The 72,089-nt window shown below is 35.3% G+C and overlaps 1 protein-coding gene across 4 annotated transcripts; it reads right to left on the bottom strand.

Annotated features, from left to right (window-relative positions):
- Positions 1-49,019: 49,019 nt before the first annotated feature.
- LOC131061009 (protein MEI2-like 4) lies at positions 49,020-66,706 on the bottom strand. Of its 4 annotated transcripts, none has more exons than XM_057994513.2 (15): positions 66,241-66,705; positions 62,404-62,826; positions 61,945-61,990; positions 58,318-58,680; positions 57,496-57,944; positions 57,039-57,197; positions 55,717-55,833; positions 55,368-55,516; positions 52,287-52,378; positions 51,726-52,166; positions 50,899-51,601; positions 50,696-50,780; positions 50,467-50,535; positions 50,042-50,221; positions 49,020-49,900 (listed from the first exon to the last, which is right to left on the bottom strand). In XM_057994513.2, the coding sequence occupies exons 2-15, from the start codon at positions 62,545-62,547 to the stop codon at positions 49,739-49,741; spliced, it is 3,159 nt and encodes a 1,052-aa protein (XP_057850496.1). In that variant the 5' UTR covers positions 62,548-62,826; positions 66,241-66,705; the 3' UTR covers positions 49,020-49,738. The 4 variants fall into 4 exon arrangements, with proteins under 4 accessions (XP_057850496.1, XP_057850495.1, XP_057850497.1 ...); XM_057994512.2 differs by having other exon boundaries at positions 66,448-66,705; XM_057994514.2 differs by lacking the exon at positions 66,241-66,705 and adding an exon at positions 65,245-65,353.
- Between the last annotated feature and the right edge of the window lie 5,383 nt (positions 66,707-72,089).

Below are 72,089 nucleotides of genomic sequence, written 5' to 3'. Positions count from 1 at the left end.
GCATTCCTCATCATAGCAGCCTTGTTATAGTTGCATTTTGCATCCCGCATCATAAATGGGTTAGCATGTAATCCATGCATTGCATATCATACTCGCATCACATAGTATAGTCCTTCATGTAGACATACCATCCTGCATCATTCATCAGTTAGCTCCATAGTGCATCATCATCCATCACATAAACATCTCATATACATGGTATACATTTTATACTGCATAGCAATAGCATAGTTTCAATCATGTAGTATGCACCCATACATCCATAATAATCATTAAGCATACATCCATATCATAACAATGAGCATAAATCACATCACAATCATCATGCAATCATCGCATCCTACATCACAAATGGGTTAACACATAATCCATGCATCACATACCATAGGTACCCATACATTCATCATATCATATGGCTCACAAATGTATATCTGAATCATTACATCACAATACCATCCCATCCTGCATCATAAATACGTCAGTGCATATCATGCAACATAATACCATCTCACATCATGTAGAGAAATCATCCATGCATACATCACAAATATGTTAGTATCCTATCTCATGTGCATCCATACATACATGCATCAAGAACATAAAATAGTGCCATATATATGGATCAAATAAATCTCCATCATATATATATATATATATATATATATATATATATATATATATATATATATATATATATATATATATATATATATATATATATTTCTACACATGTATCAATATATACATCATATGGTACATCAAATCTAAAAGAATAAAGTACATACAATTAATCAAAGAATGGTGGTCACCTCGCATGCTCAAAAAACTACATGGGGTGTAAAGAATCAATGAATACATCCTATATATGGAACATAAAAAATAATCATCTGCACCTGCATCAAGATACACCAAAATTCTATGGGGTGACTAGGTCGGTCCCTATCCTGCGAGTCCCTATCTGTGAGCTTTCCCCTGGGATCCTTATGCGGACCCTGATGCTGAGCCTATGTTATGCCCACTACTCTATGTCTGGATCCTCATGTCCGATTTGTCAGTGTTCTCTAGCCTTGGGTGGTTGTGCATATGTCTCTCGTCGATCTGGCGAGACAACTCTCTTGTACTTTTCTCTATACCAGCCTGCCTAGTGGGATAAAACTTGTATCTTGGCTAGTTATCACTATATCATCCCAACCAATATAGCCTATCCTCCACCTCCTTTCCCTGCCTAGTGTTGTGCCTTGTCCCTCTCCCTTTGGTACCTAACCCTTGTCCTCTATCAAGCATGCTCAACGACATCCCTCGTAGATATGCTTACATCTCTCTTCTCTACTAATTTGTCTCTCTCTATCGAGACTTGGACCCTAGCCTGCTCTACAATATCCCTCTCCTGATGAAGGCAATCCCTATCAACAATCACTATCTACAGTCTTTTCTTCGCCTTGGCCATGACCTCTTGCAACAACTAAATTTGTGTTGTCTAATCCGACGGTGTTGCCAACCCCTCTCCCCTCTTCTCCCTCCTTTGCCTATAAGGATAGACCTGTCTCAGTAAGGTCCTACCCTATCCCTATGTAGGTTCCAGTGTGGGTGATAGCATATCAACATCCATGGCCTCTACCTCATCTCCTCCTATCCCCCCATCTCCTCGTATCCATCCATCCCCTAATGTCCTTGAGGGTCCTCCTCCTGCTCCTTCTCCCCCTGTGTCTACCCTAGCCCTGGTGCTCATGACGGTCTCTACCACCCTATATATCGTCCTCTAGGTTGGTTGATACTTCCCAACCCTACCTCCTCTCGCCTTTATCTACACCCTTCTGATTCTCAGTGGTGCTAATCCTACCCTACCCATAGCTCTTGGCCTATGTTGAGCCCACCATGCTTGATATGTTGTCGTAACACCTACATCTATTGGTCTTGCCTACGGGTTCCATGGTGTTGGGGCTAACCAGGTCCACTATTGTATTAGTTCAATTCTATTCTGCAATGATGATCCAAACTCAGGTACCCTCTCTGGCAACCCATCGAAATATGTGTGGTGCATTGGGTATATTTTATACTCGACCAAATTGTCTCTCCACATACTTCAACATGTATCTCTCTATGACATATTCCCACCTCCCAATGATGTATCCTGGAGTGATCATGTAGGGGATGTGCCTTGGATCCTCAAGCCATGTTGTTATATCCATGTAGGGCCTCCATATAATGTCACTAGCATCTAACTTGTCCATGGCCACTCTCCAGGTGTCAACATCGTCCATAGCCTCATAATCTAGCAGCGCGCCCCAACTGTATACCACTGGTTGTGTTGGATCTCGATCTTATTGACCCACTAGACGTGTGACAATGATGTGCTCCCACGCCCACACCTGTACCAATGTAACATATATGAAGCTCTGCCCTAGATGGTGCACTATGTCATGGAGCTCCCTATATAGCTCAGCCAATACTAGTGCCCCCCATTCCATCGGCTGACCACCATCAATTATATCAATAACCACCCGGATCATGCCTAATACTATGGACCTATCACCTCGATCTGGTAGAATGTAACCACTAACAAAGGTACAAACATAGAAATAGATCCTCCTCTCCATCACAACTTGTACTAATGCCTGCTTGAGAAACAACTGTCCATGATGTAAAGGCATATCTATGCCGACCAAAAGTCTAACTACGTCCACTTGCTCTATCGTCTAAGTTATGCCTTTGAGAACAAGTGTGGAATCTCCTTCCTCTTGGCACCTTGAAGATTGCCACTTTTCTACTTTGAGGACAAGTGTCTCATTTCCCAAGCCCTCTCATCTCCCATCATTGCTTATTTGTCCCTCCATTTTCTATGCATTTCATCCAGTTTTTCATACTCATATTGTCGTAATGTTGAACTAATCACTCACCTTGCACAATCATATCACCATCCATATATTGCATCAAACATCATGGAGAAAAATTGAGCATCCGTAATGCTATGAGCACACATCAAACCGAAGGATAATCAAATCAAAGGAACAAAATGGAGTTTGCATTTTTATTGTTTTTCTCAATTATACTTTATTAATTCATTTTTAGCATCCTTATCTTGAGCGTTTTTTTTTAATTTATGTATGCTTAGGTTGATAATGGTTATTTCAATCTTTCTTATTTGCACTCACATTTTACTCACACGTCAAGGTCTTTTCAACTAGTTGACTTAAAACTTTGTGTTTTAGTACTAACAATGTTTGCCTTTGTGTATACTTGAAGGTTACTAGCATGGATTGATAGAATCCTATGCTTGGGGGCCTAAATATCCCTCGACACTATCCTATCCCTAGCTTGTCTTCCTCTTAGATGTTCTATCTCTTCATTTTTTACTTTACTGAGAGTATGACCATAAGATCATACTCTGCTAAAGTGGGGGCTAAATGTAGTGTTGTAAATTGCACAGTTTTATTAGTGTCTCTGATTTCACACTCTCCTAAAACTATTTTAGTATTTTCCATCCCTCTATGCATTATGGGACCTTTATTGAAAATTAATATTTAATTAAATATTATGATTCTTATTCCACTTTATTACATCATCACATTGTTATTTGGGCTCTTAAATCTAAGTGTGCCCTTTTTCTTTTTATCCCAATTTATCCTTAATCCTACCCCAATTTCAACTTCCAAAACATATTTTGCATATCTATACATCATGTTTTGAGCCACCAAGTTGGAATTGGCATTAGAACCTTGTTATATTTCATTCCTAAAAGGTTAAGAAAAAATTGTTGGGACCAAATCAACCCACACCTCCTGGTCTTGCGCTTTTTGTCCTAAATTTCAAGAGGATAATAAGGTGGTCCTTCCCTATTCAAATCTAGCTACGTGCGAAAATATACCAAATCTAAGTTGTCCTAAAGGTGAATTTAATTATGAAATCCCTATATAAGGCATCCTTCTCAATTCATTTTCAACATCTCATCTCATGCTAGTATTATCATCCAATTCAAGAGAAATTATTCTTCCTCAAGAGAAGATCTGATTCAAGAAGTAGAAAACTACATCAAGGCATCTTCATGTTATGATTTCATGATGGAATTATGCGAGTTATCATGTTATTGCATCAACACATGGAGGAATTATCAAAAGAGAATTCCATCACTTATGGAAGGCATAATCATCTACATTCAAGCATTTCAATTTCAAATCTAGTGTTACCCTAAAAAGGCTAGAACTATTCTCATCTCTCGTGAACTAAAAACTATAAAAATAAATATTTGACAAACAATCCATCTATAAAGTGTTATTATTAATAAGTTAAAATTTCTTTGAAATAAAACCCAAAATAAAATATAAATTATCATTAGATAAATCTCAATATATACTGTAAATTTGTTTGTTTTGTGAAATTTTAAGGTTATCAAATACTCAAAAGATTCAATAACATCTCTAATAACGAAAATCAATAAATAAATCCAAAAATAAATCATAGAAAAAATAATAATCGCTTTCTTGTCACTGATTCTCTTATGTATATTGCTTGTTGTTTGTGGAAATTATAGGTTTACAACATTGGTCAAACTATCAAGATCCAAAATAATTACATGTTTTATGCACATACTTATAACCACCAAATAATTATGATGACCAACATAATTTATAAACACTTTATGTCATAGTTGTTGATCAACTCCACAATAGACCAAGGAACACTTGCAACCAACACAATAGTCCACACAAGAGAGAAACAATATAAATATTATGAAGACGGAAAATTCGATATATGCAAAATAAAATTGGTATAATAAATATTGAAGGAAACCTTGTATATAGACAAGGATGAAACCCTACATGAAATACTAGGATAGAACTAAATATCATGACAATTATCTTAATCCTTTGTTATGAAACACAAAAATTAAATAATCTAATCTTAAGTAACTAGTTGTCATTAAGTTTTAAAGCCGAAATAGTTAGGTAATATATTATGTTCACATCAACAATTTATATTTCATAATGACTAAAATCATATCTCCAAGTAGGCATTAGACATAATGAAACTAAGCAAAGAATAAAATGAATCAAGACTTGAACTAAGTATGTAAAATAATTAAATGAGAACCTAATGAATTCAAATGTAACAAATCTTGCTAAAATTATAATTGTGGATGTCAATACTGAGCAATTACGACTAGGATCCAAAGCACGAGTGGTGATTTTGTGGTGAATATGGCTCCAATGATAGGTTGGATTTTAATGGTAATGGTTTTTAATTGAAACATGTATTATAAATTCCAAGCAATTGGTTGCCAATCATGTATAAATTATAATAAAAATACTTTGATGCAAATATTAATAAAATTATGTGGGGGTGATTTACAACTACTAGATCAATTTTTGGTAAACTCATTGCCAATTGGCACTCCTTACATTCAAAAATACTAGCACAAAATTGGACTATCAATTTGAATATTTGTAAATTGGAAAGCATTCGCCACTATAAAAATTGATGCACATGAAAGGGGACAAGCAAAACCAAAGATCAAACGTCAATGAGCTAGTCTAAACCAAAACTAAAACCAAATGAACTTTGAACTATCCAAATGCATACCAAGAGAGATTAAAAGCATATAATAGAAGCAATAACAAGAAAAATAAGAGAGAAAAGACTCCCTAAGAAGCTTGAATGATGCTTTCAATGTCTCTCCCTTGTTCTTCTCCTCTCCAAGATCCAAAATCTTTCTTGAGTGTAGCTCTCAGTTTTAGCATGTAGCCATGGATGCCAAATAAAGGATTGAATGGTTGAAAATGAACTACTGCTATGCAAATGCATAAATGGAATTACTATGAGAAATCTAAATGTGAGTATCTATGCAAACATAATAACAATGGTTAAAAATGTTTCTTTTTTTCTTGAGAAGAGGGTTCCTTTTATAGGCAAAATGGTTGATTGAAGGATCAAGATTGATTTGGCTTATCAAGGGCTAGGATTGCATGAGAAGGGCATGATCCTCAAACCATGTTTGCAAATTCCATCAATGCAATGGTGACAAGTGGCATCATGAGAGGGCTTTGAAAGGAGAGGGAAGAAACATTAAATGCTTGAGGAGACATGAAGGTAACCTCATGTGTTTGGGTTATAGGGTAAAGCTACTATCCAATGGGTAAACTCTTGTGCAAGGTTTGGCCATGGTTAGGCTTTGGCCAAAGGGGACCAAACCCATGTGGGTTAGTGTGTTGAAGAAGGGAAGCATTTAAGACTCTATGGGTTAGTCTTAAATGAGTGAGATAATGGGTTGGTTAATCTGGGGTTAGGATTGTGTAAGTGGTTAGAAGTGGGTTTAGGCTAAAATGGAAGGGATTAGAAGAACCTAGAAGAAGGGTTATTGAGAAAGTGGGTTTTGTAGGAGAATGCAAGTGGGTGAGGGTAAATAGGATTTAAATAAATATTTATTTATTTAGATGTGCATGTGAATTTGGATTTATTTAAATAAATCTTAAACTATTTAAATGAGAAAATGGGGGGAATTAAATAAATTTAATCAATTTATTTAATAGTTGGACTATAGTTAGTAATTTTAATTTAAATAAATTTATGAAATTTATTTAACTAAAATAGTACAATGGGGTCGAAATGAATTAATTAAATATACATTTATTTAATAGAAGAATATTACTGCATTAAACAAATATTAATGTAGTGTCATTAAAATTGCGACCCTTGCAATTTTCGACCACATTAGGGTCCTCACACACACGGTTCGAATCCCTAGACCTGATCGGAGACCAGAGACTTGCTCAACTCTCAAAAATTGTATCTTTCTTGCCCTCTGCATTGCCTAAATTGCATCATGTCCTAGAAAAAAAGGTATGACAAGGGCGTGGCGCCCCTGTCCTCCTAGGGTAGGGGCATGGCACCCTTGTACCCTGCTCTATTTTGGGGCAAGGCCCTTCAAATTATGCTTTGGTGGTTGTGCATTAAGCAAGAAAACTCCCCCAATGTGGGCCTGTGACAGAAAATTGGTCAGTTAGCCCTAATTGACAAGTATATAAGTTGCATTGTCCCTCTCATTTGGATAAAAAGTTCAACGATTGGAAAAGTTGGATAAGTGATAAGGGGGGGATAAGTTCAAGCATTCAACCATTCCTTTCTAGCATTGAGCATTCTCAAGTCTCCCTTCAAGGCTAGGTGTTGCATTCAAGTCAAGGATTCAACCATTGAAGAGGAGATTCATTCCAACATTCAGCTTCATACAAGCAATTCTATCAACATTTCTATCACAACCTCCCTTGAGGTGATTTACAGTTCAATCTTTCATTTACATTTACTTGCAAGTACTTTCTTTCATCATTTGGTTAATTCCAAAATTGGGGTTTGACCTGAAGGCAAACCCCCAATCCCAACACTTTTTTCTCTTTTTTTTGTGTGTAGGTTGCAGGTACGTAGCTGTACTTTCAGATTTGGACTCCATTTATAGAGGCAAAAAAACCTTTTTCATTTTGTGGATTTTTTGGAGGACCGTGTACACTCCCGCCACGGTTTGGGTAACTTTTTCTCAAATTCGCAAGGCGGCTTCATCTCAACATATTATTGCCAGATTCAGGTGTACAGCTTCATCCTATGCTTCTATCTCGAGTTATAATCAGATCTTTGTCACTTTTCCACTTGGTCATAAGTACACAATTCAATCAATTCAAATCTCATTCTAGAAGAGGGGATTAACTTACCATCACTTAGAATTCAATCTCTTTCTCTAGAGGTTGAATCTAGTGTATTTTCCTCCCCTCTTCTAATGTAGTGCATGAAAAGTGTTTGAAGGGAAATCCAAAGTGAAACTTTCATCTCTCCTCGGAGGGAAGAAAAACTTTCCTTTAGATCTCCATCATTCACCTTTTTCAACATTACATTTTGGTGAACCCGACGTCTTACATGCTTTATTCTGAAAATCATTACATATTTTTCATTTGCAAGTTTAATTTTTATGCAAACTTAGTGGTTAATTCATTCAGAACCCTAGTTTTTAAAATTGAAATTGAACTAGTGTTTTGTAAAAATTGTTTGTTATTGTCTTAGGTCTGAAAATTGCTTTGTTTGTCAAAATCAATTTCTTCATTGCCTTGTTCAATTTGCAAATCAAAATCACAAAATTAAGAGGTTAATTGTCAAAAACTTAATTTTTAAAAATCATCTTGAAATTGTGCAAAAATTGAATTTCCATTTAATTTTCAGATTTGTGACTATTTTCAGACTTATCTTTTGTCCTACAATTCAAATTTTCAATTTACCTCCTTTTTCAAAATTCAAAATTTCAAAAATTAAGTGGTTAGGTCCTCAAACCCTAATTTTAAAATTTAATTGGATTTTGTGCAAATTTCAATCAATTTCATTCAAATTCAGATTTCTAAAACATTCTCCAAGGTGTCCCTCTCCTTTAGGTGTGACCCTTTTCAAATTTACAATTCAATTCCTCTTTTTCTTTAAAACCCTAATAGGGTCCTATTTCCATATTTGAACCTTAATTTTGCCTTAACTCGAAATCATAAAATTAGCCAATTTTGGGGGGTTAGCTTTAAAATCATCGTAATATTCATCCCTAAAATTTTCAAAAAAAGTTGGTCGGACCATGTGTATTCCTGCCACGGTCGACTTTTTTCCCGAAATTTTGGGAGACTGTTATGACTATATTTAATAACCTAAATCCAGAAGATTGGTCGATTTTGTCGATTTTTTATCCCTCTAACATCAAAAATACCTCCAAAATTCAACATTTTAAATTTCAAGAAAGAATTTCAAATTAAGAGGTTAATTTTAATCTGCCCTGATTTTAAAAAAATTTGTTTTTCTTAATTTTACAATTAAGTGGTATCCCCTTGGCCTTAATTTTAAAATTCCAATTTCCTTTGATCTATTATTTTGGAAATTGTGTCATTTTCTTCTTCCAACAAAGTTCAAATTATTTAATCATTATTTTCTTAAATTTTGCATTACTCAATTTTGTAAGCTTTGTTCAAAATTCAAAATTTTAATTTTCCCTCTAGTGCATGAGTTTCACCACTATTAGTCTTGCATACACTATCCTCGTGAGACGAAGCATTAGAATTAAGGACTCCCAAGGTTTAATTACCAAGGACATGGAACCTAATTTGGGTGACTTCTTTAATGAGGATAATGCTAATGCTTCCCATCCATGAGCCCATTTATCCCATTGATGAATCCCATGATGAAGAAGAAGCTTTAACTAGGGTCTCCATAGATCAATTTTCAAAATTGGACAATAAATTTGATAACATTCAACAATGGATGTCCCAAGAGCACCCTAATAGTGAAGCTCTTCCATTAATTCAAGGCCTTAAATGCATGATTCAAAGTGATAAAAATGGAATTGATATATTACGTGGCATTGCTCATATTGTTGATTCTAATGTCATGTCTATCACAAGTTTTGTTGAGAACTTTCACAACCTTCAAATCAAATCAATTCTTCTATTCCTTTGACCACTTCAATGGCTAGTATTCCTACTTTCACTTCAAACATCATGGCTACATCAACTCAAAATGTCATTCCTACAACCATTGGTCATGGGGGAAATCCCTCTTCTTCATTTAATCTTCCATTTTTACCTATGTCTTCCATAAGTATTCTTATTATCCCTCAACCAATCAATGTGACACAAGGGGACAATTCATTCAACAATTTTGTTCCTCCTTTAAGTGTCACGTTTCCTACGCAATCATCACCTATGCCTACTTATCATAATGTACCACAACCTTATTCTCAATCCATGCCTTCCTTCAATAACATCACACCACCTTCTCAATCAACCATGTCTAACATCAATTCTTATACTGAAGCAACCATTAACAATCTTGCTCAAACTGTGTCTTCCTTACAACAACAAATTGCTTCTATGAATCAATCCAAGTTTAGTGTGCCTACATTTGATGTTGCGAGCCCACTTTCTCTTGATATTGTTAAAGTTGTGCCACCTAAGCATGTGGAGGTCCCTCAATTGGAACTCTATAATGGAAAAGGTGATCCTCTTACACATGTTAAAACATTTAAAACCTTGTGTACTGATTTTTCTTATGATCAAAGATTGCTTGCAAAACTGTTTACAAGAACATTAAGAGATAAGGCTTTACAATGGTATTGCTCTTTGCCTTCTTATTCCATCAATTCTTTTCAACAACTAGAAAATGATTTAATCCAATAATTTCAAAATAACGTTGGTCCTAAAATCACTTTGACTGATTTAATGCATTTTAAACAAGTTGTTAAGGAAAAACTAAATGTTTTCATTGGTAGATATAAGCATTTGTGTGCTCAAATTTATTTTCATGTACCTGATAATGATATTCAATCAATTTTTATTTCTAATTTGGAAAAAGATATCAGGGGAAAGCTTCTTTTGTCTGAGTTTACTTCCTTTTCGTAGATGTGCGCAACACTCCACAATTATCAACTGGTTGCGAGTCAAATGGAGCAATCCACTCCTATGGCTCCGAGTGATAAAGGGGAGAATGTTCAACAACCATTTGTGAAGTTGAAACCAACAAAAATCTTCATCAAGTTCAATGATACAATCAACAACAACAATGTGAATGCTACAATAGTTGTGCCTTCTATTTCTAATTTTTTCAAAAGAGAAAGACAGTTTACCCCTTTGAATGAATATTTACATAGTATTATGTCTCAGTTGTTGCAAAGAAATTTTATCAAACTTCCTCCTACAAAACAAGTTGACCCTTCTAAAGTTGCATCCCCTTATTTTGATAACAATTTCTTTTGCCAATTTCATCGTCAGCCCGGTCATGATACTGAGAAATATTTCACATTGAAAAGCAAGATTCAAGATTTGATTGATAACAATACTATATTTGTGGAAGGTGTGAATGATAAGGGAAATAAATCAGTAGCTCCTCCTAATCAAAATCTTAAAAATTTTACTGATCCTTTGCCTTCTCATACCTTTTAACATGATTGAGACTGAGTGTACTTCTTTCTCCTCGGAGGAATTCACTTTATGGCTTCGAACTCGGTAAATATGGTAGAAAAACAAGATACACCTAAGGATTCTTGTATTACATTTGACCCTAGTGAGGCCATTAGAGCACACAAAGGCCCTTTATGCATAGTTGCAAAGGTTAAGGATATACCTTGTCGTGGTGCTCTTGTTGATCCCTCTTGTGTGGTTAACATCATCACGGAGGAGTATCTTTTCACTTTACGATTGCATAAACCAATATATGATGCCTCTAATGTAATTGTGAAGTTATTTGATGGATTCTCTTGTCCTACCATTGGCTCTATCACCCTTCTTGTTGAAGTTCATACTAAATCTATGAATGTTGACTTTGTTATCATACCCTCTTCAGAGCAATTCCGTGTGAAGTTGGGCTATCCTTGGCTATCTTCCATGAAGGCTATTTCTTCTCCAATCCATAAGTGTTTGAAATTTCCTTACAATGGAGAAATCATAACCCTGAACCATAGCTTATTTCTTCCATCCGAAAGAAGCGCTAGTGTTCCTATTGATTTATTTTAGCCTAAGCAATTTCAATCTCTTCCATCACGAAGCGATGCTCTTTTTCAATCTTATCAAAAATGGAAGAACGATGTGATCCTATCTTTAAGTCAACCTAGATCCCCAATAATTGACATTCCTATCATACTCAAACATGAATTTATTCCCAGATCGGATAGAACTAATCTCCCTCCTAAGGAAGATCTTCAACCTATTCCTACAGATGTAACTATACCTTCTCCTAAAAAGAACAACAATATTCCTCCTAAGGTTAGACCTGTACCTCCTCCTCATAATGGACATGGTCTTCCTCCTACACCTAACATTCCTCCGTTATATGGTGCAGTTCCACCTCCTTCCTCTTATAGAGAGAAGAGGCATGCTTCTCCTCTTGTCCAACCTAACAGACCTCAACCCAAACCTTCACCTCTGAAAGAGGAAAACATTCCTACTTTTTCAAATGTTCCTCCTCCTTCTCAATCTTCCACTAAGACTCGACGGAATCGTTGTGCGATAGAACACTGACGAGCTCATGAAGTTGTCCCTCAAAATGTTCCATCTCCTAAAACCCCAATAGTTGACATGATTCCCTTTTCTCCTAAGAAATATGTTCAACCTACATCTCCAAATAATAAGTTGCACAAAACATCTGATGGTTTTACTCCTATTCGTTACCATGCTCCCCTTTCTATAAATCTTCATGAAGAAATGAGTGAAAATGTTATTCATGATAGCAATACAACTCCTAATGCTTCTGATAGTGATTATGAATATGTTGATGTGGACAAGCATTTATCAACTGAACTTTCATAAACCCTAATCTTAGCTCCTAGAATCAAACAAAGTGACTTACCACATGAGCATAGTTCTTGTTTGGATCTTGTGATAGCTCCATCTGTTGTGCTCGATATCGCTCCTCTGGCATGTTGCTCACCTTCCCGAAATAGTGATCAGCAAGATTGGGAAGCAGATGTCATGCTAGATTAGAAATATTAGCACTGTAGATCTTCTCTCTATCTCCTTTCTTACTCTTTTGTGACCATTCTTCTATGTGTATCCTTGTTCTTCTATTGTTCCCTTGATGTCTATTTGGGGATGATGCAAAGCATTGAGATCTTTTCTTGGTCTCTTTCATGTTGACTTGAAAGACAACCTCTCTTCCCTTTCTTTAGTGTCCTTTCTTTGGGGAATGACGATTATTATATGCACATATACATATATGATATACATGAGTTATCATACAACATACTGACCCCGAGGAAAGATAAACTACCTCGTGCTTTGTGTTTTGTGTTCATTATCCTTGGCTTTATTCCTGAATTGGGGGATAAATCCTTGCAATAACGTGCTCCATCTCTTCTCTCTCTCTTGGGTGTATCCTACCTTAAAGAAATCGCTTCCGATAAGGCATGTGCGATCACTTTAACGTGGGGGCATACACTCCGCTCATATTTTCCTTTTCGATACTTACAATTATTTAGTGAACATGGCTTTGCTTCATAATTTTGGTATCTTTTTTGTGACTCATAGTGAGATGAACTGTGATACTTGCAGTCACGGTTTTCCCTTCTTGATCTTCCTTTTTACTTTGTAAATCGATGTCGTAAGATCCTTACTCCACTCGGGTCTTGGTGCATCTTGCCTCCTTGATGTGGTAGAAGTCTTTCAATCTTGTTTCCTTGTACTTTACCAGTAGTATTGGTGTACGCTTATACTCTCACTAAAGTGGGGGCTAAATGTAGTGTCATTAAATTATGACCCTAGCAATCATCAACCACATTAGGGTCCTCACGCATGTGGTTCTAATCCTAAGCCTAATCGGAGACCGGAGACTTGCTCAACTCCCAGAAACTGCATCTTTCTTGCCCTATGAATTGCCTAAACTGCATCATGTCCTGGAAAAAAGGGCAGGACAAGGGCGTGGAGCCCCTATCCCCCTAGGACAGGGGCATGGTGCCCCCTTCAAATTATGCTTTGGTGGTTGTTCATTGAGTGGGACAACTCCCCCAGTGTCGGGATGTGACAAAAAATCAGTCAATTAGCCCTAATTGACAAGTATTTAAGTTGCATTTACCCTCTTATTTGGATAAGAATTTCAACGATCGAAAAAGTTGGATAAGCGATATGGCGGACATAAGTTCAAGCATTCATGCATTCCTTTCCAGCATTGAGCATTCTCAAGTCTCCCTTCAAGGGTAGGTGTTGCATTAAAGTAAAAGATTCAACCATTGAAGAGGAGATTCATTCCAACATTTAGCTTTATACAAGAAATTCTATCAACATTTATATCACAACCTCCCTTGAGGTGATTTACAGTTCAGTCTTTCATTTAAATTTACTTGCAAGTACTTTCTTTCATCATTTGGTTAATTCCAAAACTGGGGTTTGACCTGAAGGCAAAACCCCAATACCAACACTTTTCCCTCTCTTTTCTATGTGTAGGTTGCAGGTGCACAGCTATACTTTCAGATTTGGACTCCATTTATAGAGGCAGAAAAACCCTTTTCGTTTCCTGAATTTTTCGAAGGATCGTGTACACTCCCGCCACGGTCCAGGCAACTTTTTTCTCAAATTTGCAAGGCGGCTTCGTATCAACATATTATTGCCAGATCTAGGTGCACAGCTTCATCCTATGCTTCTATCTCGATTTATTATCAAATCTTTGTCACTTTTCCACTTGGTCATAAGTACGCAATTCAATCAATTTGAATCTCATTCCAAAAGAGGGGATTAACTTACCATCACTCAAAATTCAATCTCTTTCTCTAGAGGTTGAATCTAGTGTATTTCTCCCCCCCTCTTCTAATGTAATGTGTGAAAAGTGTTTGAAGGGAAATCGAAAGTGAAACTTTCATCTATCCTCGAAGGGAAGAAAAACTTTCCTCTAGATCTTTATCATTTACCCTTTTTTAACATTATAATTAAATTATTTAATTTAGTGGACAAATTTATGTGTCTACATTTGCCCGTCTTTGAAATGGTGCAGTTTATCGTTCTGTTTCAAAGAAAAATAAATAGGAATGAGAAAGATGCCCCAGGGATGTTAGTTTAGTAAGTGGTATGCCCGCTCAATAGATGGGCCAAAAATATCAAAAATCGGGCGATATCTCAAAAAATAGAAAGAATTGGAGGATGATAATTAAAAGAATTTGATTTAAATGGTGAAAGAACAGAGGAAAATAGGGTTAAAATGGAGAAATGGAGAGCCTCGGAAGTTTTGGGGGCCCACGGCGGTGAGCAGGGCGGGGTAGGGCTAGGTAGGGTATAGTTAGGTGATAAGGGTTAATTTGGCCTCATTTTTACACTCCATAGTGAATTTGAGCTTTGCCAGAGACCTTTCATGAGCAGTATGCAGCAGAAATTATGGTGGTTCTGATAGCAGATTATCGATTTGAGTGGATCCGAAGGTACCAGCGGGCAACCAACTATGGTCCCCTGGTAAGTCCAGTTGTGATTTTTGTGATTTGAGCATCTTTTATGCATATTTTAGGTAATTGAAGGTTAATCAAGACAAAGGCGCTAAAACTATGTTTTAGCGCTTTTGTCACTATTTCTAGCGCCTTTGTGCCACAATGGTGCTATTGTGCAATAGGTTTAGCGCATGTGTACGTTTAGCGCTATTGTGGAGTTGTTGTAGTGCTTTTGTTTTTCTTTGAGTTGTATCACTTTTGAGAATTGGTTTTGTTTTAGCGCAATTGATATATTGTTTTAGTGCTTTTGTGTGTTTTAGCACTTGTGATAGGGAAAATAGAACTTTTGACACTATTTTTAGCGCTTTGATTTTTTATTGCCTGAGTTGGATTTGGATGATGATAGTTGATGTCATTTTGTTGTTTAGACTTGTTGGTTGTGATTTTTGAGACTCATTGTACCTGTTTAGACTAGGCAATTAATGTAAATGCCTATTATAGTCTAGGTTTGTGTGAGTCGATTTACCCGTTGAGACTTGAGATACTTGATCAAAAAGTATCTGATGAAGTCTAGGTATTAGCTAATTATAGAAAAAAGGGTAACATTGTCACCTGATTGTGTTTGGAGGAGGACCTAGGTGTGTTGGAGTAGACAGAGGCATCTCGCAACTCAGCGTCTGCGAGACCAGTTGTCTGAGCTATAGATTGATTACATTTGATCTACCAGATTATATGGCATGGTGCACTTACCTGCAATTCAGATGAATCGAGGACTTCTAACTGCATTGGCTGAGAGATGGCACAGCGAGACCTACTCCTATCTGTTGATGGGAGAGATGTCGGTCACATTGGAGGATGTATGGAGGATTTTGCACATCTATCATAGGTGAGCTAGTGACCTATGACATACCAATGGGTGGCGTTGCATTGTTGTGGATCTTCGCAGCTCCCGAACTAGATGTGCATGATGGTTCAATGCGATGGGATGATATCATCGATTTATACGAGCCACTTCCTGTTGTTCTGTCTAGTATTGCTGGTGGTTTATTATGTCTAGACCGGCGATCGCATGGATTAGCTGTCGGCTAGGTATAGGTGATAGAGCGCATGACTAGCGAGGGGACCCGATATGCCTGAGGTCCATGTGTCCTAGCCAACCTATACAGTGATCTTCATGGGGTGGTATATCATGAGAGTACATCTTTGGGAGTTGGGATCACAATGCTGCTTATCTGGGCATGGGAGCACTTGTCAGTTTGTAGACCGGTCTATATGAGATTTAGGGCGATGGATCAACCTTATGTATACATGTATGCAGGTTTGATGACCCCACCCCAATTGGGTAAGGTTGAGTATTGGCGGCGAGCATTGGATGACTTGGACACAGTGATCTGGTGATTGTACCTAGACTGTGAGCCCTGGGAGGAGGACGTCGAGGCCATTCCTTATGTATATTCTACTAGTTTTTTTATTGGGAGGACATCGTACATAATTGAGATGCACCTACCTCATCGGGTGATGAGATAGTCCGGGCAAGTATAGGGTATGTTGAGGGGATCAAGGGAGTACGCTCGTGTGGTCTGGGAGAGATATCAGTGGGGAACAGTGCTACCTTATGATCAGGCCCTAGAAGAGATCCATAGCCTCCAGTCGAGGTCATGGGCATATAGGGCAGATATTGCGGGTGTCAGGGTTATAGATGAGTACACTCAATTCTTGGTCGCACGCCCCCATCCATGTATTTCAGATCCGGTCGAGTCGGTGCCACCTTTTGAGGATGAGCAGGTGCCACAATAGGGGAGGAGGAGGGGGAGGAGGAGGAGATTGGAAGGGGGAGGTGATGGGGGTGGAGGAGATGGGGGAGATGGGGGAGATGGTGCAGAAGGTAGGAGAGTTAGGGTTGCCCGCCCAGTGCGATTACTATAGGCCCCACCAGTACAGGTAGCAGCACCAGGAGAGACAAAGGCAATGGGCAGGGCAGAGGGAGAGGCATCCAGGGAAGCAGTGGCTATAGGATAGGGAAACCTCAGAGAGGTCATGTTGATTCAGTTACAAGGTCATCTTACCATTATTGAGGCTCAGATATGTGCCCTAGAAGTAGATCTGGATAACAGGGATACAAAGATAGTTTCTCAAGATGTACATTTATTTTCTCAAGGAGTCGAGGTGACATTCATTTTGAGAGAGTGGGATGATACCATGGACTAGTTGGCATAGGCAAAGGACAGGATTTGTGTCCTAGAGTAGGTATATGGTCATGGTCCAATTGTCAAGGCCATGAGGGAGATGCGGCGGGCTGGTGCGGAGATCAACTATTGGCATGGATTATATGAGCAGGGATTATATGAGCAAGTAATGCCCAACAGTCAGTGGGTGATGAGCTATTCCCAAATGCAGTGAGCTAGATCTGAGCGCTCGTAGAGAGCACAGAGCGTTGTGGGTTTCATGGGTCCTCCCCTTTGTCTAGCACCTTTAGTCGGTGGTGCCCCATCCACATTTGGCAAGAGCGTTGCCTCATACTTGTATTTGTTATTGTGTTATATTGTTACATATTGACACTTGGATGGCTTTTGGTAGCCAATATTTTTGACATCATTGTACTTTGATACACATGTATTCTTTTGATGAGAGATATATGATGACATCTCCTTTTTGGCAGTGATGATATGAGATGTTCAGGATTATGATCTATTGGTTATGCAAGATGTATGATAATATGTGATGGATCCTATATGTGATATGATGATGCATTTTATTTATGATGATGTATGGATGCATATGTTTTTTATTTATGACATGGATGGATATAGATGGTTTATGTTTTATGCTATGATGCTTATGTTTTGGATGCAGATGATTTATGTTTTATGCTATGATGTTGATATTGATGTGAGAATGTAGATGTATTTAATTTGTGATGATGTACGACTTGATTTAATATGAGAAATGATGTGATTAATGTTATATTTTGATATGATGATGTTGATATAATAAATGTGATGAATGGTATGTGATAGATGTAATGTTTGATTTTAATAAAGTGATAAAATGTAATGTGTTGGTGTATAATTTTTAAAGATAAATGACATGAATGAATATGGATTAATGATGATATATAGGTAATGGCACTAACCGATAATATTTAGTGCAATGAATGATATATTTGAAACAAAGAATATAGATGACATCAATTGATGATAATTAATGAAAGGAATGATATAAATGAATGACACTAATTGATTATGTTTAATGAATGAATGCAATGATGATATATAATGAGTATCTTAGAGGTAAGTTAGGGGTTGTACCCCTACATGAGTTCAATTAAACAGATGTGGAAGACATCAATCCCGGAGCTTATTGAAAATCTTAAAGCAGGATTGGTGTAGAGTGGAGCTACTCCACAAGGGGAACAACTAGTTGTAGATCGGTGAAGCATGGAATGGTTAACCTTCACTTTGGCATTGTTGTCAAAGGGGGAGAATAACTATCTATGATTGAATAGCTAGTTACTAGATGAAGACATGGAGATACAGTTAAGGAGAGTATATGGAAAAATGTAAACCAAGATTCCTATACCTATGTATGAGTTTACTATCAATCATCACAATCAAAGATATTGATATTTGTATTGCCATCAATGCCAAAGGGGGAGATTGTTGATATTGCATGAAGATTGCATTGATGAAGTATAGTGTTGTCATTGATGTCAATAGTAACCGGTAATGGAGTTGTATTCCAACCGGTAGTGATGCAGTAATGCAATCGGTAGTCAAGCAGTGAAGGAAATCGGTATTGTTATTCAAGCACATTGATTTATCGGTAACCCTAACCAGTTGATAAGATGAACCCTAACCGATGGAGCTTGGTGAATCGGTTGTGATGATCTATGATCGAATGATGATCGAAGATGAAGATGCCACGTAAGCATGATGCACGTGATGAGTTTCAAAGTGGTTTTGGCGCGTGAAGATAACCGTTTATCTTGGGAATGAGCATATACATAGCATGAAGTGAAAAATGCGTGATGAGCTATAGGACCCAATGTGCGGTGATCCAGGAGCGGTTGAAGTTGTCTAGAACAATGTGTAGTTGATTTCTATGTAATCCAATAGTTATGATTGAACTGATATGTTTGTAATCTCTATGAGATTTGTAGGTTTTGTGTTGTGTTACCGACCTATTGTATTTGTATTTAAGTTTGATGAGTTGTTTGTAATTGTGTTGGTAATTTGGTTAAGTGTGGTAGTGTGATTGTTGTCAAACCAGAAGAAGTGTCTGCAGAATGTTGTGAAGCTAGATAGGAGCAGAAAAGGATCTGACTAAGCAAGATAGTGTTATTTCCAGATCAGCAAAGACCATGATGTTCTCTAACCATTACAATAGTTAAATCCCTTAACCGGGTAAGCTTTAATAGGCTTGGTGTTTTTTAAATCCTCTAACTAGGTGATCCATTAGCTTGGATTTGAAATCCTTTAATCGAGGTTACCTCTAATAGGGTATTGCCGTTAACAGGGTATTGTAGTCAATCCCTTGACCGAGTGGTCCCTAACTGAATCCGTTCTTAACATGACATTATTGTATAAGCTTCTAACAAGGCTTGGCTCCTAATAGGGAAAACTTCAGAAGAGTTCAAAATACTTGTGGGTATTCATCCCCATCGTGGTTTTTGCCATTTGGGTTTCCACGTGAAAAATCATTGTGTCAAATGGTGAATGATTTTATGGATGTGTTTTGATATGGTTGATATGATTAACTGGTAAAGCCACTTAGATATGTTTATATGACCAGAAGTGATATGAAATGGGCTATTACTAATGTTAGTAAAGTGGTTTAATCTTTTGGTTAAATGGTATGTGAGTTTCAAATCTGTTGCATTGTATCATTGATGTTTTGGTCAACCGGTAAAGTTTGACAGTGCAGTTGCAATTTTAAATACAGTGTCTAAACCAGTTAGTTTAGCAAGTTGTTTCTGAGTTGGGATTAAGTTTGATGAAAGTTTATTTTATTTTTCTATCTACTGATTCACCCCCCCCCCCCTCTCAGTATTTGACCAGATCCTTATAGTTTCATCATATTATCAAACCAATCCTAAAATATTAATGATGATGCATTTTATGAATGAATTTTAATCCATGCACCTAGTGAAATTGTTAATGTTCCTAAAAATGCAGATGCTACATGTAGATGCAAGGTGATGTGTATCAGTAATATTCCGTCGTGATTTTTACACTTATCTTTCTCATAGTAACTCTATTTCTTGCATGTGCATTCGTACAAAATATTTAAAATGTATGAATGAACAAATGTATGGGCGATATGAAACAGAATGCAATATATACAGATGAGATGAAATGGGCGATCCATGGCTTATTCATAATGCTTCATTTCCTCATTGAGCATGGTAGTATTGATCTTGAACGAGGTATCAGAAACCAAGGTTGAGTGTTCCACTTGTAAACAAACATCGCAGACAAAGAAATTTCCCCTCCATTTTGGTTCATATACGCATGGTTGAGGTATACGTTATAGTCAACAAGCCATAGTGATCCATGACTGCACATTTTTGCATAGGATCTCATAGCTTAGTGAACTTCCCACATAGACACCATTATTATTTGCCCTAGAACTTCATTGGAACAATCCACAGACACAAAACAACAACAAAAAAGATATCATGAACCATCTCGGCCACTCTAATCACTTGTAGATATCCTAGAGTAGCATAGAAACTTAATAAAAAGAGCAATAATCTAGCCAAGTGCCTATTAGCCAGACAGAATCTTCTTGTCAAATAAAAATGTCATCATGTCTTGCTTTGTAAGGAAAGATTGTATCCATGTTAAGATGATTGTGTGTATGTTTTGCTCAAATGTTTGATTGTTTGTTGACTTGATAATTGGTCCTCTTTTAGGTAACTCAAATGTTTTTTTGCATCTGACTCAACTTTTTATGTACAAGGAACAATTTTATTGCAATGTTTTTTATTGATTTTGATGTTTTCCATTTGTTTTTGGATTTTTAAATGTTTTGAATGTTTTTGGTATTCTTTTGGAGATTTTACGAGTGTTTTTGGATTATTTCGATATATTTTCTAAATGAGTATCTTAGCGAATCACTAGTATTGAGAATCCACTCCCATCATTCGATTAAAAAGGTTTCCCCAGTTGGGTGTCAATGTGAAAGCATGATGTGGGACACATGAGGAAATAACCCTGATTGTAGATCAATAACAAGCCATGGTAGATATGGTGTATGAGCGGATGCATGGATGTGATCGCAACAAGTTTGAAAGAAAATGGAGCCACAACTTTAACAAATGGCACCTGTTTGCCAGGTTTTCACCACTATACTTATCCAAGGTGACACCAGAGTGGCTTTCACCGTTTGGATGAATGATTTTTCTTTACTATTTTCTTGCTTTTTTAGGACCTTTTCTGAAATTTTTGGTCTTTTTGAGATTTTATGAGCCTGATGCTTTGTACAGCTTATGTATAGAACTTTTTGAGATACATGTTGTTTATTGTATCTACCAGTGCTTACCCTTCTGAAGTCGCTAACTGATATGCCCCAAACCCGAAGATGATGGTGATGACATGTGGACCTAGCCAATTGGATTCAAATTTTCCCCGTTGTTCTCTTTTTGGTTCATTATGAGAATTTTCTATGAGAACAATATCTCCTACCTCAAAAGTGTGAGGTTTGACCCTATGATTGTATCTTCTTCTCATGCATTGTTGATATGCCTTAAGGTGATTGTAGGCAACTTTTCGCTTCTCATCAAGCAGTTCCAAGTCCTAAAGATGAGTGACTCAGTAATCTTCATCATTAATCAAATTGTGCAAGGAGACCCATAGGTATGGTAATTCAACCTCAATAGGAAAAATAGATTCTACTCTATAGACAAGTGAGTATGGGGTTACCTATGTAGGGGTTTGAATGCTAGTTCAATATGTTCTTGCTTGAGGATTTTGCTTGACCATTTCCTTGTGGGTAATATGGGGTGGAGAAACGGTGTTGGATATGAAACTTCTCACAAAGTTCTCAGATATCCTAATTTTTTAAGGGAAGCCCATTATCTGTAATGATGGACATGGGTACACCATACCAACAGATGATGTAATTTAGAATGAATGAGGCGATCTTGTTGGTGACTTGGGTGAGTGGAATAGCTTTGATCCACTTTGTGAAGTACTTAGTGGTAGTAATGATGAATTTATGACCAGCGGATGAAGATGGTTGGATTTTACCCACAACGTCAAGTCCCCACTGACAAATGGGCCATGGTGTTGCAATGGGTTGCAATTATTGTGCAGGTGCATGTATTAAATCTTTGTATACTTGGCACTTCTTACATTTTTTGACAAAGTAGTAGGAGTCTTTTTTCCATGGAGGGCCAATAGTATCCTATTCTCATGAGTCTTTTAGCCAATTAAGGACTGCTTGAGTGGGCCCCATAGATACCTTCATGTACTTATTCTAAAGCTATGGTCACCTCACCTTGCTCTAAACATTAGAGGAGAGTACCATCAAGACCTCATCAGTATAGAGTTTTGGTAATGATTATGTATCGGGCGGATTGGCGTATGAAGGTTTTTTCGTTGATTGTTCGATTGGTTTGGTGGAAGGCTTTGATCGTGTAAGTAAGCGTAAAACTCACAATACCATGGGGAATCACAACTGATGAGTTGACATACCATCTCGGATTCTGGGATATCATAAGAGAGGATCCAAAGTTGTTCAACTAAGAACTTGTAGCGTGTTGAGTTTTGTGGAAGATCGAGAAGAGGGGCTATTGTAGCTATTGCATCGCTTTGTTTTGCTCTTGAGGAATCTGATCGAAGGTGATAGTTGTGAATAGTTCTTTGAAACTATCAACCATTTTCTTGTAAGGCAAGAGCTTATTTTCATTGGTTTAATAATTATCATTAACCTTTCAGATGACCAGTTGTGGATCGCCATATACTTGTAGCTCCTTCAAGTTTCATTGTATGACCATTCTTAATCATGTGATCAAGGCCTCATATTTTGCTATATTTTTTGTGCATGGGAATGTGAGCCTGTATAATTTTGGAATGCTATCACCTTGAGGTGTGATAAAAAGAATGTCAGCTCTTGAACCATGCCTAGTGTATGACCCATCAAAATATAGCTTCCATTGTTGTGTTGGCATGACTATGAAGAGTTCCTCATCTATAAAATTTGAGATGAGAGGATGGTCTCCTATGAGTGATGCTTCAGCCAACTAATCTGCAATGACTTTCCCTTTGATTTCTTTACGATCAACACTCTATGTCGAACTCATTGAGGATCATAATCCACTTTTCCAGATGGCTTGTTAGTGTTACTTTACTAAGTAAATACTTGAGTGGTTCTATCTTGGCAATGAGTTGTATCTTATGCGTCAACATGTAGTGTCACAGTTTGTTTGTTGCCAAAATTATTGCGAGACAAGCTTGTTCAATACGTGTATAATTGAGGTTATACCCTACTAGTGTCCTAGAGATGTAGTATACTACACATTATTTTCCTTTTGCATTATGTTGTGCTAGTAATACCCCTAAGGCCATAGTCATAGCTGATATGTATAATAACGAGGGCCTGTCTGGAGATGGCGGTATTAGCAATGGTGGTGTCATTGGTTAGTTCTTAAGTTGTTGGAATGCTTGTTGGGAGTTCTCTTCCCATTTGAAGTGAACATTCTTATATAGAAGATGTGTAAATGGATGACATTTATCGACCAATTGTGCAATGAATTGACGGATTGACTGTAGCCTTTCTTGTAATGTTCTCAACTGGCTGATGTTCTTAGGAGGTGGCATCTCCACAATTTCTTTTAGTTTTGCAGGATCAACCCAATTCCTTTGTTTGAGACATGTATCCTAGGAGCTTTCTGGAAGTCACTCCAAAGACACACTTCTTTGGATTGAGGCGAACATTATATTGTTCTAGTTTGGTGAAGATTTTGTCCAACACTGTAAGGTGATCTACTCTTTTTAATGATTTAGCTAGTAAATCATCCACTTAATCTTCCATTAGTGTATGCATCGTGTCATGGAAGATGGTACTCATTTCTCTTTGATATGTGGCTCCTGCATTTTTTAGATCGAATGGCATCACATTCCAATAGTATGTTCCCCATGGGCATGTGAAAGCAGTTTTATGTTGATCTTTTGGGGTGATCTTAATCTGGTTGTATCTTGAGAGCCCATCCATGAGAGATAGAATCGCATGTCCTATTGTTAGGTCCACGATCATACCAATATTGGGTAGGGGGAAGTCATCCTTAGGACATGCTTTGTTTAGATCTCTAAAATCTATACAAATACAAATGCCCCCAGTTGGTTTTGCTACCAGTAGATGTTGGATATCCATTCTACATAATCAATTGGTCTGATGAAACCAACATCTATCAACTTTTTGAGTTCTGCCTTTACTAATAGTACGGACTGAGGATGCATTTTCTTGAGCTTTTGTTTTATAAGTTTTGGTCCTTCTGCTACTATCAAGTGATGCATCACTAGATCTGAATCTAGTCCTAGCATGTTTGCATAGGTCCATGCAAAATTGATCTGTCTCTTTTGAAAAAACTCTACAAAATTAGGATCTTCTTCTGGAGTCAATGATTCTGATAGGTGTATCATGTGGGGATGTTTTGTTGTTCCCAGATTTATTTCTTTTGTTTTCTCCACAAGGATAGCTAATCGTTCATGATTTGTGCTAAGGGGAGAATGTCAAACCTTTCATCTTCAGGTGCCTCAGAGATTTTCACCTTTGAATGCATCCTTTGTTTTTACTTTTTTAGGATCTAAAAATGTCACCGTGCAGTTTTCACTTGAAGATCTCATTTTTTACTGTGATATATTTGCAACTGAAAGGTTTGGCATTCTCTCCAAAATAAGTTGCATTGTTGAGTTCACTAGCGAACCCTACTTTGTGATACCCGCTTGGTATGTTATCCCGTAATTCAAGAAAGTCTTTTATCGCCTCATCGTTTTAGAAAGTGTCAAGGCACAAGAGATTTTGTTGGTTCTAGTTAATGAGTTCAGGGTGGATGATTGGAATTGTTTCATCAATTAGGTTGAGTTCATAGGATGTATCAGTTATGGTTACGATGGAGGTATTGAGGTCATCATTAGTACTCTCCTCTTTGTAATCAGGCTCAGGAGGTGACCTATCTCTACTAGAAGTATCCTTAGTATTCAAATCCCAAAAGGCTTTGATCCATGCATCTCTTTTAGCTCTTTTATCTTCAAAATTATCAAAATTATCCTCTTCAAATTCATGTGACACTAAAGAACCTCATTCATATTCATGTGAATCTATCTCAGAATCACTTTGTAGAACTCTCACTGTATATTATAGGGATGTCTGCAAATGTGATTGGTTTGTCAACAATTGCGACAGGTGTTGTATCTGACAAGATTGCTGATGTTGCTTGGGTGTCTGAAATGGACAAGAGTTGTAACCTTGGAGTGATTGACTTTTGTGCAACATTATCCTTTTGCGTGTTTGTTGCATGTGCAGACTTTGATTGAGAATTTCTAGCATGACTTGGATTTTCTGATGTTGTTGGTTTGTCTGTAATGGACATTAGCTTGACTCTAGGAGTGATGGACTTATAAGTTAGCTACTTTTGTTTTCTTGTAAGCTTGAGCTTAGAAGAGCCCTTTGAACTAGAATTGAATCTGAGTCCTATTTTATCCAAAGTGGTTTTAACAAGGGTTGTAATGGCTCTTGTACACATTGCGTGTGGGATCCTAATGCACTATGGCCATCGTAGCCCATCTTTTGCATCATGGTAAAACCTTTGTCATACTTCTCTATAGAGATCTTGATCTGCTATTTACCTTTGTTTGAAGGATCCTTGTAAATCCATCCTGCCAAGTCTTCATCAATAGTTTCTTGTTCTTGTGATCTTCCTAGGGTGAATCTATCAAGTGTATAGGTATTTGCTACAACAAGTGGCTTAAGTGAAAACTTTAAGAAACCCCCTCTCAAAAACTTGTATAAAATCTTGGCAAATATTTAATTTTTTTTCAAAATAATAATAATTTTTATTGGCGAATTTTTCCTTTTTAAACAAAAAATATTAATTTTATTAGCGAATTTTTTTATATTAATTTTTTTTGTTAGAAAATATTGGTGAATCTTGGAAAATAATAATAGTATGCATTAATTACTATTGCAAATCCTTTCATATAAAAAAATATTTTTTTAATAGAAAAGTAGATGCCTTAAGGTGGAAATCATTAATGAGTTTAAGGGGTAGACTCTGCTTTATTTAGTTTTTCCCATTAATTTAAAATAATCTAATACCCCTCTTTATATTTTGTGAGAGAAAAATGTACCAACAATTTGTAATACTCATGGGGTCAAAAATTGCTTTTAGACCATTGATTTTCATTGAGATCAACAATTAAAAAGAAATTTCAACCCCCATGAGCATTACAACATGTAGGTACAATTTACCTCATGGAATACAATGAAGGTCATTAGGTTATATTTTAAATCAATGGTGGCAACTAAATATTGTTGATATAACTCTAAAGTAACTAATAATTATGATAATTAGCGAATTAATTTAGATTTCTACAATAAATTATTAAATTTTAGTGAATCTGATTCAATCATGTATCCAATATTGTGGTGAATCTTTGAGTTAAAAAAATAAATAAAATAAGTTCTATGGCGATTTAAATAACATTAAAATAAAAATTTGTAAAAATGTGGTGATTTGGGTCACCTTAAAGTAGAACTTATTTGCCAAATTTTGATTCCCAAATTTCAAAAAATAGCCAATTGGCGAATATCAGCCACTAAATAAATCACTACTGGTGAGTCCTAAGTGAGAGAGGTAGTTGACCGACACATAAAAGTTGGCTAATGTTATACTCTCCTGGGTCTTCATCCTTTACCTTCATCTTCAACTTGTCCTATTTGGGTGTAGGGATCGGTGTACTAGTGAGAGAAGCTGGGTGGACATACAATGATGAGGTGGTGGCTTCTCTGTTGTTGGGTACTGTGATATCCGGATGGTGACTAATGTTATTTTAGAAGGAAAATGGATTGGCATCACCAAGGATAGTAATCTCCACTTAGTTATGTGGAAATTTGATGCACTGATGATAGGTGAACGGTACTGCTTTCTTGGCATGAATCCATGGTCTACTCAGTAGGCTATTGTATGGAAGAGGGAGGTTTAGAACTTGAAAACCCACATCCTTCACCACAAGTCCAACCCTTACTGGTAGAGTAACGCACAATTTAGAGGAGCAATATGCATCGTTATAGGCCTTGATGGTGATCTTCTTTCTAGCATCAACTGCTTCTTCTACATATCCCAATGTTATTAATTATAAGGTGCAAATATTAAGGTCATCTCCATTGTCAATCAAGACTTGATTGATTGTGTGTTTATGTATGAATCCCTCAATGTGGAGAGGGGCATTATGCGGTTGTTGAATGGATGAATCGTCACTCTCAGCGAAAGTGAGACATGGTGATGATTTGAGACTTCCAACCATGGCTTGAAATTGATCTATGTTTAGGTTGGATGGAATTAATGGTTCTTGGAGGGCTTGGTCTAAGATGGTTTTATGTGAGGGAGATAGGCGTAAAAGCTCTAGTACGGAAATAAGTGTTGGTGTCTTATCCAATTGGTCCACAAGGTTATATTGTTTGGGCATGTATGTCGCCCTAGATGGTGCTCCTAGTAAGATAATCTTACTACGACAAGTAACAACATTGCATGCGGGATCTTTGCCTTTGATTGTAATGGTTGCAATCTATTCATTAGCATCATAAAGGTTATTGACGGTATAGGTATATAGTTCGCATGTATAGTTTGTCATGTTATCTTGGTTCTTACCTTGATGGGAAGGACCCCTTTTCTCATATGATGGGAGTGGATTCTTGAACATGGTGTCATCTGTATTGGAAGTTTTTGCAGTGTGGCCATCCACTTCTATGTCACCCCAATCAACGAGGTCTTGAATGATGTCTTTTAACCGATGGAAATTGTTTGTTTTGTGTCCTTTTCCCTTGTGAAATTCACAATATCTGTTATCTCTCCACCACGAAGGTTTAGCTTGTGGTTCGTAATTTGATGTTTTAGGCAACATGATGAGATCAGAAGATATAAGTTGTCATAATATCTTGTCAAGAGGTTCTCCCGAGGGTGTATATGTTTGATTTGGTTTGTAGATAGAGTACATATTCTTAGGTGCCTCTTACTATGTAATGGGAGCTTTATTTCTTTCATTGTTTGGGGGATTACTTTGGTTGGTAGTGTTGTTGTTACGATTATCCACTTGCCCGGATATTTTGACTATTGGTTGGGCGATCTTGACAGTCCTTGCGTCTACAATACCATCATTAACAATGTTTTTTATCTTGGACCAAAACTTGGGTTTGTCACTAGTGTAGGTTGGCCATGGACTGTCCTTGTTGTCTTTGTAGATTTTGACAAGTCCCTTCTTGATAAGGGCTTTCTCAATTTTGATTCCTTGGGCTATTACGTCTTTAAAAGAATCTGAACATTTGACTTCCAATTGAAATTCCATCTCTTTATTTAATTTTGAAATAAATATTTCAACTAATTGTTCCTCAAGAATGGGGAAGGAACGTCTTCTACAAAGATGTCTCCATCTTTGCAAGAATGTTGAAAATAACTCTCCATTATTTTGTTTAGTGTTGCATAAATTTTCCATGGAGACATCATGTTCTATGTTGTGTGCATGATGAGTAACAAATTCTTGCACTGTCTCCAAATATCCTAATTCCATCGGGAAATCGAGAAAACCACTGCGTAGCTGATCCTCCTAAACTTTGAGGAAAAAGATGCATTAAGTACATTTCATCATACACAACCTCTAAGAATGTGAAGTAGAATTCTCACACATGGTCTCTTGGATCTCCCTGTCCTTTGTATTTGTCAAATTTTGGAGTCTCGAAATTGCGTGGGAAAGAAGGCATGATAATGCTCCTATCAAATGGATATGGATAGATATCTTCAAGAGCATATCTCTTTTGTGTCCTCCCTGAATTTAATTGTTGAATGAGGTCTTGTACTTGTTTTCTTAAAATATCCATATCTGTGAGAGGAGGTGGGATATTCCCTTGTTGATAGTTATTGTCATCATAATTGTGGGTATTCCTTGTCCTCCTTTCGGTTTGATTTCTTTCTTGTCGATGACTGTGTTGGGCCTATTTTGGTGCTTCCCTAAGTTGTGATATGTAAAAGTATAAAGGGAGTTTTGCACCCTCTTGAGCAAGTATTATAAAATGGTAGTTAGCATTCCCCTTGAGAAGCTCATCAAAGAGTTTGTTGAACCTAGGATTACTAGTTGTTTCTTCTATTTTTCGTTTGTGTAGGAGGTTCAAGGTCTTATCCCCCTGCAAATTCTCTATGATGAAAGGGGTTGAGGTTTTCTTCCTCTTCCCATTCTTGATGTATTTTATTTTGCTAGGGTCTCTAACTTTTAGACCTAGTCCTAGCCATGTTGGAAGTTCGTATTTATGAAAGTGAGACGAATGAAAAGTGGGTGGTTGATCCCCTCTTATGGTTCCAAGATTTTGACGATGGTGATGATGAGTTGAAATGTTTGTGGATGAGTGGTCTCTTTCACTAAAATTTTGGATGTTAACAAAGTCCCCTTTGGGATTTCTTTCTTGGTGTTTCAACAATTTTTAGATAAGGTGTAGCAAGGTTTGGGCTTACAAGCTACCTAACCATGAGAGGATGCACTCAAAAGATAGTTTTAACCTATCTGCGATGCTTAGTAATGCCCCTTAGGATGATGGATCCTAAAATATAGAGGCGCGCTTAGAGAGTACTTTTTGTTGGTATGATGAGCAATATCCAAAAGAACTAAGGACAAGACCTTTTGTGTTTGAGAGTTGAATGGAATTTGATGTTTTTATTTGAGCCAAAAAACATGGAAGATGTGCATTTAGAATGACTTAATAAAATGATGAAGGAGAGGGAAAGTGGAGCCTTGGAATCTCTAATAGGTGATATTGGGTTGTGGAATGTAAGATGGTGGATGAGTTTTTGAATGAAGATGAGTTGATGAAGGACTACCCTAGATGGGAAAATGATTCAATAGGTGATTTCTTATTGAGGTAGATATGAAAGTGATATTTGACCACTTCTAATGAGAGATTGGGACAAGGTGGATCTTTGTTGAAAGGCACGAGTTTTTAAAGATTCCTCATCAAACTCATTTCCATGACCATGTAGATAATTGTGAAAACGGTTAAGGAATATTTGATGTTTGAACAAGAGTTTGCGGTTTATGTAGAGAAAATATCTCTTCTTTAAGATCTCTTTTTGGCTACATTTCTTCTTTTGGAATCTATGGTGAATAGACTTCTTGATATGTTTGAGGGACTTGATGAGATGATGCATTTGCAACACTTGTTGTGATTTGTTTTGATTAGTTGAGAATATGCACTTATTTTGAATGTTTGATTTTGACAAGAAGACACATCAAGCACATAAACACTTCTTTTCTTGATAACTTTGAATTGAATCTGATGAAATGTGTATGTTCTAGGATCTTTTCAAAACCTCTTTGTTTTTCACAGGTTTTTGATCAATCGAAATACAAATTAGTCAGACTCTTCTATTGTCAAAAAGGTCATTCATAATATCATATCCCACATCCTGATACTCCTTCATCTTAAACATCCTTGTTACACCCGAAGGTACACCCGTTCTTTTGCCTTTTTCCAGAAGTTGAACCAAAGAGAATTGCTTCTCAATTGGATCATTTTCTTGGGAGATGTATGGTGAGTGTCTTGGGGGTGGATTCTTCCCCACCCTTGCACTATGATATTACAAATGTTTGGATAACTAACTCGGTTTGGCTTCTTGACTTAAATTTTGTAGTAAGGGTTTTGTTTGGTGCGTCAATGATAAACTCCCTCAAGAGGCTTCCCAACCTTTAGAACAAAGGCTTTACATATCACAAGGATACTAGGGGAAGGCTATTACTGCACACTATCGTTGGATGTGATTTTCATCACAATCCATATTTGATTATACTGGATTGGAATACTTGGCATTAGTTGGTCCCCACTTAGGTCGTTCCCCTCTCACCAGCCTTATGGGCTTCTTGGGAGGGCAAGCTTGCTAATGGATTTATTTTAAATGCAAAAATTGAAAGTGAGTTTGGCATCACAAGATAAAGAATATATGGTGTTCGTTTTATCCCATCATTTCAATGTGATCTAATTGGTACTTGGAGATGTTGCTCCAACAACCATGGTGTTCTTTTTAACCAAGATAGCAAAATGAAGTGTTCTTTCTATCCAAAAATTGCAATAATGAACTTTGACAATTTTGAAAAACCTTGCAAGAAAAACAAGAACTTGAAATTTGGAAAAGATGGCTTGTTCTTTTTTACTTTGCAAAATGAAATGTGGCTTGTCCTTTTTACCCTTTGTAATAAGAAAATGAAATCTAATTGTTCTTTTTAAGTTGCACCAAAAGACAAAGTGAGCTACTTGCACAAAGAAAGGTTCTTTTTGTTGTTCTTTTTAACTTTTTACAAGAAATGAAAGAAAATGAAGTTCTTTTTATAGCACCAAAGAAAAACGAAGTCATTTTTATCTTGCACCGAATGAAATGTGTGATTCTTTTTTTAACCTTGCAAGAAATAAAATGAAGTTCTTTTTATGTCACCAATTGAAATGTGAATTTATTTTTAATATAGCACCAAATGAATGGTAGAATTCTTTTTAACTTTTGCAAGAAAAGAAAGTGTGAATTTTTTTAAACCTTTTTAAAATGAAAACTTGAAAAAGTAAATTAAAAAACTAATCTAACTCCATTGTACCTGCAAGAAACGTTAGCACCTACAAAACCCTTTGAAAGATTAGTCAATATTGTGGGCTCACAAGCCTAAAATTTTCCTTTGTACATTACAAAAATTGGCTCTATGCCTATTACAAAAGCGCTACTTTGGTGAAAACAAAAGCGCTGAAACAGAGAGCAAAAGTGCTAAAATAAGTGACAGAAGTGCTATAATAAAGCAAAAGCACTAAAATAACTGATAGAAGCATTGAAACTTGCAAACTAGGGATTTACAAAAGCGTTAAAATGCAGAACAAAAGCACTAAACCATGTGACAATAGCGCTAAAACGCGACCTATGCATGGAAAATCTGCAAGTTTCAAAAATTTAAGTAAAATTTTGAACTTCTTGGTGTTGAATATGGGACTCAAGCCCCACGGTGGGTGCCAAAATGATGCACACGAAAGGGGACAAGCAAACACAAAGATCAAATGTCAATAAGTTAGTCTCAACCAAAATTAAAACCAAATGAACTTTAAACTTTCCAAATGCATACCAAGAGAGATTAAAACATATAATAGAAGCAGAAACAAGCAAAATAAGACATAAAAGACTCCCTAAGAAGCTCCCATGATGCTTTCGATGTCTCTCACTTGTTCTTCTCCTCTCCAAGATCCAAAATCTTGCTTGAGTGTAGCTATCAGTTTTAGCATGTAGCCATGGATGCCAAATGAAGGATTGAATGGATGAATATGAACTCGTATTTCTATGCAAATGCACAAATGGAATTAGTATGAAAAAACTAAATGTGAGTATCTATGCCAACATAATAACAATGGTTAAAAATGATTCTTTTTTTGCTTGAGGAGAGGGTTCCTTTTATAGGAAAAATGGTTGATTGAAGGGTCAAGATTGATCTAGCTTAGCAAGGGCTAGGATTGCATGAGAGAGGCATGATCCTCAATCCATTTTTGCAACTTCCACCAATGCAATGGTGACAAGTGGCATCATGAGAGGGCTTTGAGAGGAGAGGGAAGAAGCATTAAATGCTTGAGGAGACATGAGAGTAACCTCATGTGGTTGGGTTATAGGGTAAAGCTATTATCCAATGGGTAAACTCTTGTGCAAGGTTTACCCATGGTTAGGCTTTGGTCAAAGAGGACCAAACCCATGCGGGTTAGTGTGTTGAAGAAGGGAAGCATTTAAGACTTAAATGGGTGAGATGATGGGTTGAAAGTTAATTTGGGGTTAGGATTGTGAAAGTGATTAGAAGTGGGTTTAGGCTGAAATGGAAGGGATTAGAAGAATCTAGAAGAAGGGTTAGTGAGCAAGTGGGCTTTGTAAAGAGAATGCAAGTGGGTGAGGGTAAATAGGATTTAAATAAATATTTATTTATTTAAATGTGCATGTGAATTTGGATTTATTTAAATAAATCTTAATTCATTTGAATCAGAAGAAGGGGGCAATTAAATAAATTTAATCAATTTATTTAATAGTTGGACTATAGTTAGTTATTTTAATTTAAATAAATTTATGAAATTTATTTAATTGAAATAATAAAATGGGGTCGAAATGAATTAATTAAATGTACATTTAATTAATAGAAGAATATTAGTGCATTAAACAAATATTAAATATTTATTTAATTCAGTGGACAGATTTATGTGTCTCCAATAATCATTAGGTACAATTGGCTCATGGGTTTTATAAGGGTAGGGATGAACATTTGACGTATATATGCAAATTTTATAATAGGGTCTTTCAATCATCTACAACTTTATCTCCTTTTGAAATTCATTTCAACTACTTACCATCTAGCCCTTTTTTATGTGTTTAGGATAGAAAATGGGGATTCAACATTGAACAATAAAAATCATTGAACTTATCCGAATACACTTCCACATACAAGAGAATCACAAGTAAAGTTGGGCCAAGTATAAATGGTAATCATTTTGGTGACAAGGTATGCTTATAGTTTTGAATGGAGAGGCTTCAAAGATCTTCAAAAAAGTCTAAATGTTTCACATATGTTCCATTTGGGATCATCGAACAAGTAGTACATAACACTATCAAACTAGGTTTGCTCATGTGCGTGTTCTTTGTAATCACCAAGGTTAACAAGTTGTGTTTGTTTAATTCTTCTTTATTGGATAAAGAGGATGGGGAAATCTTACCATATATAGATTATTTTGGACCTAAAGAGAAAGATCAATTGGTCATTATTATTAACAAGAAATTGAAGAAGGCATATATAGAGAGAATGAGATCCATTTTATTGGTCTTAAACACCAACTCCCAATCAAGACCAATTGGGTTTCCAAAGAAGAAATGGAAGAGAGATACTTGAAGACATATAGAGAGAGAATTAGATGCATTCGATATGTCTTAAAGAGCAACTCCCAAGTAATACCAACTGGGTTTCCATGGAGGAGAGATACCTATATTTGATCAATTTCTCTAAACTATTAGGGAAAAAAGTCTCCTAGTAGAGGAAGCATCATCAAAATATCAAGTTACTCAAGTTAGAATAGTGGGGTCAAATCATTTAGGACTTATAACTAGGAGACACTTATTGATGTAAATTTAATGTTTTTTTTTACATATGAATGGCAATTTTTGAAGTAAATTGGAGGGTAACAAGGATGGTTTAGAACATCTTTTTGATCCCCCATTCAAGTTGTAGACAACAACATGAGGTAGAAAAGGCATAATGGATAAATCATCACTAAGTTAAAGTGACAAACTCATCATTCACTATGGTGAACTATTTTATAACATGGTGTATGCACAATATATTATGATGGACAAAAGGAGGCTACCATGACAAATCCTTAGGGGAAGCAACAATTGCATAAACACCACAGCAATTTCTTATTAATTGAACCAATTTTATCATTGATTTGAAGGGTTTTGGGCATTGAATTAATTCAATTCTCACATATTCCTCAGTTGTGTAACTATGAGAGAGGTGGAAATGTTGGAAATCTGAGTTTTGTTGTCATTGATGTTAAACTTGTTGTTACAGATAAAGTCTGGTCTAGATATCATCTTGTATTATTGTAGGTTTCTTTGGTTGGTGTTGTTGTTGAGTTTGATGCAAATTTCTTTGTCTGGTGTTGATGTTGAATTTATGTTGATGAAGTATTTGTGGAAAGTTACATTTGTGGCAAGTTCAATATGAAGGAAAGAGTACTTAGTGCCCCGGTGGTAGAATGATTTGCATTCCTCTGAATGGCGATGATTATGTTTTACATTTTTAGATATATTGTATGTGTTCTATAGATGTTCCATCATCTGGTTTTTCTAGTTTGCAGATTGTAGAAGTTTGTTGTTGATGTTAACTGACGGTGAGAGCGTCTGTCAGACTAGTCCAGAAAGTCCTTGGTGGCCTTTGAATATATCACATCTTGTGTTATGGTTTGGTGGACATGTTTAGTTTTTTCATGCAATATTTTAGTTTAATTCTTTGGTGGTGTTTCTATTCCTCAAGTGAGTTATGTTAGTATGTGCATGGTATGTTCAATTGTGTTATGTCTTTCAGTCTGCTAGATTGGATTATCTTGATTGGATCAAACTTTTTTGGTTTTGATATGCATTGGAGGATGAGTTATAATATTGTTATGGGTCTCATTGTGGTGTGTATAGATCCTTGTTAAGTAATTTGCATTGGAAGATATTTTTGACTAACCGGTTGTTGAGTTTTATTGCGTATTTATACGTTACATTTTCATGTCAAGTTTGGAGGTTGTGTTAGTGTGTGTGACATGTTGGATTTGACTTGGAAGGATGTATTGTGATGGATTTGGGTCCCCTCTTTCTCTCAGAGTGGATTACTTTGAGTAAATTTGGTTTGGGTGGCCTATTTTGTGCAATACTGATTACTTTGTTTGTGGTTGACCCTGAACTAGATTTTTTATGATCTAACTTGTATTTAAAAAGTGTGGATGCATGATTTTTATATGGGATGGAGTTTGAATTGATGTGAAATGAATGTGAATGATGTGCAACTAGATTTGATATTGCGAGTCTACGAAAGTTTGTTTGTAAAGAGCTTTGTAGGATATATATAGTGTGATAGTGTTCAAAGACAGTGGTAGATGTTGGATATGTCTAACATGATATTGGTTGCTTGACATAGAGATTCAGGGACAATTTCATGTTCAGGAGATTCTTCTCATATTAGTTCTGTTATTTTTTCTATTGCTGGAAGATAGTGGGTCTCTTGGCAGCTTTCTTTGTATCTTGCCCTAAAGTAGTGAGCCTCAATTGTGCAAGTCCATGTCTCTTGCCCTAAGATAGTGTGTCTTCATCCTGCAATTCCATTAGGTGTATAATGCTCCTTGGCAGTGAGCCTAAAATATTGTAATCAATTTTATTTGTATTGTGAATATGATTCTCATAGAGGTTTTTCCATGTTGGGTTTTCCATGTAAATTTGGTGTTCATGTGTCAATGGTTGATGTTTTTAGTATTGTTGTTAAATATTGATTAATATCTATTAGATCGGTTTAGAAGTGTTTCGGACTGATTCACTCCCCCTCTCAGTATCATTGTAGGTTCAATAATTGGTATTAGAGAAAGGTTCCTCTTAGAAGAGCTTAATTGCTTGAGGTAGATTCAAAATGTAGTATGAACTTAATTTCAAAGCACCAAGGTTTGATGACACATTTTTTTCCTATTGGAAGGAGGATGGAATTTTACTTGCAAACTTTGTCAAGTGGAATCTAGGAAATTGTCAAATCTAGTTATATGCCTTCACCGAATGGACCTCAAACTTTGGATGAACTTAAGAATCATAAGAATAATGCAAAGGATAGAACTATAATTACTAGTTCCTTAAGTGATGCATTATTTAGCAAGGTTGGCGGATTAAAAGAAGCCAAAAAAATCTGGAAAAAGTTAAGTCAATCATGTGAAGGAGATCCTAAGACAAAGCGGGCTAAGTTAATGAATCTAAAACAAAAGATGGTCAATGATGGAGTTGAAAATTAAATATATCGGATAAATGAGATTGTGAATGCTATCAGAAGTGTTGCTGGAAAGATAGAAGAAGGTGATGTTGTGAGAAAGATCTTGCTAACTCTACCTAAACCCTACAAGCCTTAGAAGTGTGCTATTGAAGATTGTCATGATTTAGATAAATATACAATTAATCAACTCCTTGGGTCATTATCTGCCTATGAAATATCAGAGATGGAAGATATCAAAAGGGAAAGAAAAGAGGTTGCATTCAATGTTTCAAAGATAGTTGAAGGTGAACTGGAAGCAAGTGAAAATATGGATGAGATTGAAGCAAACTGTAAACACCTAAAAGTAATTATTTTTAATTACTTTTAATTCCTCACATAATTAATTAATTAATTATGTTAACTCAAATTCTCCTCAATATTAATTAAATATAATTAATATTGTCCCTATAGTAGGTGACTGATTTATTTAATAAATCAATCCCTTTCTTTATTCTTCTAAAAAATTAAATCCTCACAAATCTTCCTCTTGGCTAATTAATTTCAATTAATTGGTTAACCTACATGCTTCCTACAAACCATCTTCTTAATTCATTATTAACCTAATAAAGTCTTCTAGAAACTCCTTAAACTCACTTAACCTTATTCTTCTAATTTTTAATTCCCTCCACTCATTCTCTCTCCTAGTCAAATCCTCCTACAAATCCTAATCCCACCTAGCATTTCCTCTAATCCCCCTCCTAATGAGTTTCTAATGGCTAATCATCATGATTAGCCACAAAGTCAACTCCTTGTCCCTTCCATCCAACCACTAGCTTTTAATGCTCTTTTCCTAGGTGAATGTGAGATCTTCAAAATCTCACAATCCTCTAGGAATATCCTCTCCCAAGGAATTTTTAATTCCTTCTTATTCCTCCAATCCCCATGATTATCCCTTTTTGGAGAATTTTAAATTCCTCCTCCCCATTCTTCAAGGAATGTCACATCCCTTGCCCCTCTCAAGGCACATTGGAAAGTCTTCCCAATGCACTTTGCTCTTCTCAAGGTACCTTGGGAAGTCTTCCCAATGTACCTTGAGGAGTGTGGAGACAAGGAATGCCTTTAAGGCATGTCTCTTGGTCTCCACACCCTCTCTTGGGCCTTGTGGGAGCTCACAAGCAATCCTAGCCCTTCATCTTGAATCCATCTCAGTCATCCATTCTTCCTCTCCTCCTCTTATAAATTGAGGACTCCATCCCTTCAGTTTTCATCTCCAAGTTCAGTAATCTTATGCTGCCCTTTTGAGCCTAGGAAAATCATTTTAGCATCCTTATCATGTTCAGATCATATCTCATCCACACTTGATCATCTCATCCTTATCATCTTCCAAATCCATTCCATTTGTGCACAACATTGGAGAGCCATCCACATCAAGCAAGCAAGAGGAGCACATCAAGTGGAGCATCATCCAAGGGCGCCTTCACTTCATCAAGCTCCATCTGAAGGAGAAGGTAAAAGGATTGTGTGAAGTATATACATTTTCATTATTCATGTTTTCATGCATTTCAAATTATGTCTTTGATTTCATATGCTTCCATGTTTGATTTGCATGCTTATTAACTAATCCACCTCACAGGTATTTTTCCCCTCTTCATTCTGATACACCTCCCATGCTTTACGTTGGGGCATCCTTTTCTTCTTCTCTCTTCTACACATCGCCAAAATGTAGACACTTAAAAATAATTATCTTAATTATTTTTAATTCCTCACATAATTAATTTTGATTCTGATCATGTCTTATACAAGATGTATCCTTCCTGAAACCAGGCGATCTGATCATGTCTTATACAAGATGAATCCTTCCTGAAACCAGACGTTGTGATCTAATCATGTCTTATACAGGATGAATCCTTCCTGAAACCAGACATTGTGATCCGATCATGTCTTATGTAGGATGAATCCTTCCTGAAACCAAACGTTGTAATCCGATCATGTCTTATACAGGATGAATCATTCTTGAAACCAGATGTTGTGATCTGATCATGTCTTATATAGGATGAATCCTTCCTGAATCAGGCGTTGTGATCTGATCATGTCTTATACAGGATGAATCCTTCCTGAAACCAGACGTTGTGATTTGATCATGTCTTATATAGGATGAATCCTTCCTGAAACCAAACGTTGTGATCAATCATGTCTTATATAGGATGTATCCTTCATGAAACCAGACGCTCTGATCATGTCTTATACAGGATGTATCCTTCATGAAACCAGATGCTCTGATCATGTCTTATACAGGATGACTCATTCCTAAAATCGGATTGAATCTAGACCTTATCAATCGAATCAAACAAGATTATTCTTTGAATCAACGTGTCATTACACCTCGCTTCAAAGAGGAGCAAAATGTAGACACCTAAAAGTAATTATTTTTAATTACTTTTAATTCCTCACATAATTAATTAATTAATTATGTTAATTCAAATTCTCCTCAATATTAATTAAATATAATTAATATTGTCACTATAGTAGGTGACTGATTTATTTAATAAATCAATCCCTTTCTTTATTCTTCTAAAAAATTAAATCCTCACAAATCTTCCTCTTGGCTAATTAATTTCAATTAATTAGCTAACCTACATGCTTCCTACAAACCATCTTCTTAATTCATCATTAACCTAATAAAGTCTTCTAGAAACTCGCTTAACCTTATTCTTCTAATTTTTAATTCCCTCCACTCATTCTCTCTCCTAATCAAATCCTCCTACAAATCCTAATCCCACCTAAAATTTTCTCTCATCCCCCTCCTAATGAGTTGCTAATAGCTAATCATCATGATTAGCCACGAAGTCAACTCTTTGTCCCTTCCATCCAACCACTAGCTTTTAATGCTCTTTTCCTAGGTGAATGTGAGATCTTCAAAATCTCACAATCCTCTAGGAATCTCCTCTCTCAAGGAATTTTTAATTCCTTCTTATTCCTCCAATCCCCATGATTATCCCTTTTTGGAGAATTTTAACTTCCTCCTCCCCATTCTTCAAGGAATGTCACATCCCTTGCCCCTCTCAAGGCACATTGGGAAGTCTTCTCAATGCACTTTTCTCTTCTCAAGGTACCTTGGGAAGTCTTCCCAATGTACCTTGAGGAGTGTGGAGACAAGAAATGCCTTTAAGGCATGTCTCTTGGTCTCCACACCCTCTCTTGGGCCTTGTGGGAGCTCACAAGCAATCCTAGCCCTTCATCTTGAATCCATCTGAGCCCTCCATTCTTCCTCTCCTCCTCTTATAAATTGATGACTCCATCCCTTCATTTTTCATCTCCAAGTTCAGTAATCTTATGATGCCCTTTTGAGCCTAGGAAAATCATTTTAGCATCCTTATCATGTTCAAATCATATCTCATCCACACTTGATCATCTCATCCTTATCATCTTCCAAATCCATTTCATTTGTGCACAACATTGGAGAGCCATCCACATCAAGCAAGCAAGAGGAGCACATCAAGTGGAGCATCATCCAAGGGTGCCTTCACTTCATCAAGCTCCATCCGAAGGAGAAGGTAAAAGGATTGTGTGAGGTATATACATTTTCATTATTCATGTTTTCATGCATTTCAAATTATGTCTTTGATTTCATATGCTTCCATGTTTGATTTGCATGTGTATTAACTAATCCACCTCACAGGTCTTTTTCCCCTCTTCACAAACTTTGTGAGAAGATTAGAGAAAGGAACTAGAAAATACAAAGGTAATCTAAAATGCTTAAGTTGTAGAAGAATTGATCATTATGCTTCTAAATGTATGTATAAGGAAGACTACAAGAGATTTGATGATGATGATGAGAATAAAAGTAGACATAAAATATTTGACACAAAGAAAAGGACACATGATATAGATAAAGGAAAAAGGAGTCTGTGTTATATGCAGACACATTCATCTAAGGATGAAGATGGTGTCGACTCGAATGAATAATCTCTATTTCTAGCTATAGAAGAAAAGAAGAAGGAAATTTCTGGAAGACCAGAAGGAGTGGAGAACAACAAAAATTTAGTAAGTGAAAAGACTACATTGTATGCCAAACTAGAACTTAAAGCTTGGGCCATTGACTTTGGATGCTCAAATCATATGACCGGTGATAAAGAAAAGTTAATTAGTCTTGAGAAGTATTATGGAGGATAAATAAATTTTGTAGGAGAAGCTACGCTCATTTGTGCGATAGGAAGCATTACAATTGATGACAACCATAAAACTTATGATGTTTATTACACATAATTTATTGTGTTAGTCAGATGTGCAACAAATGTTATGAAGTCTTATTTAGTAAGTCCAAATGTGTAATTAGAAAAGGAAAATCTAGAATATTGGTTGCAAAAGGTGTTAGAACAAGTGGAAATGTCTACTATGTAAAGGATAAGAGTGAGAGCAAATGTTTGTTGGCACAAAGCTGTGAATGCTAGTTGTGGCATAAAAAGTTGGGACACGTCGATTTTGATAACATTGTGAAGATTACTATTACTAAAGTTGTGAGATATTTACCAAGAATTATCAAACCTATTGATGTTGTGTGCAGGGAACGTCAATTAGGAAAATAAACGAAGAGGAGATTTAAGAATAATGAATATTCTACTTCTAAAACCTTTAAAGTTGATTCACATAGATCTTTGCAGACCTACTAGGACAAAAGGACTCAATAAAGAAGGTACTTTATGTTGCTTATTGATGATTACTCTAGGATGACATGGGTTACATTCTTGAAAGAAAAATATGAAGCCTTTGAAAATTTTGAACTGTCCAAGTCAATGGTTGAAAATCAAGTAGATACCAAAATCAATTGTTTGAGATCTAATAGAGGAAGACAGTTTACTTCAAATTAATTTGATAGTTTTTGGTGAAAAAAAAAGGAATTAGAAGGCATTTTTTTGCCCCAATAACCCTTCAACATAATGGAGTTGTAGAAAGAAAGAATAGGATTGTTATTGAGATTGTTGGAACTATGTTAAAAGATGCTAACTTAGCTAATGTGTATTGGAAAGAAGTTGTGCATATTGTTGTCTATATTCTTAACACGATACAAATAAGAGTAAATCATATTAAGACATCTTATGAGCTTTCAAATGGTAGACCTCCTACCATGAAATATTTCAAGATCTTTGGAAGTAAGTGCTAAATCAGGATAGATGAAGATGTTCTAGGAAATTTTGATACTAGAGCGAATGAAGGGATGTTTCTATGATATGCTATAAACATCAAGGCCTACCAATGTTACAACAAGAGATTAAACAAGATAGTAGAAAGTAAAAATGTAAAAATATGTGAAGAATGAGGTTATGCTACCTCTGAACCTGAACTAGAGGCTGAATTTGAGATTATTTTGGTTGTTGCAGATGAGAAAATTGATCTAGAAGACAATAGTGAAAACAGACAAATGAAGGAGTAGAAGAAGAATATGAGCAAGTATTAAAAATCCAGCCAGATATGTGCAAAAGAACCATTTAGAAGGTTAGATTATTAAAGACAAGAACAAAGGTGTTTAGACAAGAATAAAAGTTGTGGAAGCTAATGAGCAAACAAATTACTATTTTTTTCACAGGTTGAACCAAAGTCTTATGAGGAAACAAGCAAAGAAGATAGTTGGATAAAGGAAATGGAAGAAAAGTTGAATCATATACAAAAAAATCAAACATGGGAACTGGTGTCCAAACTAGTGGACAAAAATATGATAGGAACTAAGTGGGTGTTCCAAAACAAGCCAAATGAACAAGGACAAGTCACAAGGAACGAGGCAAGGTTGGTATGTAAAGGTTATTCACAAGTTGAAGGAATTGGTTTTTAGAAAACTTTTGCTTCAGTAGCTAAGATGGAAGCTATAAGAATGTTTCTTTCTTTTTCTACTTATAAGAATTTTAAGGTGTATCAAATGGATGTAAAGTCAACCTTTCTAAATGGAGAACTTGAAGAAGAGGTATATGTTGAATAGTCGAACAGGTTCAAGTTGTCAGAAGATTCGTATAGATTTGCAGATTAAAGAACGCTTTATATGGACTCAAACAAGCACCTAGGGCTTCGTATGCTAGATTGGATAGATATCTATTACAACCAAATTTCAAAAAAGGTACTGTTGGTAGCAATCTTACTTTAAAGTTGAAGGTAACAAGCTACTAATTGTTATTGTTTATGTTGATATTATATTTGGAGGAAATGATGATGTATGTAAGGAGTTTGCAGAAGAGATGCAGAAGGAATTTGAAATGTCAATGATTGGTGAGCTATCATTCTTTCTTGGTTTGCAAGTTATATAGTTAGAAGATGGAATTTTCTTTTCTCAAGCCAAGTATGTCAAACAAATTCTAAAGAAGTTTGAAATGGAGAACTGTAAACAAGTTGCAACCCCCTTGGTGGCTGGTTGTAAATTAAGCAAAGATAATCTTCAAAAGTTGATCAAAAGAAGTACAGATCCATGATTATAGGATTTTTATATTTAACTGCCTCTAGACTAGATATCATGCAAGCTATTTGTTTAGTTACAAGATTTCAGGCCATTCTGAAGCAATCATATGATCAAGCAGTAAACATAATTTTTAGGTACTTGAAAGGAACCCTAGATTTTGGTCTTCGGTATAAGAAGAATGGAGATTTCATGTTAAAAGTGTACATAGATGTTGATTGGGCCAAAAGTATTGATAATAGGAAAAGCACAAGAGGAGAGGTGCATTTTTTTTGGGAGACCAAGTTGGTCTCCTGGTTAAGTAAGAAGCAAGATTCAGTATCTTTATGTACTGCAAAAGTAGAATATATTGCAGTAGCATCTTGTTGTACTCAAGTTATGTCGATGAAATGAACTCTTAAAGATATCATATTAGTGTTTAATGAAGCTACTCCCATCATGTGTGGTAATACTAGTGCCATAAATATTTCAAAGAATACAATAATACATTCAAGAACTAAACATATCTCAATAATACATTCAAGAACTAAACATATCTCAATCCAATATCATTTCTTAAGAGAGAAGGTTGGAAAAAAGGAAGTCAAATTGGAGTATATTTCTACAAAAGAACAAGTTGTAAACATTTTTACTAAAGCGTTGGCGAAGGATACCTTTAAGTATATCAAGATGAAACTAGGGGTCATTGGCCATCATTTCTCTAACTAGATGCATAAATTTGGTGCATCTTTCTAGGGGGAAATTCAAAGCTTATTCTTTGCCTTCTAGATTGATGTTGTTATCGCTCTTGGGGGGAGCATTAGAGTATGTGGTTTCTTTTTGGTTGTTGAAGAGTAGTGTCAGAAGGAATGATACAAAGATCAGTATGTCAAGTTGTGCCCTTTGTCTTTGATGTCAAAGGAGGAGAGAATATTTGATGTTAGGAGAGAACTTTTGGTATTACTGTGCTTATTTTTCAAATGTTGTCATCAATAACAAAGAGGGACGTTGAAAATATGAGTTTTGTTATCATTGATGTCAAACTTGTTGTTTTGGATGGTCTGGTCCAGATTTGATCTTGTATTGTTGCAGGTTTGTCTATCCGATGTTGTTGAGTTTGCGATATTGTTATTAAGTTTGATGCAGATTTCTCTATCTTGTATTGTTGTCGAATTTGTGTTGATGAAGTATCTGTAGAAAGTTACACTTGTGGCAAGTTCAATATGCATGAAAGAGTACTTAATGCCCCAATGGTAGAGTGCTTTGCATTCTTTTGGATGGTGAAGATTATGTTTTATGTTATATATATATATATATATATGTGTGTGTGTGTGTGTGTGTGTGTGTGTGTGTGTGTGTGTGTGTGTGTGTGTGTTGCATCATTTGATTTTTATGGTTTGTGGATTGTCAAAGTTTGTTGTTTTTGTATTCTAACACTAAGAACGTCTATCAAATTGGTTTGAAAAGTTCTCGGTGACCTCTGGATATATATGTGTGTGTGTGTGTGTGTGTGTGTGTGTGTGGATGTGTGTGGATGTTGCATCATTTGATTTTTATGGTTTGTGGATTGTCAAAGTTTGTTGTTTTTGTATTCTAACACTAAGAACGTCTATCAAATTGGTCTGAAAAGTTCTCGGTGACCTCTGGATATGTTGAATCTTGTGCTGCAATTTGGTGGACATGTTTACTTGTTTTGTGCAATATTTTAGTTTAATACTCCGATGGTGTATCTTTTTTGCAAGTGAGTTATGTTAGTTGTGCATGGTATGTTCATTTGTGTTATGTCTTTTAGCGGATTATCTTGATTGGATCATACTTTTTTGGTCTAAATATGCATAAGAGGTTGAGTTAGAATATTGGTATGGGTCTCACTGTGGTGTGTGGAGATCCACGTTAAGTAATTTGCATTGGAAGATGTTTTTGGCCGATTAGTTGCTAAGTTTTATTGCATATCTACATGTTACATTTTGATGTCAACTTTGGAGTATGTGTTAGTGTGTGCGACATATTGGATTCGACTTGAAAGGATGTATTGTGATGGATTCGGGTCTCTTATTTCTCCTATAGTGGACTGTTTTGAGTATTTTTGGTTTGGGTGGCCTAATTTGTGCAAATACTATTTACTCTATTTGTGGTCGAGCCTCAACTAGGTTTTTGATTATCTAACTTGTATTTAAAAAGTGCAAATGCAAGATTTGTGTATGGGATAGAGTGTGAATTGATGTGAAGTGAATGTGAATGATGTGCAAGCATATTTGATACTAAGGGTGTGCGAAAGACATTTTGTAAAGAGCTTTGAAGGTGATATATTTAGTGTGACAGTGTTCTAAAACAATGGTGGATGTCAGATATTGTTGCTAGTATATTAGTCGCTTGACATATAAATTCAGGGACAATTTCATGTTCAGGAGATTCTTCTAATATCAGTTTTTCTATTCTTTTTGTTGTCTGAAGACAGTGGGTCTTTTGGCATCTTTCTTTGTATCTTGCCCTGAAGCAGTGAGCCTCAGTTGTGCAAGTCCATGTATCTTGCCCCAAGGTAGTGCGCCTTAGTCTTGCAAGTCAATTAGGTGCATAATGCTCCTTGGCAATGAGCCTAAAACATTGTAATCAATTTTATTTATATTGTGAGTATGATTCTCACCATGGTTTTTCCCTATTGAGATTTCCATGTAAATCTTTTGTTCATGTGTTGATGGTTGATGTTTTCAATATTGTTAATATTGCTTAATATCTATTAGATTAGTTTAGAAGTGTTTCGAACTGATTCACCCCCTCCTCTCAATCTTGTCGTGGGTTCAACAAAAAAAACTATATCTATTCTAAACCTTAATTCTACATGGTTGGATCTATAGAAAACTTGTTTGATTCTCAAATCCCTTATAAATGGAAAGAGTTAGGGTTTAATGGTTGCAAGGTTACCGAAAATATGTGAAAAATATTTTAAGTTTTGATAAAGCCCAATTAGCCCAAGACATATTGTAACACTTGTAAAGATCCCTACAATAGTGAATTAGATGTTTTTGGCATACTCTTGCTAGACTTCTTCACCCGTCTATTAAGGTTTTCTCCAAGGCAAACTTAGTGTGTTTTTGTTCATGTGTATGAGTTATGTTTTTCATGTTTCCACAATGTTGTAAGTTGTTGAACATGTTAATGTTGTATTTTGTGTATCATTTAGAAGCTAGATGGTAATTTTATATGGTTGCAATAGTAAGCTGAAATTAGAATCCATTATTGGTGATCACTAGAGACATAGCTTCAACATTTTATGGATAAAAACATGTTATCTTCAGCCCAAGTTGTAACACAAAAGTGATTAAAATCTATTAATATTAAATAGATAAAATTAGGTTATTAAGCGACAATATAATAGTTTAAAAACTTAATGTATTACAAGTAGCAAATGAACACACTCAAACAAAATGAGATGGACAATGAATGCCTTCTACCTTGCTTATATACTTAGAATTCAATCATTAAATAGCTTACAATACAAGAAAGAGAAACTTACTAAAAAATATTAGGTTAGAGCTTTTTGAGAAAACTAAAGAGTCAGGACATGATAGAGATTTGTTTCATTCTTTGATAGATAAATAGATAAAGACAAACATAATAGAGATTTTTTTCATCTTTGAAAGAGAAATAGATAAAGCCACTTTTTTTATTAAAAAAAATTGAATTTTGTACTCCTACTTAGATCATAACTCTTAGCCCATTGCTCGAAATTCAAAATACACATATTTATTACAAAGTTTAGACCATGAACTAATCAAAATTTAAATATAATTTTAAGAGAGGTTCAATAATTACACCATCAAATTCCACTCAAAAAAAAAATTACAAAATCTAGACTTTACAAAAATCTTCATAATCTTGTCCAAAACTAATACTTGGTGAACTTTAGATGTTTAGATCAATAAATTCACCTTCCCCCTTTAGCTATAGGATTTCCTCTTAACGCGGCACCAAATTTTAGTTTCATCTTTCTCAATGGCGAAAAATTTCACTATCACCTTTTAAATTATCCCTTTGTTTTCACATAAGGTTCAAATTGTGAATATTGGAATACTTTTAGATTACTTTACACTGGTCTCAAAGACATTCCACTGTCCGATTCCCCTGAAATATTATTCTATTCCATTCGTCCTACACACGTAAGCCAATGAGTTTTATCATATTTTAATCAGAGTTTGAAGCACGTGTGCAACATTCGAGATTCTTTGGACTAACCCAAATCCCATTCGAAGTATTCTTCACATTCCCCTATAATTAGGTGGCGAAAGTACAGTGATGATGAGGTGATCTGTTGCTTCTTCAGCATCTTGATGGAAGCAAACACTGAGAAGGCCTTTATCAACTTCTTCCAATCAAATTTAGCAAGGGGGCCTGTTGAAAAGTTGCTAGCCTCATTAAGACTTTATTTTTAGTCATCTACTCATATTTTTCATTGTCTTATTGTAAAAATCCATAGATCACTTAGCTCCCAACGGTAAATAAGGCACCAATGAAAAAAATGCAATCTCAAAAACAGTCAACCTCCAATAAGTCTGCGTGTTTCAGTATTACATGGGAAAATCCTTCCTCCAAAAAGAGATAGTAGGCAGGGATCATCAAACAAATGCTCAAAACAAATTGTTCAATATGGACAAGAAATTCATGTGCTCAATATAGAGATGCCTTCTCTGTGTTTTGTTCTTAGCTTAGAAACTCTGGCTAACAGTTTTGCTAGAGCTAAAAGCATTGTTTGCACCTTCAAGTAGTCATTACATATCAACTTCTAAGGTGATTCATGCCAATTCAGTACAATGTTAACTCAAACCATGATGCAGATTGGAAGTTGTGTCAAAATTATGATATTAATTATTGACGCTATTGACTCAAGCTGCTCACTTCTATCATATCGAAAAAAATTGTTACAAGGGCCTTCATACCTTCTATCTTAAATCTTTTATATTCGGACAGAAGCGATTCCATTTATAGATTGTCACCAATTACATGCTTGAGAATCATATCGGTCAATCAGAGACATTAAGCACACACTTTATACTTACAAATAGTGTTGGACGTTATACTTCTCTAATTCTTTTACCCACGGTTTAGGCATTTTAATTCTAATAATCGTTTTTTCTTTCTCAAAATTGTATCATGTTCATTAGCAATATATCTGCCATGTTTCTGTCAATCAGCATATAAACAGTAATCCAAACATAAGAGCACCCAAATTATTATAGTCATAACAAACTCTTTGGCTTAAAGCTTCTCACTACCCAAAATGATAGACAACATATGAATTCTTCAAGGAGAGATTTTTTCCCGTTAATGCCTCACCCCAATTTGGATTGCAATTATACTACATTCAGCATAAAATAAGTATGAGGAATGTACTTCAGTTCCTCCTCTATTGCAACAAGCAGTTGCTACAGTTAACAAACAGAGCACTGCATTCAGCCAAAAAGCAGTACTGGAAACATACAGAAGTTCCTCCTCTATCCAAACAAGCAATTGCCTACAGTCAGCAGGCAATAAGCACTTATCCAAGGACAGATGTAGCAACAATTAAACACCTAGGTTTCCATTTATAATTGTAGTCAGTGAACACCCCCACTGACAATTGCATGATGTTGGCTTGGATGCTTGGCAAGATGACAAATGAGGGTCGATCCACACTGATTTGAAAATTCAAAGAGAAATGCAGAGAGATAAACATGAGAAAGCCATCCATAAAATAGGCAACAAATGATGGCTAATCATGTTGCTCCATAATTGCACTCGATTTTCACAAGGGTATCTATAATATCATGGAACTAGTCCCTTACTAGGACTAGAGCATGTTAGTTAAATGAAAATTAACTAGAATCAATGCTACTCAGACCCCAATGCATAAAATGTTAAAAATAAGTTAATGAACAGTACCCAAAACAAATTAAAACTATGGAACAATTCCGAGTTCAACAAAATAAAAGACAAGTGAAGCATTTAAAGCTTGCCAACACAAACAACTGGGAACAAGGCATGCTCCAATCTCTCCAACAATGAAATATTTTCATGCTGGTCCCATGGAACGTAAACCCAATAACTTCAACAATACAAATGTTACGATAAATGAGCCTGCATAATACAACTCAAAATGTTGCTCTCAGCCAAAATGGGCCAAAATGGGAATTCCAAGCTCAATACATGCTTAGAATGAGCTAAACATTATAGCCTCTCAATGACAACATCCTTCGGAATCAAAATGAACTGTTCAAACTCAGCTCTCCTGTACATTTCATTATGCGCCACAGGCTTAGTCAGCTAAAAGAAAAGCCACGTTATCTTTTAACTGTTAAATAGCCTGGAATACTCTTGCTGGTAAAGCAAATAACTACACTCAAAAAACACTTTTTACAGAGCACCGCAGAAGCAAGTTTGACTATGCACTTAGATAGCGTCAAGAAAGTAAATACTCCAAAAACGACTCTTTTATGTTCCTATAGAACAGAAAAGAAACAAAATGTTTGGGGCTCCACCCAGCAGTCAACACCAAGAACTATTGCTGATAGTGCCACCCCTTCTGACGTAACAGATGTTTGTTCTGCTTAAATAAATGACCAGTCCCATTACTGATTGTGCCACTCCTTGTGTCATCAACTTCAGATGATGGGTACCTGTAACACCACAGACTGATCATTCTCCCTCCTTATCAAAATAACTCTGAGAAGATTCAACTCCATTAGTGCACTCATCACCATTCCCACTATTGGTAGGACTGCCTTGATGACTTCCACAATTGTTTGTTCGATTTTTACCAGGCCTTGTACGTACATTGACTCCAATAGGAAATGGTTCCTATAATGACCAGAATGCAAGGTCAGCAATCATCAAGCCAAAAATCATAAACACACAAAGTAGGCATGATCCTAATCACATCAATGTTGAATTTGTTGTCACTATCAAAATGTTCATTTAGCACTCACATGATAAGCTTACCTGGTCACCTACATTTGGACCATCTGAATGGAAAAGAATAGGGCGACAACGTTTGTCCTCATTCATCAAGCTTGAATTCTGGAAATGTGCTATGAGAGCAGCTTTCCCCTGTATTCGAGCATATGCAAGAGAGGCAACTTTTTCGCTATTGAATTTTTCCCATTTCTTACCATTGAAAGCCTGCAAAATACAAACTATCAGCATCAATACCTACATAATGACTACTTAGTCTCCTTAGCTAAACTTTGCAGATGCCCTTTATCCAGCAACATATGTATGAACTATGAACATCTTTGAAAGCACACTAAACAAATGAGGGAGTGTTCATCTGCATAAAGATCACACTTTACTATGGCATGCAGAACTAGAAAAGAGTTGAAAAAAAAAAAAAAGGTTTATAAGAGAGAGATATAGGAGATTGCTACCTGAAAGAATGGTACAATCTGTGAAGGACTGATCATGTTGATAAATGAGTAGCCAACATTACATTTGTTCTGTAAAATTCCAAGTGCGAGTAATCAGGCACACCCAATGATAACATAAACCACTCATCATCAGCATCTCATACTACTATGAAAAACAAATGGTAAAAGACTAACGACAACAACTGACAGCTTTTAAACCAGACAAAAGAAATTGATCTTAAAGTCTTACCTTGAAGTCAATAGGTAAGTAAATGAAGTCATATGTTCCCCGATGATGTTCATCTATAGCAGCTAACAGCATCTTTGATGTGTATCTGCAGATTAAGTTCTCTCCACTTCTTAGTTTACCCAAAATGAAGATTCTCTAAGAGTTGCTTCCCAAGAACCTATAAAAACTACCTTTAATATTTATGACATTAATATGTAACTTACTTGTTAGGAATGTTCTTGATCATTAGTGTTGTCCTAGTGTCTTCTCCACGCAATATCCGATCAATGTCAAGTTGATATTGTTTCTTATTATCAATTTGATTGGCATTGTTATCAGTTCTACGATTCCTTCCACGATCATTGGCATTTTCTAAGGATCCAGGTATAGACATCAGTGAGCCATTGCTAGGAAATAGGTGACATCTTTGTTGAGAAGGAATTGCTCCCAGGTTTGGTGAAGAAACACCAGGATCTACGACACTGTTGGCACCCATCTGAGACATGAGACTGTGAGCACCAAGTTGTAGAGGATGCAAACCATGTGCACCAGATAATCCAACAGCTCCAAGTGACCCAGGACGGAAAAGAGAAGTATCTTGAGATTCTCCAATATATCCATGCCGTCTGTCTAGTAATGAGAAATCAGTAATAGGAGCCGAACCAACATGGTGATGATGTGAGGGTAACACCGCATTGATTAGATGACCCTGACTACCTGGAAAACCATGTGGTTGTGGCTGTGGTTGTGGCCTTACAGGCAGTCCAGGTGCATATGAAGAAGAAGCTGACCACACAATTGGACTGTGTGGATGGTGATGGTAAGAATTAGAATTCCCCCAAACAAATTGGTGACCAGGTAAAGGACTACTTCCATTTGGGCTTGAATGAGTATTTAGAAAAGAACCATTTGCTGCTACTCCAAAAACTGCCAGCAGATTATCAAACTAATCAAAATCTACAAGAAATGAAGCAAATAAGAAAGCCTCTATTATACCTCAAAATTGTATTTAACAGAATTGAACAAGCCAGTTAATCAATGATGTACTCACCACCATCGCCATGATCAAAAGCCATGTTATTCATATTATTTGAAGCAACTCTGTTCAGATGCCTGCCTTCAATTGTTTCAGGAGGCCTTGATGCCAAGCCTGCTGTCACTGTTGAAACTGAACCAGGGCTGTAAGGAAGACCATTGACAACACCATTGCTGTATTCAGGGAGTGACTGATGATGATACGTTGGCAGTCGATGTATTCCAAGACTAATATGACCCAATGAATGAACAGGTTCTCCTTGTACAGCTTGCCCTGAATGGTTCCCTATAGCTGCAACTCTAATGGGAGAAGACAAACTGTGGGGAATACTTGATGGTACCCCATGTAATGAGTTCTCCATGAACAAATTTAGCGAGACACGATTGTTGGATTGCAATGTCTGCATGGCTCCACTATCAACAGAACAGCTCGACATCCCCCAATGAGGATTTGGCCCTACAGCAATATTGAAAAATAAATATCTAAGTTTGGTGATTCTTCTCACTAATTCAACAAACAATATGGCTATCTGTATATTGCGAAAACTAGTGTCTTTGGAACTAATCAGATAAAAACCTGATGGTGAATTGTTCATGGAGGTAGTCCCCTGCTGCCGTTGTGGAAGGGCTTCTTCTTGCTCCAACTCTTGACACAGTTGCTGCATCAAACTGTTGAGAAAAAAGATACAATTTGTTCAGATTTTAGGGTCATGAAGAAGAACATCTCAAACTCGACAAATGACCTATAGATGACAACAACTTCCAATTGTAAAAACAAAATAGGATTGGAGATGCCTACACATCTAGAGCAATTATGGACAACTAAATTCTCTTTGCAAAAGAAAATTGTATTGATATTGGAAATAGACTATACTAAGGATGGGGAAATCTCTATATATAGTAGGAGGGAAATTTAACCTTAACTATTCATTCCACTAAGTGGGGCCTATTCCAATAAATGCCAGTTGCATTGTCAAATGCAATACTCCAGAGAACCTAATGCCTCAACACAGCATTGCAAAATATGAACTTAAGTCTTTAAACCAAAATAGTTCATTATGTTACATAAAACGATATGATGTTTCTAGGCATGTAACATTTATGAGAATTGTTCTCACAGAAATCTAAAATGGAGATAATTCATAGATTTATTTTGGATTTAGACAGTGGTTTCCTATGGAGCATATAGGAGCACATCGCTTCAAAGAATTACTTTAGAAGTCCGCATAGCCTCATTGTGTTGATCTTCTCAGAAAGGAGAAGAGCTGATGGATCAAATGCAGATTTATAAGGTTCTATGGCTCTAATACTTATTCTTCTACTCCTTTTCTTTCACGATTTTGTATGGCCTAAGAGTTGGTCTGTTATTTAATTCTAGTTTTTTGAAAGTAAAATACTAGGTGGTTGGAGTTATCCTTGTAAGCATAAAAATGTATCTCTCTACCTTATGAAATTAAAGGATACGGTTCCTAGGATGCATGTTTAGTGGCAGGAGATTCCTGGCAACAATCTGATTTTAATTTTGGCATTAGCTGCATGGATCCTAGTGATACCACTTGGGAGTTTCCAAGCTTAAACATTGTAAGTTTGTTGCTTTTGGTTGGTAAGATCTTAGTTCTTGAGATAAAAGCTCCTGAAATAGTTTATGTATCAAGTGCCAACTAAATTTTGAGGATCGGTTCCTCTTAACTTTGCAAACTACCATTTTGTTTGGTAAAGTTGGTTATATTCTTGTTTCTTATTTGACATCCCCTCATGAAGAAACTTCTACAATTGGTGTATTTTGCCTATTTTTCTTTTTCTTTTTTTGGTTATTTGTTTTTCTTTCAATTCTCCTCCTTGTTGAATGGAATCTACATATTCTCCATATGGCCATCATTGTTAAAGTCTCACTTTGTGGATTGAGGTGTCATTTGGAATTTACCATTTTGAAAGCTAAGGATATCACATTGGCTGAATGTTTATAAAAAATTGGGAATCAAAAATTCTTGAATATAAGGCTGTAGATCTTCTTCATCAATCAGTATTTGATACCTTCAGAAACTTCCCAACTAAATTAATATTGTAATGTTAAATTCTTGACAGTTGTCAGTTCACATTGTGCTCACCATCATCTAAGGCTTCTAAAGTGTGATTAGGAAGAGCCTTCTGTAGCACCCTTAAGTTATGTATAGGCATTTACTAATCTTGCCTCTAGTATATACAATATTATACAAAGAGGTGTTTCCCCAAGGTGTACAATTACTGTTGAAATTTTATTCTTTTCACAAAATAGAAAGTTGTTTCTCTGTTCTTCAACCAAATTGAGTCAAACTTGATAAGACTGCTTGTGAATTTTCTTTTTTAATCTTCTATGTTGATGGAGAGGTGGAAGGATTACAATGTCTTTGAGCCTATCTCCTTACATATTTTGCTAATTTTTTCATGATCTTGTCCATTTGTTAAGGCTTAGTCCATTTGAATGGTTTGCATCAAAATTTTAATGAAGAGTACAACTCGTAATAATACGTCTTCTAGCATAGATTATCATTATTGTTTGCAGTGTACTTAAAATTTTTAAATACTTAACTAGCTTTGATACTGTTATATAATTATCTGCATCCTTCTATATGTAAAAACAAAATATGAAAATAGTTGCATTCAGTAAGTAATAACAGAGGAAATTTTAATCCAGTTTCAATTTTTACATGGCATCTTCACAGGTCCAATCAGAGCATATGTCACATTCAGATGATAGACTAGCATGTTCGATTCAGGGAAAAGCCAGTGAACAACTAATATAAGGAATGGCAGTAGACGGGCAGAGTAGTATTCATACAAGGACTCCAAAAAGTTCACATGTCAAATTCTGCGCTTCTAAATGGAAAGGTAAATTTACTGCGTGTTCACTTCTCCAGGAATAAGACAACTCAAAGATGCATGCCCTGTTTCCCTGGACAACTAATATAGTTCTACACAGTAAAAGTGTGTCAAGGGTCTTTAGCTTTAAGTAGAAAAGAAATATCATGGTTTATGCAGCCTGAAAGTTGCAAGGAAGCAAGCTTGTATTCCAAAGCAAAAGTTTTCATAAAAACATATGTTTATAACAAGGCCTGCAAATAGAAACCAATATATTATAATGCCCATATAGCTCTTGATATTTAGTATTTTTTAAGAGAGTTGATATTTGTCATATTTGTCACTCTTTCTTTAGCATTATAGAAGCTGATTCTCTGAATAAAAACAAGACACCCCTTAACATCCCCATCATATCTGAGACATAAAAAGCATTTCTATAATGTGTTGATGTTAGCCTTTGTATAAGTTATATTCCAGAGACAGAATGCATCTCATTCAAGCGTTTGTGCTTTTATTTCAAACTTCAACCTGTTAAAGGAATTAACAGAGAAGATCTAAATATAGAAAAAGAAAAGCCTTTTTGTCCAGAATCACCTAAGTGAGACTTACTTCCCAAAAACAATATTCAGGGTCCATCACTGTCTGTGGCCATTGTTTGATAATATCATAATTAGACATCACACCAAAAACAATTTGAAAGTGGAAAATTTCTGGCATAAAATCAGAAAGGGAATCCTTGTAGATTATAATACAAAAAGAAAAGAACAGAGAAAAAAAACAGTTTCTTTGTAAGAAGTGATAATTGCTCTGATAATACTACCGTCTAGCACCACCAGGACGACTTGGTTCTAGCTTTATTCGCTTGCCAGCAATATCACTCCTATTCAAAGCACGTAAGGCTGCTTCTGCTGACCTAACATCATAGAACTCGATAAATTTATGGTGACGCTTGTGTGGAGTTTCTCGAATCTGTTGAAAGCACCTCCAAATTAGTCAGTAAAGAAACATGAAGCTTTTGTATCTTATCATTACTGACAATCCACCAACAAATATATATTCGTCTCCTACCATAATTTTAGTTAGTAAAGGAATGCATGTTATGAAATTAGAAATAATTGTCAGAAATCTGGTGATTGACAGTTCTGATCTGAACATCTTGGCTACCTCACCTCTTTGACTTCACCATAGACACCAAATATTTGTCGGAGATCATCATTCGAAACGGAAGGATCAAGGTTGAAAACCACAAGTGTACCTTGGTTTATATCTTTGTCTGAAGGGTTATCCTGTTAAAAATTGTAACAGAAATCCAGTCAAACAGAGCTACTATAAGTAAAGATAATTACTCTGAAATTTTCTCAGAAGATACAATGCATGAATATTCTCACATCTATCAAACCTGTCAAGGCAAACAAAATAGGAACGCTCCATAATATGATTCCTTAAAAAAGAATGAAGATGAATCTTGAAAAGTGTATTATTATTCCCAGCAACTGTAACACACTACTATTTGTTGAAAAGTCTAATTGAGCCATCTAAACAGAACCGGAAATTCAATGAAACTGATCTCTGAAATCCTGAAACAAATATATATTTTAAGTTCCTTCTCTCATATTCTTTGGTTTTACTGTCAAAAAGCCTTTTTTCGTTAGGCCAGTTATATTAATGTGGCAAGTTGCATCTAAGCGATATATAGAGGGAGAAAACTGAGACTACATGCAATGAATATAAATACAAAGCATGTGGACTATATAGAAGACAAACAATTAAGTGCTTGAGAATGAAAAAACAGCTTGTAAACTATAGTACATAACACATGTTAAGCAAAACAAATAGAGAAAAAGGGAATAGATCAATTTTGCATTTCTCACCCACTCATACAAAGGCAGTAATCTGAAACACAATGTGAAGAATCAACAAAACAAATAAGCACATGGGCAGAAGAAAATAGAGAGCCAATGAACAGTCTTAAACGATAAAAAATGACAGGTCACACATAACAAACATTAATGCTATTTTAATTTTCCTTTCTACGATTCTTTGGTTCTACTATCAAAAAGCCTTATTTCATCAAGCCAGTTGAATTGATATAGCATGTTCCACTTAAGCAACCATATATCTAGAGGTAGATTAAGACTAAATGCAATGAATTCAATTTGAAGCACTCGAACTACATAAAGGAGACAATCTAGATCTTGAGAAAGGAAAAACGGATTGTCCAAACTCCAGGGTAATCTATAATACATGACATAACTAGTACAAAACCATCATAGAAAAATGCAATACATCAAACTTAAATTTCTCACCCACCCATACAATGGTGGCAATCTAAAACAAAATGTGATGAATCAACCAAAAAGAAAATACATTGGCAGGAGAAAGTAGATAACCAAAAAACAATATTTGACAATAGAAAAGACCAGGTCACACAAAACAAACAATAATTGATAATCCAAAACACACACAGGAAAGTAGGATACATCTCTCATACCTTAGGGATTGAAAAGTGTATGTCTAATTTCCTTCGCCTCAAAGGTTTGTTCTGTAGTGCTCTCATTGCACTGCGTGCTGACCTTATGTCATAATAGGATATCATCACAAATCCACGGTGTTTGCAAGCAGTATAAAGTGTGCGTATGGCTCCATATTGCTAAAGAAGATACAAGCAAACAAATACATTTAGACGAAAAAACTAAAATGAATCATTTCAGCACGTATCACATTTTTCATAATAATGGGACACCATAAGACCTATTATTAGCAGCTTATTAAACAAATTGTGAACAGCAGTAAAGCATAAAATAAGTGTGCACATAAGCATCCAAACTATTCAAGTCTAAAAAAAACAGTTTTCTACTCCACTATCCAAAGATGAACACTACCAACTGAGAATTATGATTCTTCAGAAGCAATTCAACCAACTCATGGTACCAATAACAGATATGTACCTCAAAAAGGTCCCGCAGTTCACTATCCTCCACATTGCTGTTAATATTTCTTACAAAAAGAGTTCTTGAAGGGTGTTCCCCATAAGGATGCTCCCCAACAGCAGAACCATTTGATCCTCCTTGCTGAGAAGAGGAGACCCCAACAAATGCATCTGGATTTTTATTATTTGAATAGCCAGTGGAGCTATCAAGCATGTCTGCTTCTAGCTCCATGCCACCCACACTGCTAAACAAATCAAAATCTTCAATTTCCTCTCCATTGTTAGGCTGGGAAATGTAATCAACCTCATCAACAACACCAGACAATAATTCGTCATCATCAGGAAGTAGGTTCCCTATGGTATGTGACTCCAACTCCTCAAGTGATTCAAAGAGCTCATCCTCATCCAATTGAGTTAGAGAAGTATCAACAAAATGATCAGGTACAGAATTGTGAAATGATAACTTCACTGCAGCAAAATCAAATTTACAGTAAATCAATTGCAAAAATTTAGGAATTGTCTTGATTAGCAAAGCAAAGCCAATAACATAAAATGCACAAATTAAAAAAATCCATGAAAGCTGTGATTGTAGAGATATTAATCTCAAGGTCACAGAAAGGAGATTCATTATATTAGAAGCTGTGTGAATATTATTTAATTGCAACATGGTAGTGACATTTTTCTAAAGGCCCTATTTCAGAATTTTCCAACTCTTGAATGGAGACATAGTCCGTTGTAATCTACTAACTCTAAAAGGACTTTGAAAAATGCATGATTATACCTAAAATTAGAAACTGAGAAAAGTGCTGGATATACTAATTCAATAAAAAAATCTACTTACATTTTTTATCAAACATGTCAGAAAATGAGCTTGAAAACTGGCTCTTTCCGCCATTAATCTTGTTAGAATCTAATTTGTCAACATTCTCCTCTATTAGAGATGCAAACTGCATATAGGTCTTTCCTCCTGTTCCTAATGCCCTGTCAGAATTGCTCCAAGTAACAGGAGACAAGCCTGCTTTTTGGTAAGGCCCACTAAACCTTGAATCAAAAGCAACCTTTGCTCTTGAAGGTTCCCAAAAACAATCTATAGGAGTTGCCTTTGTCTGAAAAGCATTCATTTGTTTCCCAAACTTATCTAGAGATGATGATATATTTGGCCTGCTACCCGCCTCCACCATCATTGCTGGATGAGAATCTAGCCCTGAAAAAGGAAATAGAACAATTTATTATGTATCCATGTGAATCTCCAAGGTAACACAAATATTTCTTACAAGTGCAGGACTGCCACTTCATGCCTCCTGCTAAAATGAAACAAGTAATTTGATACATTGTTGATGTAACAGGTTTCAAGAAAAAATCAGAATTTTGTTCTCATTCTTTTAAAATTATTAATAATCTTTAGTTATCTAAAGTTTATCCTGCTGCTCCATAAACACCAATAGTGTTTGAACTATGGATCAAAGAAAAAAACCTATCAGTTAGAAAGAAACAACAGTAATTCCATTCGAACTTTGGTATTTCTTTGAGGCAAAAAACAGTAAAAAGTATGACATATAGAATGAACGAATTGGCTTGGCAGTATCTGCCTAAAGTCTAACAGCAAAACCAACATGCAATAATTATGCGTTCAGCCCTTAACTGCTAAAATCAGCACCATCAAACCTTGAAACCAGCCAAACCTACTTTTTGGACAACTAATGAAAGAGCAGAAACTTCAGGGTTTAGCAACCTAAACCACAGCAGAGGTCCATAAAATTCCCTAGGGCCTAGGATAAGCTGTATTGTTAAACCAAACAAAACAACACAGAATGAAACCAAATGCACAAGCCACTAAACTCATAAAAGAGGAGAGGTCAGCCATTTCCATAGCAAACAAATTGACCCCAACCAAACCTGCCATAGATAGCTGGGAGAGCAAAGAGGTGGTCAAGGGACATGTTTCTTCAGCCTTTATCACTCTCTTCAACCAGCTAGTAGGAGCAGGACAATAGAAAAACATCCATGCCCTAAATTTAATTCAAAAATAAACCAAACACATGCATATTTCTAAACTCCCTTCATCTAATTGTTGCCACCAGAGAAAAAACCTATCCAGTTTATCTAACCTTTATAAGAACTCTACAGGCAGTCTCGCTATTTTCAAGAGATATTTTTTATCAAACATGTGAAGACATCGTGAGACATCTGCAGCCCCAGGATGCAGGATTTTTCTGGAAAGCACCCCACACCACAGACAATTGCTCAGTACTTCAGCTCCTATCTTGACATTGAAACAGTTAGGAAGATTATGGTAGTTGATCCATTCCACATGGCAGTGGCATGGGGAACAGTAGAATACAGGACCAAGCCAACTTGGATAGACATGGGAAAGGTAATGCAGATGCACCCCAGAGCAAGCCACCCATACGTGTCTTTGAGATGGGGCAGATTGCTGAGACAGGAGCGAACCAAGAGCCAGAATACAATCTCCTATGAAACAATGGTTATCTTTAGCTGATACAGAAACCTTCTAATCAGCAGATATAGGATCCATATTTCCTGTTAGCAGCAGATTGCAGGGCTCAAATTAAGATTACAGTGCAAAAATTAAGATTGTAGATAGAAATTTCTACAGTCTTTTCAGAATTCAGACATATTGTTATGCATATTGGAAAAAATTATGATTTGGGTTGAACAGTATACTACTTGGCAATAAAGACAGAAAAGTTAAACAGCTAATGAAGCTAATTTACCTACACAGAGAAAATAGAGCACATTCATACTCCTAATCTATCCGGCTTGAAGTCAACAAGTTTATTCCTGATAAGTTTGAAGCTGTGATCTCTATTCTATGTGTGTTACTTTGCAGTCCTCTGGCATTTAAATTTAATAGGAATTACAGCCTACCAGCCCAGTACCAACGATATAAAGTAACACTGTAAGGCCACTTTGTTTCCCAAAACTTGGTTCCTTTGATCTTAGTTTCCTTATTATTGCAAAGTCACGTTAGACCTTTATCAATTATTTATTTTGATTCTATTACATAACCAATATCTGAGACTGGTTAGTCACTTTTTTCAGGCATTAATTTCACACAGGAAGCATTCAGTTTTAAACTCTCCAATTGCCAGAAATATGATCCTTATGCAGGATACAAACTTGTTTACTTTTTCTCTCCAATTAGATGTGGTTTCATAATCTCAGAATATAAAAAAATCTGAGAACACACAAGTTCTTTTTTCTCCAGAGAAGAGACTGTCAATATTATCCAGGCATTTTATTGATTTTCATATCTAAATATTAAGAGTATGAGCTTTCATAAGTCTATATCTAAAATGTGAATAGCACCCCACAACATGTCCATAAAGCGATATAAGTAAAATTGATTAAAAATAATATGCACATCAAGAACAACATATCAAAAAAAGAGCTAACAACACTAGTGAGGAACTCCAGACACCGGTAGTAAAAGAGATGTTCAAAAGATAGTTTGCAATAACTAGACATACATAAACGAAGATGTTGGGATTGGAATTTGTGCATACAAGCTTCATTATCATTATGAGAATCACATTGTCTAAGCATATCATTCACAGACTTTCTCCATATATATTAGCTATGCTAAACAAACTTACAAAGGCAATACCAATGAAAGCTCAGAATATTAAATTGAAAAGGAAGGTGCAATTGTAAGAATCTAGCAGTTTCCAGACAAATGTTTCTTCATTTTGAGTGAGAATGTCAAAACCTGCTCCTAAATGATAGCCCCAACCATGTCACACCTTAGAATGGTCTAGATCTAGAAGCCTTTCCTTCTGTTTGTTAAGTATCTTCGATTCTATTTAATAATTTTTCTCTCACAAATCCATCTTATAAAGAATATCTTCTTCTATATTCCAATTTCCTTGCTCATTTGAAAAAGATTTCTCAATTAATGTGTAAGCTTTATAAAGATGGGTGGAAATGCTAGAAACCTACCCAGCTCTAATTCATTCGAATTTCATCACAACTTTCACATCTAAATAAGGTTGGCTTGAAGGATTTTCAATATCTATTTCAAATGATGCATGCGCTACATGGTTAGATCTCAAGCATCATTCACCAAACTATTCTACTAGCTAAACTATACTTCTAGAACAGATATCACTAGAATCTGACTTGATATTAGAGGCCATTGAAAATAAGAAAAGAATATCCTTAATTTAGATTTTCAAGACACGTTATTTGAGATAAGCAAAGCAAAGTCAAGAAAGTCATGATTTCAACCATTGATTCTGAAGACAGCAATACATATATACTGTAAAATCTACAGCTAACCTTTGGCAGTTCAAAAGATGAGAAAATAAACCTTTACAACTAAGTTAAGCGATCCATTCCATCATGAATTAGGATGGCTTAAGCAGATAGGAAAATAATGACAACTAAGTTAAAAAGTTAAAAAACCAACATCAAAAGAAGAATTAAAATAAAAATTACTTGAACTTACCATGGCCATTGGAAACAGCTTCCTTCTTCCAAAAGCCAACTTTTCTCTGCAAAAACAACATGACCAGACTTAGACCAAATCACCAAGTAAAATGATAACTAAGCATAAAAAAGATGACAAAAATCATTGCATCCAACATACAATCATACAGCCATGGCCTTAATAGAAGAGAACAAAATCAAGTGACTGAAATTGTGAGAGAAATGTTAAAGGCCTAAAATGTAGCACAAGGGGAAATCTAAGGGGAAAATCACATGCATTTTGAAATAACATCATTTGTCTATTTCTAACATCTTCCAATTCAGTAGAAATATCAAAAACTCTTAAAAATCATGCAATGACATATGATGCAGCTCCAGTGAGGTATTTGTTACTGCTACCCATACACGACGTAATTTCCTAGCAATCATAATGATTATATTTACACAATGCTTGTAATCAAGTCAACAGAGTACATACCTCTGCAGGAAAACAAACTTCTTCCGAAAAGAACGATGATGAGATTGAGGACGCATAAATTGGAGGAGACCTCTTCTGTTCCATCATCTCCTTTGCAGCTGAACTCTTCATTAAAACACTAATGCATCCATCTTCAAAAGGCATTCCGTGAATCTAAGTATAATCTACCTTTGGTAGCAAGGATGATTACTACCTCAGAATTTCCTATCTCATACTCCACATTTGTAATTAAATGCGGGTGAAGTTTAGTAGCCGAGTTAGAAATATTTTCAGTTTGTTCTTATACTGTCCATACTTGTGCAATCCAACCAGCCAATACATCATCCATACAGTAAACCAAAGCCTTCTCTATGCGCACTAGATTCCTCTGTGCTCTCTAATGTCTTCATTGTGAACATAAGAGCTAAATCTCTTTGAGCCTACCTGTTTTTCAAGTTCAGCAATAACAAAGTCAGACCTGTACAGCCCTTCATAACCATACAGATCATCTTACACAAGAATCTCTAAGAAAATACAGGCCAGAGATGTTTACAATTACAATCCGTCATGAAATTGTATTAAAAAACGAGAGAAACACAAACGTGAATTAATCTAGCAATATCAACCATCTTGGGAAAAATTCAAAAAGCAACTTGATCATAATCTATTGGATTAAAAATGTTTTTTTTATCAAACAATGTTTACATGCAGAACAGTTGATTCAGAGTACAGATTACTAGCAGACAAAAATAAAGGCTGGAAGAATTTTGTTGCATCATGGAAACAGACGTGTCACAGCAAAAAAATTCTTAACAAACAAATTTAGCGATTGATAGAAATATCCATGAGTGAAATGGAGGCAATCTATGAATCATACCTCTAGATCTAACAAACTTATAAGCAATCTACCGTATCAAAATATTAGGACATTCCTTATCCTCCAAGAAAATAATCTTCGAGTTTCCAATGAACATTAGACTATTATAATTGGGTCAGAAAAATATGTCATAGAGAGATAGGTTTCCTGTAAAAGAGCAAGCTGGGCTACTTACAGCATTAATATAATTATATATGGACTGCAAATTCTCGAGTAAAATATTTTGTAACTTACTGCACCACACAGGCCTAACAATGTCTCCCAAGGTCATAAATTAAACATTCTATCCCATTCAATTCTATGACTTGCAAAGAGTTATTTGCAATTGTTCAAAACAAGTTAGAAATTAGTAGCACTAAAATTCTGTACCCTAAAGTGAATAAGATGAATATTTTTCATGTAAACATATCAAATACATCCAATCTACTGACATTTTCATAGAGAAAATGATGTACTTAACACATGTTATTCAATAAACAAGCAAGAAATGTGGTGTAGTTGTAAACTAGCCCTACAACTCCAACAAGTATCACATAAGCACAGACAAGATATTATGCATTAAGAATACTTACAATCCCTCACAAATAAACAAGCAATTTCAACATGAATAAATACTTACAATCCCTCACAAATAAACAGGCAATTTCAACATGAATAAATACTTCCAATCCCTCACAAATAAACAAGCAATTTCAACATGAGTACTGAGAAAGTCACAGGCAATCAAAATCTGCAAAAAAATTTAGAATGCTGATGAACAGTTAGGCAGGAGTCAAATTTGGTCTGACAGAAAAATGCAAATCAATATAATTTACTAATTCTAGTGAATAGAATTTAAACACAAGTCACTAGGATCTGCCAGATAGCTTGGCATGCAGTTCATAAAAAACATGAATCATCAGACTTTCTTCTGATTCAATTTTACATATCCTGTAGAAAAAAATACATCAAAAAGGTTTACGTGAAGAAGAAACAAAACAGGCCAAGTCTGACAAAACTGAGCTCAATTTAAGATTTTTACATATATCAACCAGAATTAAATGAAAAGCTAATGTAATAAATCAATCACAAGCACAAAAATAAAACAATACTGCTTTGTTCTCGTAAGTTTAAAAATAAATAAATGTCTAAAGAAAAATGACGATAAAATCTGTATCATGCATGAGCAAACTAAAGCTAAATCTCCCGACTCTCAAAAACTAAAATTGAAGTCAAAATGACAACAATAGCCACCATCACAAGAAAAAAACCTGGGAAAAACATGAAGTTCAAACAAATTGAATACCGGAAAAAACTGAAGCTGGATACTTCAGAAAGTGAAAAAAATGCCCAAAATTACAATGAACTTGTCCATTAATTTGTGAAAGAACAATTGCAGGAAAAAATAGAATGTTATTGCAAGGCGCTACACACAGTTAGCTTTTGTCCAAGGTCAAATACACAAATCTGCAAAAGAATATGACGAAAAATATCCAAACAAAGCAAGAAATTGACACTAACAGTTTCTGACTAAAAAACAAAATTAAAATAAAAAGCTACCAAATGCATGAAGGAACTAAAGCTAAAATTTCTGAATGTCAGAAAATGAAACTAAAAATGACAACATACACAAATCAGAGAAATAAGTTAAAATTAAAATTCCAAAGGTGAAAAGAAAGAAATTAAAACTGAAGTAGCAACAAAATCTAGTTAAGTGTTAAAAAAATTGAAGCTAAAACTCCTGAATGACCATTAAAAATAAAATTGACGATAATCAATGAATGAATGAATGAAGCCAAAAACATCTTAACGTGATATCAGGCAAAAACTATAATGAACTTGGTTGGCATCTAAAATTCGACAAGGGAACTAAAGAAGTAGAAAAACAACCAAAAATATTACTCCTAGAAACAAACGATCATTCTTTTCATCCAAAGAGAAAACCTCAAATAAGCATTGCAGAAAATAAAAAACAAAAAATTCAAAGGAGCAGAACTTCTGAATACCTGAAAAAGCTGAAAATGGCTATTAAAGCAACAGAATACAGGAGAAAATTGAAGCTAACACTTCTGAGGGTTCAAATATGATGAATCCGAAAAGAGGAAGAAGCTTCAGGAAACTGATGACAGAATTAATGACTGTAAAAGACAATTAAAACCAGAATTAGGAAATCCATGGAATGTAGGAGGAAATTGATGCTAAAAACATCTCTATAGCCGTAAAATAAAGTTCTGTGAACAACATTTTACTGAACCTGGAATCCGAAATTCTACCCTTTAAAAAAAGAAAGCTAAAAAGAAAAAAGGAAAAAACTACTGCAAGGTATAGGCTATCATAACCTGAATCAAAAATCAAAACCACGACTTAATGACAAAAAAATTAGTGTTGTATAAGAAATGGAAAAGGTGTTTCACGCAAAAACTTCTGAATGTCAATACAAGAAATCTGAAAATAGCAACAAATTTTCTGAACACGAGCCTAAATCGAATCTTAAACTTTTTAATATCAAAAAAAGGCTTTGACAACAAAATCTACATAAGCAATTTGAAGATAAAACATCTGAATGTCAAAAATATAAAACAAAATTACAAGAAAGTGCACTATTACAAAAAAATATGAAGCTAAAACTTCCAAATGTCATCCATATATAAAACAAACGGCAACAAAGCCTATGGAATACATGAAGAAATCAAATATAAAATTTAGAATGTCGAAAACTAAAAATGGCACAAAAAACAACGTACACAGAAAGAAATTAAAGCTTCGAACTTCTAAATGTAGCGATGCAGAAACTAAAATTAAAAGACAAAACGAAAAATGGCAACAGAACCCGTGGAAGATAGAAAGAAATTGAAGCTAAAAAAACATCTGAACGTCCATTATAATAAAAATCACCAGAGTAAAATTGCCTAAGCGTTAGCAAATGAAATTTGACATGAAAAAAAAAATGAAGCAAAAAAATAGACGAGAAAAAAAATCCTGCCAAGGACTGGCGATCGTACCTTTCTTCAAAACACTTGGAAACACACAGATCGGGGCCAAAAACAGAGCAACAAAAGCAAAGAGCACAAATTGAAGCCTTGCATAGCTTTCAGAGCTTTATACAATGCGATCCATTTCAGTTCAAAATAAAATGAAGAGAATTGTATAATGAATGGATTACGGCACAAGCCATGGGAAGAAAAGAAAGGATCTTGGAACACGTGCACCTCCAGTTTCCAAGCGCAGAGACAAAACTCGAACTCCAGAACTCCATGAATAGAAAAATATCTTCTTTCTCCGCGCCCCGCACAAATCCATTGCTACATGATTGCTTGTGCTTACTTGTTCATGCTCTTAACGTGATGGATTAAAAAATAACGGTGCGGGGAATCGAACCGTGGTGGCGCCAAACCCTCCCTTGCAGTGCAAAGCAAGGGTTTGATTGAGTGGATAAATGACGCCCGAAAGTGAAGAGAGAGAATGTTTCCCACATTTTTACCCCCTGCTGGTTAAAAGGCGGGGTCAAAAACAAAGGGAATTTTATTTTTATTTTTATTTTTTTGGGCCTGTTTTGGACTTTTACGCGACAGGTGAGGAAAATATTTTTTCGAGCGTCAGGACAAAACCTCCGAATTTGTTTCCATTTCTTATTCAGTAAATAAATTTATTATCGTACCAGAAGATTTTAAACAAGAAAATACCTGTCAATTAACGATTATTAAATTCGTGCCAACTCCAAAACACGAGTATCGGGATAAACTTAAAAGTTGAAGGCCAATGCAAAATTTATATTTTCTTATTTTATTAGAATTAATTAAAATAAGTCAAGTGACCTTGGGTGCCCTATAGCATCACCATTTTTTATATATTGTTTGTTGAAGATAGAGTGAAATTTTGTATTAATTTATTGTTATTATATTTGATAGTGTTATAATTGAAAAATAAAAGGAAAAAAGATTATGTCGTTATGTTAATCTTTTAAATAAATTTTTTTTCTGAGTTTTGTTCTTTTCAAAAATACAAATGTGATGTTTTCACAGTTCATAATAGTTTGTTTCAATCTTTTTTTGGATTCAATTGTGATGAGTTGTTTTTATATAAACGATTTAGATCCACGCTATCTTGTTTTCTTGTTTATTGTTTGCAAACAACCTCTTCTCTTTCTTTAATTTAAAATCTGAAAAAAATATTTAATATTAAGTATGATTTGTATTGTGTTTAGATTTTAAATTAAAGAATTCAATTGAAAATACTAAATCTATTATTTTAATTTCTTTTGAAGAAGAAGTTTATAAAAATTATCCATCTTAATATTCTTTTAAATTTTAAACATAAAGAAATAAGGTTTCATTGCCTTATATACAGAGAGATACATTTACTATGATGAATAATTATGAAACTCATATCTATAGCTTTCAAATCAAATTTAGAAAAGAACATGTTAAAATATAAATCTTTAACTTTGATTGTTTCCATTTATATTGTTTGTTATTATAATCCTTTTAATTCTTTGTGTAAGAATAAATATTTAATCAAATAATTTGTTATGTTTTCTACATATTAGAAGCTTTTATGTTATAATAAGTTTACTATTGAGATTTTTGTGTGAAATTTATTTTACGATTCTATTTTATTATCATTTATTTTTAAATAATAAGTTCAAATTTTAGATTTTTTGTTTGTCATTTAGATTAGTTTTAAGCATGTAAAATTGATCTGAGTTATGGGGTACATCTCATAGTGTAATGGTTAAGTGGTGGTGTTGTTATTGTGGCCATCAAGTTTTAAATCTTTATTGGGTCATTATGATTGCAAGCTTGTGCCTTCATTGATTTAACATGCTTGCGGGTTCGAACCTTAATGTTGATGCTATTGGTGTTCATGTTAGGCATTCATGCCAATGCTCCTTACCTTGTTGGGTTGGTGTGGTCATGAGCTCTATGTCTCTACTAGTCTGTCATGTTGTGCTCATGGACTTTGTGCCTCTACTAGTCTACCATGCTCATGGGTTTGAATTGTTGTGCATTTGTGTCAAGGATGAGGTCCCCCCTTTATGGCCTCACCTAGAGCAAGCCAGGTTAAAAAAAAAAACTTGCATTCACTAATAATAAAAAAATGATCCAATTATTTCACATGTGCAAATTTGAACCCTAAAAATTCAGATTAAAATGTTCAAGTTGAATTCACGTTCTTCCTTTCCTTTTATTCATTGTGAAATGACCAAAGAATAAGTTTTTTTCAAATAAATTCATATGAGATCATAAAAGTAACATAAAGCATCCTAATTATATCATCAATTTCCATTATCATTATAAACATAATGTATGTATGTCTACTATATTTGATCAATGTTTCAAAGTCGTTTAATCAATCTACTAGAGGCTTGACTAAGTAGAACATGACCCTTAGTTAGTAAGTTCTCAAATAGTATTTGTAGACACCACAATATTTTAGATACCAATATAATGGGATATGATAAATCTATTATAGTCATTCACTCCCTACCAATTTGCTTCTATGAGTTCAAGTTCAATTCTATCCATTGTTGAGACATGGACCAGCTAGGACTCAAACCTAGGACCTTCCATACGTTGTTGGAGTGCTCTACCATTGAGCTACTGGCCCCTCTTGGACCAGTCCATCGTCGGTCCGGGTGTGGCTTATTTCCAACACCAACACCCCCCTTAAGCCACACCTCTCGTGTGCTCGGGGCTCCTAGCCTGGACATGGCTCTGATACCATGTTGAGACATGGACCAACTAGGACTCGAACCTAGGACATTCCATACGTTGTTGGAGTGCTCTACCACTGAGCTACTGGCCCCTCTTGGACCAGTCCATCGTCGGTTCGGGTGTGACTTATTTCCAACACCAACATCCACCAAATTAATATTGGAAGCATAAATCTAAACTAGAACAAAGTATAATCAATTTACAAATGTTGAGGTAATTGTCTAAGCAATTTTTTTATATTTTCAACACATTAGTAGATCAATTTCTAATATATTGACAGTAAATTCCACCATCAAAATTCAAACCAAACATCACATTTAATAAATTTAAAATCCATAATTTAATTTATTATAATATTTATTCCAATCCAACTCTAAAATCTAAAAATGTATTATTTAAATATTTATCTTATAATAATATTATTTAAATATGTTATTTCTCCTTGCAAATATATATAAAATTATCAATAAAATTAATAATATATAAAATAATATTAAATTAATAAAATATAAAATAATATTTATTAGATTAAATTTATAAAAAATATTTAAATTTAAAATAATATGAATTTAATAATATAAAATTTTATTAATTTAAAGTAATATTTAATATAAATTTTAAGGTCTATTTCATTTATCTAACACTTATATATGTAATTATAATAATTGCATATATAATATTTTTCTTATGCTTTGATTCATTTAATTATAATATTGATATGTAAATTTAGATTGTAACACTTTCGTATATCTTAATTTCATTATTATTGATTTTTAAGGATTTAATTCATAATCAATAGATCTATTTTTCATCATGCTATAACATATACGAGGTGCAAACTTGATCCAAGGTATTTTTGTGATTACAAATTTGAAATCTAAATTTAGATAAAATTAAATTTAAATTTTATCTTGTTGATCTCCTCATGTTAATTATTTTGAGTAGCTTAAATGCACATTTGTGTCAAGATTTATGTGCTTGATAGTTTTATATAAAGACTTTCTTTCGGTCATTTGATATCATGTTGGAATGTTATAACATTGATGTAAGGGCATCCCAAATCCAACCTAAAGTTATATAGCTACCAAAAAGTAAGGCACTATAAAAGGGTGTGCAGGAATTTTATTACCAGGAGAGGATGTATGTGCATGGATAACTGAAATCATGATGTAAAGATGGGTGCACATAACAAGTTTGAAGATGTATATAAAGAGAAGATGTGTGAATTTTGGTGCACAAGTGTGCAGATCTTTGCATGTTAAGTGAGATTGCATGGATATTAGAAGGATGAAGATTGCACATAGAAGAGAGAGGTTTGAAGCAAATATGAAGCACACACCCATGTGCACAAGAGTGTTGTTAAATGTAGCACTCACAAAAGTACAACACTGATTTGATGGTGGAAATAGAAAGCAAAACGACATATGTAGATTATTGACAACCTTATATCGCAAACCAAACAAAATGAGCTACTAGTTGGTAAGGATTGAAATAAATGATGTCAAAAGAAAATAACTAGAGTAGCAATATTAACAACCATGGAAAACCATGCAAAGCAACAAAATGATTACTTTACTTTAGGCTTCAAGTTAATGAGTTGATGGTAGTAATGTTTAAGTGCAACAAACATAAAGTGATATTTTTGAACAAGAATGTTTGTTCAAATTAAGAGAGGTAGTAAAGGAGAAGAGGCTTTTGAAAAAGGAAGCAACAAGTAGAGTAGAGAAGGAATCCTTGGTAGGGTTTTCCTCAGTTAGGACCCTTAGCCTTGATGACTACATCAAACATTTGAATCAAAGAGCTTAAAAAAATAATTCATTACATATCTATTTACTTGTGACATCATCTTAGAGCCATGGTGCACTTGCTTTTTTTTTCAATATTTTTCTCATAACCATAAAGTTGTTATGTTAAGGGTCTAATTGACAAAAACTTTGACCTCCTTAAAGGTGTTCTTGAATACGACTTATCCTTATGCATGTTCAAACAATAAAAATTAAGATGAAACAAATTTCAATGGTTCGTAGTCCATAGAATTAAATATACAAAAAATAATGCAAGCCTACACATAAATTGGGATTTGCACTCATGATTATTGAGTCTACACTCATATAAGGGAGAGGGCCCTATAGTGGAGCACCCTAACTTGTGTGTATCTCAAAATCTTATGTGGATATTTGAAATCACTTTGAGTTTTGTACAACAACTTACTTGTCAAATCTCATGCATATAAATTTGGATTATGGTCCACATGCTCAAATATGATGCCACATCAGCATGCTTTTCATTGAGATGTCCAAAATGATCCCTAAATAAAGTAAGAGAGATAGTTGTGTACTAAGTCATGTTTTATTGGTGCATTGATGTGGCATCACACAATTGGTTGCTTTTTAGATCTAAGAAACACTTTTTTGAAATAAATAAAGTATAATACAATATTTGCTATAGGACCCCGCTCCACTAGGGGAGAGGGTATTTGCTATAGGACCCCACTCCACTAGGGGAGAGGGTATTTGCTATAGGACCCCACTCCACTAGGGGAGAGGGACCTATAGTGGAGCACCCTAACTTTGCGCCTCCCAAAATCTATTTTAGATATTTCAAGTCACCTATTTAAAAAATTTGGTTTCAAGTCCACGTTGTCAAACATCATGCCATATCACATGCCTTTTTTGCCAAGGTGTCCAAAATGGCCCTAAAAAGAAGTGAGACCCATAGTTGTGCACTAAGTCACGTTTATTGGTGTGCTAATGTGGCATCACATAAGTGGTTGCTTTTTCAAATTTAGTGGAATCTTTTTTGGAATAAGTATTGACATGACACTTTTTGTGCTCCACTAGTAGACTAATTATGTTCCACTGGCATCCCCACCATTGAACCCCGCTCCACTATAAGATCCTCTCCCCTGTAAGACCTTTTCTCCTAAATGAACCTAGTAAAAAACAATCAAATCAAAGAATCTAAAATCTTTATCTAAATAAATACTAAAATTCAACACTTCAACAAATCAACTTCCAATATCTATCCACCACACCAATAAAAACACAACCATCACCTCCTCTATAAATATCATAAGCTGACTTTAAATATGCTCAACTCCATCTATAGGTCCCTGTCCATCTCACCAATTAATGCTC

This window comes from Cryptomeria japonica, chromosome 9 (genome assembly GCF_030272615.1).
Source record: "Cryptomeria japonica chromosome 9, Sugi_1.0, whole genome shotgun sequence".
Classification (NCBI taxonomy): Eukaryota; Viridiplantae; Streptophyta; class Pinopsida; order Cupressales; family Cupressaceae; genus Cryptomeria; species Cryptomeria japonica.
The sequence above is the reverse complement of the archived record's forward strand: the minus strand, read 5'-3'. Positions and strand labels throughout refer to the sequence as shown.

Bases quoted from the DNA above. Each gene is read 5' to 3' on its own strand.
- LOC131061009 (XM_057994513.2), bottom strand. From the start codon at position 62,547: ATGCCTTTTGAAGATGGATGCATTAGTGTTTTAATGAAGAGTTCAGCT. The intron at 57,198-57,495 runs GTACATATCTGT...TATCTTCTTTAG, and splicing joins AACTGCGGGACCTTTTTGAG to CAATATGGAGCCATACGCAC. The intron at 52,379-55,367 runs GTAGTATTATCA...TTTTCTCAACAG, and splicing joins CGTCCTGGTGGTGCTAGACG to TTTGATGCAGCAACTGTGTC.